Source organism: Amblyraja radiata, chromosome 16, assembly GCF_010909765.2.
Source record: "Amblyraja radiata isolate CabotCenter1 chromosome 16, sAmbRad1.1.pri, whole genome shotgun sequence".
Classification (NCBI taxonomy): Eukaryota; Metazoa; Chordata; class Chondrichthyes; order Rajiformes; family Rajidae; genus Amblyraja; species Amblyraja radiata.
The window spans coordinates 19,385,268-19,457,356 of NC_045971.1; the positions used below are offsets into that span (position 1 = coordinate 19,385,268).

Below are 72,089 nucleotides of genomic sequence, written 5' to 3' on the forward strand. Positions count from 1 at the left end.
AGGAGAGGTGAGACAAACATGGGTTGTTCTTTTCTGGCATGTCAGAGGCTGAGGGGTGACCTGATAGGAGTGAATAAAGTTATGAGAGGCATAGATAGAGAAGATAGTCTTTTCTCCATGGTAGAAATGTCAGGTACTAGAGGCATAGTTTTAAGATGGAAAGGGGGAAAGTTTGAAGGAGATTTGCACAGCAGGTTTTTTACACAGAGTCATAAGTACTTGGAACGCACTGCTAGCTGAGGTGGACGGAGAAATGATAGGACACTTTGAGAGGGATTTAGACAGGCATGTAAACAGACAGGGAATAGAGAGATGTGGACCATGTGCAGGCAAATGGGATTATTTTAGATTAGCTTTATAGCAGCACAGACATGGTGGGCTAAAGGGCCTGTTTCGGTGCTGAACTCTTTGATGTTCTGTTCTACATTCTATGTAAGCCGCACTTTTGCAAACATTGAATAGAATAGGCATTAGGTCACTCATAGCAACACTGACATGTTGTAGAAGCAGGTTGGTTGCCATGTTTACCTGAATAACAATTGTCTTTACAAAGGTAATTCACTGAGGGCATGCCATAAGATGTTCTAATGAATTTGTAGTATATAAAGGAAATAACTTTACATAGAACTCACTTACAACATAAATATTAATAGGATTCGACTCAGCCTCCCTCACCACTGCCCTGGAATAATCAATAGGTTACACTCACCCCTGAGTTAAAAATCCAGTCAATTACTTGCTTTTCTTCTGTTCTTGATAATTTATTACATCAATTCGGAACCCAGTGTGAGAGGAATTTGTTTTGAAAGTCCAATATGTCTGTTTCATTTGCATTCAATCAAGTTCAGCTACATTTTCCTATTGAGAAAATAGATTTGTTTTTGTAACTTAACATTTATTTTCAGATCACAAGATTTTAGTAATGAAATATTGGAGATATAGAGCCACAGAGCACAGAGACAGGGTCTTCGGCCTAACCCATCGATGCCTGACCAAGATGCCCCATTGAAGCAAGTCCAGTTTACTCATTTTCCTAAACCTTGTTAAATATTCCTGTCCAACATATTCTCATAATTATATAGAAATTATGGGTATAATGATTTAAATATTATAAATATATGTGGTTTTGTTTTTTATATATGATCTTCCTCAATAAAATTTTCCATTTCTCCTCAGCTATTACACTCGATAGTAAGATAGTAGTAATATTTACAGTTTAGTTTAGTTTAGAGACACAGCGCGGAAACAGGCCCTTCGGCCCAACGAGTCCGCACTGACCAGCGACCCCCGCATAATAACACTGTGCTATACACACCCTATGGACAATTTATATTTATACCAAGCCAATTAACCTACATACCTGTATGTCTTTGGAGTGTGGGAGGAAACCGATGAACTCGGAGAAAACCCTCGCAGGTCACGGGGAAAACGTAAAAAATCCGTACAGATAGCACCCATAAGTCAGGATCAAACCCAGGTCTCTGGCACTGTAAGGCAGCCACTCTACCACTGCGCCACTGAGCCACCTTAGTAACCCAATCAGTACAGGAGATAAAAGTTTAGCCAGTACCCCAATCCAATCTAACAGTTGTTAAATTATAATCCAAGTACTGGCCTGGGTCTTTGCAGAATAATAAATTATAATTGCAAGGAAGAAAGTTTATTTTGCTGATGTTAATACATTAATACCATCTACAAATGATTATGAATTGAACTGTCCAGAATTAAAATATCACATTATCGTAGAGATTCTTGAGGTCAGCATTCGGATTACATACTGGCAAAAGTAACCTATCAATCCTAAAATGGACACCAAATGCTGGAGTAACTCAGCGGGTCAGGCAGCATCTCTGGAGAAAAGGAACCGGTGACATTTTGGGTCTAAACCCTTCTTCGGGGTTCCTACCCATCCTATCTATCAATCTTATGTGTTTTCCTGGCAAAATGCACAACTGCATGTTAAACAGAATTGAACTAAAGTCGCTTCATATAGTATCCTGCATTGATTTTTCTTGGCAGACAGTCGTACATCCTAAGATCATGTTACAGGATCAAACTGCCTGCTTGATCTCAGAACACATCAATATTGTCCAATATTGAACCGTTGCTTGTTAAAGAAGATGCAGCATTGCCATCTGCTGTTTGCAAATTGTACTGGCTTCTACCCAAACCCTACAAAATGGTGTTCAGAATATGGTAAAAACGCAAAGTAACTAAGCGAGTCAGGCAGCATTTGTGGAAGGAATGGACAGGTGACATTCCAGGGTGGGACCCTACTACAGGCTGATAGTAGCAGGGGGAGAAAACTAGAAAAGAGATGTAGGGGCAGTACTAAGTCTGGCAAGTGACACCACAGTCAGATTTAAGCGTGCTTACAAATAAACTTCAATATTTTGTCAATGAAGTGTTGGGCATATCTTCCAACTGTTCGTTTTCACAATTTTATTTTAGAGAATACTTATTTTTAATTAAGGCTAGAAGGCATTGTAATAAATTCTCAAACAAATTCCGATCATTGGCCAATAATAAACAATAATATGCCTCAAGATCACGGCAATATTCTGCAGATCTTCATTTTCTGCTTCGTCGTTCTCTGCTTACTGTTTCTTCATGAAAGTCGCCCAAAGGTCCGCACAGACGCAAGGACGGGATTTTTCCTTCAGCGCACAGGACCAGGCAGAGCAGGTATAGACATTTGGTTTAGGATTAGGTTTATTATTGTCACGTGTACCGAGGTACAGTGAAAAGCTTTATTTTCCATGCTATCCAGTCAGATCAGATCTACTGTACATAAATACAATCAAGTCAAACTCAAGAACAATAGGTAGAGCAAAGGGGAGATGCAGAGTACAGAATATAATTCTCAGCATCTGTTCCAGAGACAAAGTCCAATGTCTGCAAAGGGGTAGAGGAATACCCTAGCTAATGGAAGGACCATTCAGAAGCCTGACAAAAGAGGAGAAGAAGCTGTTCCTGTAGGTGGTGCACGTTTTCAAGCTTCTGTACCTCTTGCCCAATGGGAACAGGGAGAAGAAGAAATAACAGGGATGGGACAAGACTTTGATTATGTTGGTTGCTTTTCTGAGGTAACGTGAAGTGTAGGTGGAGTCAGTTCTCTACAATTACTTGTGGTCTTGGGCAGAGCTGTTTCCAAACTATGCTATGATGCAACCTGACATTGTGTTTTCTATTATGCATCTATAGAAGTTTGTAAATTTGGCAGGCTTCCCCAATGTATGGGCGTTCAAAATCTCCCTGGCAACATCCTGCTCGAAGCACCTGGTTGAAGATCTGGAGAGTTTATGAGTTGCCCAGACATTAAAAAGATACATGTTCTTTCCATTCTGATCCCCAAAAGGCATCTTTCCACCTGCCTCCCACCATTGTAGCACCCAGTCATTCCATTGCAACACTTCTCTGCACCAAGAAGAGCGTGGATTCCATTACGGTATAGAGTGATACTTCGACCCAACTTGCCCACACTGGCCTACATGTCCCAGCTACAGGGCCAGATTTAGATGAAAAGAGGCCCTAGGCTATTCCACTTGTGAGGCCCCTCCCAACCCCCCACCCCCACGATGAGAGGAAGATGGAAGAGTCCACCACATTGACACCGATGTGCAGCCGAGCGTGGCCAATGAGATAAGGGTTGGAAAGCTGCGCTTTTTATTTATTGCCAGTGCTAGGGTCGAGTTATCAGCTTAAAACACTATTATTCTGAAATGGAGGGCAAAGAAAATTACTGAAGTGTTGTTTAGAGACTTCAGTGCGTTGTGACAGCATATGTAAGAAAGGCCTATGACAGTGTCAAAAATATTATACACCAGGCCCGTATGAAGCTTTTCAAAAAAGGAGATGGCATGGCAGGATTAAATTTTTTTAATGTGAAATAAGTGCACGCAGCGAAGCTGAAAGAATCTTGCGGCCGGGGTCCAGGGCCCTTAAGTAGGTTTCAGATGCTCTCTGGTGCATTCTGAGCCTTACTTTGGAGCATTTTTGTACCAAATTTATGACCAATATTTCAGAAATAATTTTGGTTGAGTCAAGAGTAATGAGTTGTTGGAATGGGATGATTGGGGTCATTGTTGTATACATTTTTTAAAATCAAGAATTGAAGCTGTCCTTGTTTTAATAATCAAGTTGTACTGTAAAATGTTATGTAAAATGTTATAAAGGAGCATGCAAATGCTGCAAAAAAAATACTGTGAGTTTTTGCAGTAAATAAAACCTTTTGTTAGAAAATGTTTTGTGTGTTGATTTGATTGCCTGTTACTGTTCGACTGTGTTAGTGTGTACACATTAAAATATGATGCAAAATGAAAGTCGCAAACTGTGGAATTCATATTTTTCAGTATTGTTATCAAGGAAAACAAACCAGTTCTAATTATTCATATGGAGGAGAAAATATAATAGCTCTAAAGCCTACCTTAATTTTGCAATCTCACTAAAGATAATCCCCCTTTCCCTCTCCCCCCTCCTCCTTCACCCTACCTCTCCCTCCCAAATCTCTCTCTCCCCCTCCCCCCTTCCCCTCTCTCTCTCCCCCTCCCCTCTCTCTCTCTCTCCCCCCCCTCTCTCTCCCCCCTCTGTCTCAACACCCCCTTTCCCCCTCTCACATCCCCCCCTCTCTCTCCCTCCCTCCCCCTCTCTCTCCCTCCACCGCAACGAGACTCCGACTCCGCGGCACAGACACCGCACCCCCCCCCCCCCCGGCCCGGAGAAACGGGCACTCCCACAACGCAATATTCCACTACTTACATAGAGTAGACACGAGGCATCGAGGTGATTGTGTGGAGTGCAAATGGAGGTCTGAACGTGCGGAGAGACGGCGTCATTTTGCGTCGCTACTGCGACACCGGCTTCGCCCAACTGCGCAGGCGCTGATGGTCGTAATTTCTTTCCCCAAAACTTCCAGCGCTGATAGCGCTCCAATTCTTTTTCCCTGGATTTTTTTTACTCTGGGAAAAAAACACCTTGGCCGGAGGCCCCCTAGATTTTGAGGCCCTAGGCTTCAACCTATGAGGCCTGTAGGTAAATCCGGCCCTGCCGAGGCCCCCCTAGATCTCGAGGCCCTAAGCTTAAGCTTGTGAAGCTTATACGTAAATCCGGCCCTGCCCAGCTACACTAGTCCCATCTGCCGCATTTGGTCGATATCCCTCCAAACCTGTCCTTTCCATGTACCTGCCTAACTGTTTCTTAAATGTTGGGATAGTCTCTGCCTCAACTACCTCCTCTGGCTGCTTGTTCCTTACATCCTTGTGTGAAAAAGTTACCTCTCAGATTCCCATTAAATATTTTCCCCTTCTCCTTTAAACTATGTCCTCCTATAAACCGGTTGTAAAGATCACTTGCACAGAAATGCAAGAATCTACAACACCTCAATCATTTTATGGAATTCTGAAACTTGTTTCAATCAAGTGTGTTTTAGTTGTCATGTGTGCCGACAATGAAATTCTTCATTGCTGCAACTTACCAGGCCTGTAAACACAAGAACACAAAGATAAATATATAATAATCCAAAATACAATAAATTAATAACCATATGACTAGGTAACCATAACAGTGTTAAACTGATCCATACTCCTTAGTGTTGTACTTCAGGAATAGTGTTGAACTTCAAGAGCTTGATAGTTGCTGGGAAGAACAGTTCTTGATCCCACACCATCCTGGCCACACCCTCATCTTGCTACTACCATTATGAAGAAGGTACAGGAGCTGAAAACGGTGAACTACTTCCTCTCACCAACTATCAGGCTCTTGTAAACAAGCCACTATCTCAGAATGACAGACTTTGAATTTGCACTATTATGGTTACCTAGTATTACTGATTAGTCACAGACTAGAGACTATGGCTTTAAAGTGAGAGAGGCAAAGTATGTAGGAGCTGTGCAGAGCAAGGTTTTCACACAGACGGTGGTGAGTGTCTGGACCGCAGTGTCAGGGGTGGTGGTGGAGGCAGAGACAACAGCGGCATTTCAGAAGCTTTTAGATAGGCACATGGATATGCAGGGAATGAAGAGATATGGATTATGTTCAGGCCGAGGAGATCAGTTTAACTTGGCATCATGTTTCTCATGGTGTGCTGAATATGTTCTATGTTCAATCAGTTCAGGCAGGAATGGAAGCAGGCATTTAAACCTGACTGCCTTCAGAGAGGCACATTAGAATGGCAAATATTACTACATGTGCAAGCTTATACGTATACCCCCTCCCCAAAACCCATGCATTTCCCTGAAGATATATACGCATATATATACATATACCGTATTTTCCGGCTTCCAAGACGCCATTTTTACTCTAAAATAAGGCCCGAAAATGTACCTGCGTCTTGGAGGCCGAAGGTTAGGCCGAGCAATGCCACTCCTGTAGCAACTGCTCCGCGGAACCTGCCTCGCCTTTAACCCTGGAACTGTGTGGTGGGAAGCGTCTGTAAAAGGACAGCGCCGCTGGGGGGGGGGGGGGGTGGGGGGAGGAGTTCCTTTCCACAGCGGGTGGGGAGTCTGGCCCGGGTCAGCACAGCCTGGGCTGCACAAAGTAGTAAACTTGGCTGGGCCGCCAGTGGTAAAGTTACGGGGAGCGCAGGAATGTTGAGAAGGAGGGGGTCGGGGATCATGCCAGCAACTCACTCACTCACTCACTGCTGCCGCGGAGCTCCGGGCGCGGAACCACCGCATTGTGGCCGGGGAGGGAAGTAGCTCGGGTGGCTGTGAGCGGCCGCCGGGACCGGACAGCAGAACCGGCCGCCACCTCGGCACCTTCCCCTGGCCCGCCCGCCAGATAGCCACGGTGTCCTTCGGCACAGGCGCAACCGGTGGAGGTGGTCGTTGGCGGGTCGCTACTGGGCAGAAGGCTGGCTGCTTCGTCCTGGGCTCTCTCTCTCTCTCTCCCCGTTATGTGATCTCCCTGAGCCAGGAAGTCCCCGTCCCTCAGACCTGAACCGCACAGCGCATTGTGGGACAGGTGGAGATGGAGGCTCCCCGGTCCTCATTGCCTCTTTGAAGGAGTTGCACATCTTCCTTTCTACTGACTAAACCAAACCCTTGATCCTGTCCCACCAGCCATTTTTCAAAATTTAGCAACTCAAAATGGGGGTGCTTCTTCATTGCTGGGAAATACGGTATATATATATTAAACTATGTTCAACAGAATTTAGAGAAAGTATTCCAGGTTGCAAATGACTATTGCAAACAAAGAGAATAACATTGATTTTTTTAAATAGTAAGGGTAAATTTATAGATCAATAACTACTGTAATGATGGGCTAGTATTGCAGCTAGCATGTCCAGTAATGTAATGAATGAAGGTTTACTAGTATGTTTTCTACGCGAGGATAGTTCCTGACCTTGGCCACTGTGTGATTTATCCCAACAGTGTCATGGGTAAGATATCACATTTCTAGAAAATCCTGATAAGGTTTCTCATCCTATTAGGATTGTCTGCTGGCAAAGCAGAAAAACTGCATGAGGGAATCACGATGGAACACATTTTGCCATAAGCTGATTAAGATTTAATAAACGCTGTCCATTGAGGAAATAATCACAAGATCAGTGTTTTAACCAAGCATAATTTATATATTATTCAGCAGAAAACCCAAGTAAGGAAAATATTTTTGCAAGATTAGCCTCAAAACATTAAGCATGAGTTGAAGATTCCTCGGGAAGAAGGTCTCAGACATAATTTGCAGTCAGCAGCCATTTCTCCCTGAAAGTAAATTCCAGAATATGTGTCAACTTTAATATTAGCTATATTTCTAGAAATACAACCTGTTAATTCACATTGCTGTGTTATTCACACAACTTGTCTGCTTTTATTCATCTTTCAAGTTTCCATTTACTAAGATTACATCAAAAACAATAATATAGTTTTGATGGATGGGTGATGCATCGGTTCAGGACCTTTCTTCAGACTGATTGTAGTAGCGGGCAGAAAGTTTCCCCTACTCTCCTTTACTTCAGTCAGTTTGAAGGAGAGTCCTGCCCTGAAACGTCATCTGTCTCTTCCCTCCACAGATGCTGCTGACCCGCTGAGTACCTCCAGCACTTGTGTCTTGCTCAAGATTCCAGCATCTGCGGTTCCTTGTGTCTCCAATATAATTTCAATTTTGGGTTTCAAGTTTCATGTATTGTCTTTCCACAGACTGGATAGCATGCAACAAAAGCTATTCACTGTACCTCAGTACACGTGACAATAAACGAAACTGTAAACTGTAAACTGTGAACTGTAAAGTTAGGCACAACATTTCTACTCTTTCTAATCTCTTTGACAGTATGTACAATCACAAACTAGTTTTTAAATACAATTTTGTTTTACCGCAAAATCTTTTCACTCATAAGCAGTAGTCTAAACACATCGAACCGATCGCTTGACACATCACTGCCTATACAAAGGAATGATTTCCACATAATGATAGTGTTTCCTCATTCCTGTCACAATTCCCTCTCTCCCCACTTACACCTGCTCAAACATTCACCAGCCACCATGTCATAGCTAAGTCTGTTTTGATTTGCATGTGCATTCTTGGTTTGCTTCCATTTACATTCTTTTTTGTGAGGGTTAAACTAATTTGACGGAAGAGTAAGTGCTTAAAATAGATAGCACTGAAACCAAATGCATTTTATAATAGGCTAGTGGAGATCACATTGCAGCTGTAATATCCATTACTTCATACTTCCCGTCACAAGTGTACATGATCTTCTTGTTCACATATTTTGTCCTTGACTGCAGTTTCACTTATCTGGAGTTTCACAGTATGAGGATGTGGAAGGCACAATCCTGTTCTATTACACAAAATTCTTGGCTGATAATTACAAATTATCACTACAGTTTGTGTGTTGAACTTAAAATAATAAATGTAACCCATTAGAATGTAATGAGAGTGGGAGAGGACCAAGAGAGTGTATTATTGTCATTTGTCCCAGACAGAACAATGATATTCTTACTTGCAGCAGCATAACAGAATATGTAAACATAATACTCTGTAAACAATATAATAATCAAAAATAAGTTCATCATATATATATATATATATATATGTGCGCGCGTGCCACGCGCGCACACACACACACACACACACACACACACACACACACACACACACACACACGCACACGCACACACACGCACGCACGCACACACACACACACACACATAGAAATTGAAGCCTATTTATTCATTTCTCATCCTCCAGCTCCCTTGCTGCCAAACCGCTGCCTACGCAAAGCACACCCTATCATTGTTATTACTTATCGCGAGTGCTCATGAGTCTTATCTCCCCAAGTAGATTTACTTTACAACCCCGTACCTGACAACCTAACTTGAATGGCGTGCAGATTTTCTTACAGAGTTATCTGAATCAGGCTGCTTTTTTTTAAAGTCACTCCTTAATCCTCACTCGGGGTCAAGAAAAGAGCAGTCCTGCTTCTACCAATCTTTCCACCACTACGCACAAGAAGCACAAGAAGTGCAAGACACCATTGTATGCAGATGCTGAGAAGTGTGTTCAGCTCTGGTTGAACAATTTCTAATCTTGTGATTTGGACTCGATAAGAAGAATCCTCACTCCAATACGTATCTCTTCCATTTTTAACCTACAGCTTTCACTTCCTACTCTGCTTCTGGAAACATTCTGGAGCACAACCCCCTCACCTGTATCCACCTATCACTTGTGTAGGAAGGAACTGCAGATGCTGGTTTACACCAAAGATTGACACAAAATGCTGTCTTAACTCAGCGGGTTCCAGCAATATCTCTGGAGAACATGGATAGGTGTTGTTTCAGGTCGGAACACTTCACCGGACGTCTGTCTACTGATAATGGTCTAGTTCATCTGACGTGAACATTGCTCTTCAGTCAATTTTCAGGAAGTAGTCCACTGTTGGACTGATTCGATATCCGACCATTCACACCAAGATTGAGTATTTGATCATGTTTTGCAATGAAAATTCCAGGTTTTGGTCACAGGATTGTTGGATATTTTACTATATTAAAGACCTGCAGTTCATGTCCTCTTTTCCCAGGGTTCATAATACTTACTGAACATTTGAAATTAAAAAAAAAAAATAAGAAAGTGCTGAAGTAACTCAATGGGTCATGCTGCATCTCTGGAGAACATGATGTAGTGGCCATTTGGCCAATCTCTTGAATGATATAAAAATCTGCCGCTACACATGGATAGGTAACATTTCAGGTCTGAATAAGCTTCCCAACCCGAAACATCACCTATCCATGTTCTCCAGAGATACTGCCTTACTCACTGAATTACTTCAGCACTTTGTGTCTTCTATTGCAAACCAGCATCTGCAGCTTTTAGTTTCTACAGCTTCTGGAAATATTAATTTATTGTCCACCTGTAGTAGATTGAACATTTTCCAATCTGCTTTGCCTTGTGCTGTGGAGATGTATAACAGCTAAGAGCAGCTGTGGTTCTATTTAGTACACAGAACAGGTAGCTTCCTGATGAAAGCTGTCTGCCATATTCTATAATAGTAGCACCATGCATCCCCCATTTCTGCAGATTTGAGCATGTTTAACCACATCCTGATTTCCCCCTGTCCATTTTGCTGGCACTATCATAACCTGGTTACATTCCTACCTGGCTGAAACATCATTCTCATTCTAAGAAAATAGAACATCGAACTGTATAGCACAGAAATACGTCCTTCAGCCCACAATGTCCACGCTGAACATGATGCCAAATTAAACTAATCTCTGCCTGCACATGATCTGTAATAGAAAGGGTCAATACCTGTGACGGACCCAATATTTACCAGAAATTGTTCATTTATTTTGGCTAGCCTTCTACCTTCCATCTTTCTAAAACCAACATAAACTAATATTCCGATAGTCATAGAGTTCTACCATCATGCAGCATGGAAACAGGGCCTTTGGCCCAACTTGTCCATACCAACCAAGATGCACCATCTCCCATCTGCTTATGTTTGGCCCATTTCCGTCAAAATCTTTCCTATCCTTCTACCTGTCCAAATGTCTTTTAAATCTATATTACTAAAAGTCTGAACTTGACCACTTCCTGTTGTTCTGTATATTGATTTTAGAAGAAACGCTGCCTCTTACGGCTGCGATTTTTGGCCATCTTACTCAGTCCCCCTCAGCTGTGCAGGACAAGAGGATTATTCCCATCGATTAAAAATAAAAGAGTTATTAGTGTTTAAAAAATGTTGAGATTCTCTCTCCAGAAGGCCATGCCCCTTCAGGAGGGACTATAAAACCCGGAAGTGTTGAGTGCCTCAATCAGTCTCTGCAAGATGGGAAAGCGAGAGGGTCACGTCTCTCAGTCTGAGCTGTGAATAACACTGAACACATGTCTACAAAACTGTGAGTGTGGTTTTACTGACCTTGAGTGCCCTTAAAGTGATTTGAAAATGGAAATGTGGTTGGTTTGAAGTGAAGCACTGCAAATGGCTGTTGTTGGTGATGGAAACTTGACAACTTCCTGTTTGCACTATATAGTGATTTTAGATAAAATGCTACCACTCACGGCTGTGATTTTTGGCCATCTTACTCAGTCCCCCTCCACACACAAGGTGCAGGGGATTCTTCCCATCAATTAAAAATAAAAGTGTTATTATTGTTTAAAAAATGTTGAGTATCTCTCTACTGTCAATCACGCCATGAAGGCCAAGCCCATTCCGGTGGGAGGGGGGAAGGATTATAAAACCCCGAAGTGTGGGTGTGGCTCAGTCTCTGCAAGATGGGGAGGAGAGGTCACGTCTCCGATGAGTTGTGAATCAACTGAACACACTGAATGACTACTGAATTGTGAGTGTGGTTTTATGGTGGTTGCACCCTGCTTGAAATGGTATGAAACTGCATTTGAATGTGGTGGCCTTGCACCCTGCATGAAATGGTATGAAACTGCATTTGAATTTGGTGGCCTTGCACCCTGCTCGAAGTGGTATGAAACTGCACTTGAATTTGATGGCATTGCACCCTTCTTGAAATGGCATAAAACTGCACTTGAATTTGGTGGCCTTGCACCCTGCTCGAAGTGGTATGAAACTGCACTTGAATTTGATGGCATTGCACCCTTCTTGAAATGGCATAAAACTGCACTTGAATTTGGTGGCCTTGCACCCTGCTTGAAATAGCATGAAACTGCACTTGAATTTGGTGGCCTTCCAACCTGCTTGAAGTGGTATGAAACTGCACTTGAATTTGGTGGCCTTGCACCTTGCTTGAAGTGGTACGAAACTGCACTTGAATTTGGTGGCCTTGCACCCTGCTTGAAGTGGTACAAAACTTACTTAAATTTGGTGGCCTTGCACCCTGCTTGAAATAGCATGAAACTGAACTTGAATTTGGTGGCCTTGCACCCTGCTTGAAGTGGCATGAACCTGCACTTGAATTTTGTGGCCTTGCACCCTGCTTGCAGTAGCACGAAACTGCACTTGAATTTGGTGGCCTTGCACCCTGCTTGAAGTGGTACAAAACTTACTTGAATTTGGTGGCCTTGCACCCTGCTTGAAGTGGTCGGAAACTGCACTTGAATTTGGTGGCCTTGCACCATGCTTGAAATGGTATGAAACTGCACTTGAATTTGGTTGACTTGCACCCTGCTTGAAGTGGTGGGGAGGGAGAGAGAGGTGGAGCGAGAGGGAAGGGGAAGGAGGAGGGGGAGACGGAAAGAGGGATTATCTTTAGTGAGATTGCAAAATTAAGGTAGGTTTTAGAGCAATTATATTCTCTCCTCGATATGAATAATATCAAACAATTGGAACTGCTTTCTTTTCCTTGATAACAATACTGAAAAATATGAATTCCATATTTTGCGACTTTCATTTTGCATCATATTTTTAATGTGCACACAGTAACACAGTCGAATAGTAACAGGCAATCAAATCAACACACAAAACATTTTCTAAAAAAAGGTTTTATTTACTGCAAAAACTTACAGTATTTTATTGGCATTGTTTGCATGCTCCTTTATAAAATTTTACATAACATTTTACAGTACAACTTGATTATTATTCAATTCTTGATTTAAACAAATGTATACAACAATGACCCCAATCATCCCATTCCAACCACTCATTACTCTTGACTCAACCAAAATTATTTCTGAAATATGGGTAATTAATTTGTGCAAAAATGCTCCAAAATAAGGCTCAGAATGCACCAGAGAGCATCTAAAACTCCAGAGCTTCCAGGGCCCTTATGCGGGCCCTGGACCCCGGCTGCAAGGGTCTTTCAGCTTCGCGCTTGTGATATGCGCTGCGTGCACATATTTCACATAAATATTTTGCAATCCTGCCATGCCATCCATGTTTTTGAAAAGCTTCGTACGGGCCTGGTGTATAATATTTTTGATACTATATTTCTGTAGTCTCTAAACAACACTTCAATAATTTTCCTTGCCCTCCATTTCAGAATAATAGTGTTTTAAGCCAATAACTCGACACTACTACTGGCAATAAATAAAAAGCACTGCTTTCCAGCCCTCATCTCATTGGCCACGCTCGGCTGCACATCGGTGTCAATCTGGTGGACTCTTCCATCTTCTTCTCGTCGTGAGGGTGGAGGATTGGGAGGGGCCACATAATTGGAATAGCCTAGAGCCTCTCTTCATCTAAATCCGGCCCTGATTATATTATAAAACTCTGATCTTGGATGTTTACTTGTGGGGATGCTTGCTTGAACTTTTTCTTTGATTCACATCTCCTCGAAAACCTGACGCGGTAACGGTGAAGTTTTTACATATTCCGGTAGAAATTTTACCTCATGATTTCAAAAATCCCCTCATATTAAAATTTGATTCATTATTTCCTGAATGTTTTACTAAAATTGTTCACCAATCTAACATCTGTGCAGAATTTTCAACGCGCAGCCATGGGCTGCGAGTTACGTGGCCCAGCCGCCCTCCAACCACCCCCCCCCCCCCGCTCATTGAACACATGATCAAGTCGTGCTGCGCGCTCCGCTGGGTTTCTTCAAGTTCTACAACAGTGTGGCGGCGGTCGTTATCGCAGCACGGCAAAGACTGCTTTTCACCTTCCTTAGATCGTTCAGGGCCTCGCTCTGGACCACGCCGGCCGCAGCCTAGCTCGGGCCCGGCGCCTGGTGGGTAGGCCTGCTCTACAACCTGGGTATGGGCTGCCTTTACCCCACCCCTCCCTCTCTACCGGATGGGGTAAAAGGAGCGAATGAATAATATTAATATAATATCAAAGGGGAGGTTAGTGTGTGTGTGACGCCGAAGGCCCCGCCCCCTGCGTGTTGAGGGGATGGAACCCAACGGGACTGCAACCGCGTGTTGTGGGGACATAACCCAACGGGTCCCCCTTGGTCTTGTAACAAATAAATGTGTACAGAATCTAAAATGTGGCAAATTTATGGAAAGAATGGATAGTATAGATGGTCAGAGGTGGACGAGGTTTTTCCCAGGGGTGGAGATATCAAAGATAAAATGGGGGTTTATAAAAGGTGAGAGGGGCAAAGTTTAAAGGAGACGTGTGGGCAAGTTTTTAAAAAAAGTGGTAGGTGCCTGGAAGAGAGGATGAAGATGAGGATGAAGGTGAATCCGGTAGTGGCGGCGCTGCCTTAGCAGCTGCGGCTCGCCTGCAGTCCATCTGTTTTTTCTTTTTTTTTGGTTTTCTTTTGTCCTGTTTTAGTTAATTTTAGTTTATTTAGGTTGTGTATGTGTGGGAGAGAACCATGTTTTTGGTCTCTTCCTTCGAGGGGGATGCGACCTTTTCTTGTTGTATCCCTCGTCTCCATCTCTGTCTGCGCTGAGGCCTAATGGCGGAGCTGGCGGCCTCCAACTGGGACCGACCTCGAGGCTCCGGAGGCACCCCCCAAGAAGAGTAAGGTGACGTGCCTCAATGACTATCGACCAGTGGCACTAACGCCGGTGGTGATGAAGTGCTTTGAGAGGTTGATCATGGAGCAAATCAACTCCTACATCGACAAAAACCTGGACCCACTGCAGTTCGCGTACCGCCACAACAGATCAACGGTGGATGCGATCTCGCTGGCCCTCCACTCCGCACTGGACCACTTGGACAACAAAAACTCATATGTCAGGCTGTTATTCATTGATTACAGCTCGGCATTTAACACAATCATCCCCTCCAAACTGGTTACCAAACTTGCAGAACTGGGTCTCTGCGCATCCCTCTGCAACTGGATCCTTGACTTCCTCGTCCACAGACCACAGTCTGTTCGTATTGGTGGAAATGTGTCAGCCTCAATAACAATCAGCACGGGAGCACCTCAAGGCTGCGTGCTCAGCCCCCTGCTGTACTCACTCTATACCCATGACTGCGTAGCGAACCACAGTGCGAACTCCATCATCAAGTTCGCTGACGACACCACTATTGTGGGGCGTATCACTGATGGGGATGAGTCAGAGTACAGAAGAGAGATCGAGCAACTGTCCATATGGTGCCAGCGCAATAACCTGGCCCTCAACACCAGCAAAACCAAGGAACTGATTGTGGACTTTGGAAGGAGTAGGAGGGGGACCCACAGCCCCATTTATATCAACGGGTCGATGGTTGAAAGGGTCAAGAGCTTCAAATTCCTGGGCGTGCACATCTCTGAAGATCTTTCCTGGTCCGAGAACACTAATGCAATCATCAAAAAAGCACATCAGCGCCTCTACTTCCTGAGAAGATTACGGAGAGTCGGATTGTCAAGGAAGACTCTCTCTAACTTCTACAGGTGCACAGTCGAGAGCATGCTGACCAGTTGCATCGTGGCTTGGTTCGGCAATTTGAGCGCCCTGGAAAGGAAAAGACTACAAAAAGTAGTAAACACTGCCCAGTCCATCATCGGCTCTGACCTTCCTTCCATCGAGGGGATTTATCGCAGTCGCTGCCTCAAAAAGGCTGGCAGTATCATCAAAGACCCACACCATCCTGGCCACACACTCATCTCCCTGCTACCTTCAGGTAGAAGGTACAGGAGCCTGAAGACTGCAACAACCAGGTTCAGGAATAGTTACTTCCCCTCAGCCATCAGGCTATTAAACCTGGCTCGGACAAAACTCTGATTATTACCAACCACTTTCTGTTATTTGCACTATCAGTTTATTTATTCATGTGTGTATATATTTATATCATGGTATATGGACACGTTTATCTGTTTTGTAGTAAATGCCTACTATTTTCTGTGTGCTTATGCAAAGCAAGAATTTCATTGTCCTATACAGGGACACATGACAATAAACTCACTTGAACTCACTTGAACTTGAACTTGAGATCCAGCCAGGACTTACCAACGCGAGGCTGGCCGACTTCGGGGCTGTGATAGCGTTGCGGCGGCGGTGACCCGACTTCGGGACTGTGGTGACGTTGTGGTGGCGGCGACCCGACTTCGGAGCCTCGGAGGCTCGGCCGCAGGCCCAGTGGACGACATCGTCGGGAGCTCGCAGGTCACAGGTTGGTGACCTTTTTTTCCGGAGCTCCCGTAACAACAGCTTCGTCCGCTAGACTGGAGGGCAGCAGCTTCGACTGACTCGGGCCGCGGAGTTTTAACCGGCCCGTTCGCGGAGCTCGGATTCAGCCGCGGGACTTGCTTACCATCACCCAGCGGGGTCACAACATCAGAGGCCTGGATCGCCTCAGCGCAGAGGGAGAACAAGGAGGGAAGAGACAAGGACTTTAAGACTTGTCTGGTCTGAAGAAGGGTTTCGGCCCGAAACGTCGCCTATTTCCTTCGCTCCATAGATGCTGCTGCACCCGCTGAGTTCCTCCAGCAATTTTGTGTACCTAGGACTTTAAGACTTTTGCCTTCCATCACAGTGAGGAGGTGCCTGGTGGACTCACTGTGGTGGATGTTAAATCTGTGTTTATTGTGTGTTTTGTTATGTTTATTCTATTTTATGACTGCAAGGCACGAAATTTTGCAGGGAAGAGAGACACAAAATTCTGTAGTAACTCAGCGGGTCAGGCAGCAACTCTAGTAAATCTGAATCTAAATTTTATTAGTTGTTTAAGTTATGAGTTAAGGATGGAAGCTGCATACCAAATCTCGTTGCACATATGTGCAATGACAATAAAATATATTATTATTATATTATTAGTTTGCAGGGCAGCGCTGCGTTTGAGCAGTTTGCAGCAAATATACTAGAGCGTTTAAGAAGGAACTGCAGATGCTGGAAAATCGAAGGTAGACAAAATTGCTGGAGAAACTCAGCGGGTGCAGCAGCATCTATGGAGCGAAGGAAATAGGCAACGTCTCGGGCCCAACCCCTTCTTCAGACCGTGGTTACCAGAGCAGCCTTTGGTTTGCAGCGCTCGGCTCCGCCCGAAGACACTCGGCAGCACTCGGCTCCTCCCGCGGTTGTCCCCGTCCGAGCCGAGCGCCCATACTACCCGGCGTGCAGCCGGATCCAAGATGGAGGAGTCGAGCTGTTGAAGGATGTTGACAAACGGGAGGGAGAATCTGGCCTGAGATCCGGGCGGAGGCGATGCGAGGTGAGCGGAGCGGCCGGCGGGAGGGAGGGAGCCCCGAGGCCGGGGGAGAGAGGGCGGGAAGGAGGGAGGCGCCGAGCCGGGAGCCGCCCAGGGCCCGGGCCGCGGACAAAGCGGCGTAGCGGCGGCCTGAGGCCGGGGGAAACGCCGCTGCTGTTGCCGGCGGCGCCCGCAGGCCCCGAGCCCAGGAGCGGGGAAACCAGGCCCGGCGGCCGACACTCCCCTCAACACAAACCCACACTTCATCCATAATCCCCGTCTCATCTTAATTTTTTTTTAAATAAGCCTCTGCCTCTTCATTTAAAAAAAAAAAAAAATTCAGCTCATTTTTATTAACAGATATTTTAACTCACACGTGTGACATTTAAAAATAATTGCAAAACTAACGCAAATTTTTATTTTAGGGATTTTTAATATTAATAGGCGATTTTTCCCTGTCACCCTGAACCTCGGAGGCAAATTTAAACCAGTTATCGTTCCTGTACATTACAGGATAAGTTGGTTTTGTTTATAAAAAAACTTAAACAAAGCTCCGGGTGCCCGGGTTTTGTGTAACATCCCAAAGACAGGCAGGTTTGGAGGCTAATTGGCCTCTATAAAGTTGCCCCTAATGTGTAGGGAGTGAATGAGAAAGTGAATGTGAATGATGGTTGGTGTGGATTTGATGGACCAAAGAGCCTGTTTCCATGATACATCTCTAAACTAAATTAAATCTCCATGGTAAATTAAAACCAGTTATAATTCCTGCACTCTCAATGAGAAATTGTTTTTGTTCAAATTACTCCTTTAAGTAAAGCTCTGCTCAGGAAAATTGGCATTGGAATGTTCTGCCCATGCAGAACCCGAGGAAACGGTATTGCAGAATGGCACAGCTGATGGAACTGCTGCTTCACAGTGCCAAACACAAAAATACATAGATTCATAGAAAATAGGTGCAGGAGTAGGCCATTCAACCCTTCGAGCCATTCAATGTGATCGTTGCTGATCATCCACAATCAGTACCCCGTTCCTGCCTTCTCCCCATATCCCTTGATTCTGCTAGCCCTAAGAGCTCTGGCTCTTTTTGAATACATCCAGTGAATCGGCCTCCACTGCCTTCTGAAGCAGAGAATTCCACAAATTCACAATCTTGACCATGGATGCAGTCTGTGTGGAGTTTGCATGTTCTCCCTGTGACTACATGGATTTTGTCCAGCATCCTCCAAAGACATGTGGGTTAATTGGCCTCTCTAAATTGACCCTAGTGTGTCGGGAGTGGATGCATAAGTGGGATAATATAAATATTTTGAATGGTTGATCAATGGTTGGGTAGGACCTGTTTTCATGCTGTATCTCCCAACTGAACAAAACTTCAAACGGAAATTAAAACATTATTGTTCCTGCACATCTCATGAAATGTCGGCTTTGTTTAAAATATGGAATTATTTAATTCGGATCCGACATAGTTGAGCCAACTGTGTTCTATGTAGTTTTTCCAGGGTGCTGGAATGCTCCCTGTTGATCATTCAGTTTAAATGACTTCACAAGATCTTGCTTTGGAGTATCCGTTGGCAAGGAAACCATTGTGATACACTCTGGAGATTATTTTCCTTGAGAGCAGCGTATGTATTTTATGGTTCAAAAAGCCTTCTCTCCTATTGATAAACCCTCTTCTTACCAACTTCAGTTCCTTAATATTACTCCTTGAGATCCAAAATTAATGCAAGGTTAGCAAGTTCAGTTCTGAATTGGAAGAGTCTGAAATCTGACTTTGTAAATTGCAATATTGTAGTATTGTGGTTGCATCTCTCTGAAATGTTTATTGCCAATTGTGCGGGCTTTAGAACAAAATGCTACATTGCATAAAATACCAAATGTTATTTTATTAATATAATGTCGGGCTTCAAATTCATTCGTACAGCAAAAAGACACTTGTACATTGGCCGGATCTGTTTAGTGTTATTCCATTGTGATAATGTAAACGTAAATCTAGGAAATGCACGATTCTGGAAAACATAGGTAAAAATGGGAATACTCGTGCTCTCAACGTAAAATAATTTCCTGATTCTGCACGATTCCAGCCTGGCGTTTTGGCCATCAGTTGGAGTATCAACTGTCACTTAACAGGATGCCGATGTGGGGAGCTTACTGAAATTGAAGTCACTCGACAACTTTGAAGAAGAGGAGAACTTCAAAGGAAGAAGTGTTTTGTACTGAAAGTACTCTTTCATCTCCACATTCTTCTCTAGTTTAAATATCTAATCATTGACAATGATGTTATGTACAAAATGTGAGTGGATACTTTCACTGAACAGTGTTTTGAAAGTGTGCAAATCCAAGGGAGGACTTCTGTTACAGAAGGAAATGTGCCTTCCCTGTAACTATTTATTTCTTCCCTTAGTTATTTTAGTATTCAGGAGAACTGATCTATTCCAGCAAATTCTGTTTGTCAAGGCATGTATGGTACAACTCGAATAGACTAAATTATAAAAGAACATGAAAAGTTGAACATTTTAAATGTAATGGACACAAAATGCTGGAGTAACTCAGCGGGACAGGCAGCATCTCTGGAGAGACGAAATGGGTGACAGTTCGGGTTGAGACCCTTCTTCAGTCTGAAGAAGGGTCTCAACCCGAACTGTCTGAGTTTCACCAGCACTTTATGTCTGTCTTCAGTGTAAATCAGCATCTGCAGTTCCTTCCTACACATTTTAAATGTAATAATGGGAGAGAAAAAAACAAAACTTGCAACTATTCTGTATTAATAGAGCAAAACATTCCATGAATAACAATAAACCTTTGCTTAATCTTTATTATTGTTGGAATAAGTAGGTAATTTATTGTTAAGAAGTTGTTTAGGGACTTAATGACCTTTAGAAATTTAATATCTAATGTATTAGAATAGCCTTAAATATCTAGCTGCTGTATATACATACAGCAGCTAGATAGTTAAGGCTATTTATATAGAACACAATTACATTTGACTGTATAGACCAGTAAGCAGGCTACACTTTGTGATCAGTGACAAACAAAATGCACAAATCATTCATTACACATACAATGGACTTTTGCAGTGGAGCATGCAATGATATAGAAATCCAAAACTCTGCAGTATCCTCTACCGGAAATCTGGGGTCCATTTGATAGGGAAAGCAACTGTTTATATCCTTAAGCAATTCAATTGAATGATCTTATTGAGGCATGTAGAGTCTTAATCAGCAAGTGCACTTTAGAGTATTTAATTTAAAGCCAAACATGGCAAGAAGGCAAAATATGGAAAAGAGGAAAACAAAATTCAAAATTCTGTAAATGTATATTTTAAGCCTGCAGTACTTAAAATTGGTAATAATGAGGGTCTGAACTTGTTGAAGTTTTCAGTGCCAGAGTGGTTTTGCAGTGATGTGATTTGCAATCAACTATATTTTAGTTAGATTTTGTTCTTGAATTGAAAAGACCCACCTGTCTCTATAGTGTGGTGGAATTCAATCATTTAAATAGACAGTGTATCATGTCTGTTTGAGTGTCAAATTTCTTGGCAAAATCCTTTAGAACAAAGGCAGACAAAATGCTGGAGAAACTCAGCGGGCGAGGCAGCATCTATGGAGCGAAGGAAATAGGCAACGTTTCGGGTCGAGATCCTTCTTCAGGGTCTGAAGAAGGGTCTCGACCCGAAACTTTGCCTATTTCCTTCGCTCCATAGATGCGGCCTCACTCGCTGAGTTTCTCCAGCAATTTTGCCTACCTTCGATTTTCCAGCATCTGCAGTTCCTTCTTAAACATCCTTTAGAACAAAGGATGTTTTGATACAACTTCATGCATTCATTTGCCTGTATGATTTGGTACTTAACAGTTTGAGGACTGTTTACTTTACCACAAACTTTGGGTATTTTAATTTACAAGTGGTGAGGGTGTTTATCTGTTTCTAAGTCCTACCATTCAAGTTTCATGTTGCTTTGCAGCAACAGTTTTAAAAAATTTTTGCAGACAATATTTCAAATGTGGGCACAAGGAACTGCAGATGCTGATTTACAAGAAAATAAGACATAAAGTGCTGGATCCAGGCCAGGCAGCATCTCTGGGGAACATAGATTGGTGATGTTTCAGGTCTGTGCCCTTATCCAGGTCTGAAGAAGGGTCCTGACCTAAAACGTCTCATAATCATGTTCTCCAGAGAAGCTGCCTGACCCGCTGAGTTCAGCACTTTTGAGTCTTTTTAATTTTGCAAATGTTTAGTAACTATAATGAGCTCTGGGAAAAGAGGACATGAATTGCAGGTCTTTAATATAATAAAAGTTCCAGCAAATCTGTGGCCAAATCCTGGAATTTTCATTGTGAAACATTATCAAATACTTGGTGTGAATGGTTTGGTTTGGTGTCAATCTAACAGTGGGCCACATGTTGGAGATTGACCAACGACCAACATTCACGTCAGGTGAGCTGAACCATTTCTTGCTGAGGATGGAAGATTGTTGACTGCAGCAGCTCGAGTAATGCCATCAAATAAATATTGAGGTGGTTACTGTTGAGCAGTTGTGGAGACGGAAAAGCTGTGTTGTAGAACGTATGAACTTGAGCACAGCGTTCAATTTAAAATATCATTGTATACCTTTATTTATAATTTCATGGTGGCAAAAAAAAGCAGTGTATTCTGTTTGGAGTTTGTGATATTTAAAGTTCAGTCTTAGTTCGTATAGAGCTCTTTTAAGGAATAGTCACTGAAGTAAGAAATGTCATGGCTCGTAAATATCTAGTCCCATTTTAAAGGGTATTATTTTGTTATCATGTCCCATCAATGTCCTTTTACTTCAACCCATTCTTCAGTAGAGTAGCTCATATTACATCTTTTGATTTTTTTTGTGAACAAAATTTCCTACTTGTATAAAGGCCATTATTGCTATTTTAGGCTCCTTCATACTGAGCACTCAATTAAGAATGCTGAAAATTCATTCAATTAATATATTAAAGATTAATTTTGCATTGCAGTGATATACTGTATTTATGTTATCAAACCAGCTTCTGTACCTAATGTAAAAAAAATAGGAATATATTAAAAGATGTTGAGTGGTAGAAAGAGAAATCCACCAGAACTTCCATCAACTCACTCTTTAGGCTGACTTATTTTCTAATTGTTGATTTATATTAATCAAGTACACAGATGTCTAAAGAAGGGTCCTGACTCGAAACGTCACCTACCCATGTTCTGCAGAGATGCTGCGTGACCCGCTGCAGCACTTTTTGTCTTTTTTGGTTGTGAACTAGCATCTGCTGTTCCTTGTGTCCTCGCTGATGTTTATAACTGCTTACATTGTACCTTTCAGCAAAAGTCGATGCAGTATATTGAGGAAAGTTGAATGATGTAAATGGAATAATTTTTTTTTTAAAGAAACCAAGCCAATTTTGACTATGTTTTTGTTATTTTGTATTCAATGGGTATTTGTGGCTTTGGTATTATTTTGTAGGATGCTGTCTATAATGCAAATCCTGAATTAATTTTGAAATCTATTTTTCTCCTGTTTGTTGTTTTTTTCCTTGTAAGAAGTTTGACATCTATTGTTTTACTTTTTGTGAGCCATAATTAAAACATGTTAAACTTTTAAACATACCTCTGGTTATGAGAGAAAACTAACTTGGGAGATGCCAGTGGCAGAATGGCAGGTACAGGTGCACAACCTTTTATCCGAAGATCCAAATAACGAAAACCTCCGAATAGCGGCCATTTTTTCGGTCCTTGTAGAAAGGTCCTTGAAAACGTTCACCGAGGGCGGCCCGCAGAGGTGACAGCGGAACCTCCGGTCGGTCCTCGAAGAAAGGGGAACTAAATCCCCATTCATAAAAGAGAAGATGAGGGTATATTGCGCGGGAGGGTTAATAATTGACAATATGCTGCTGCCTGCCCGCTGAGTTAAAAAGTTCCCACGGTAGACTCACGATACACAGTGCAGATTGTCGCTCCCTTCAGTTTCACCCCACCTACGCCCCTCTGCTTCCCGGCCATATGTGTGACCCCTTCCCTCCCCTCTCCAGCTCCCCGCCCATTGCACCGGCGCGGGGGCTTTGCACTGTCTTCACGTCGGCGATTGCAGCAGGACCGTGCCAGTCACGGGAGACGTCAGGACCAATTGGACACCGACCACCAGGCCCACCGCAAGCACGGAGATCCCAGAGACTCACAGCCAACAGCAGCCCAGCCCAGCCCCACTCCAACTACAGAGGAACCTGGGTTGCGGATGACGGGGCGCAGCTCGGGGCGTCGTAGGGGCCCATCGGGGAGCGGCCACTCAAAGCCACGCCGGGAGATGTAGGGCCCTGCCCCGGTCTTGATGTTGGAGCCCCCGGCGGGCGCTAGCAAGTCCGCGGCAATTTACAGCCGCGCCGGGCGTTGTAAGGCCCCCCCTCCAGGTCACTCTCAACCCCGTAATTCGGGCGGGAGAAGTCGCCGCTGCCGGTGCCCCGCAAAGCAGTCTCCCACCGGGGACCCGCGAGCTCCCGGTGTCACCATCCACCGGAGTCGGGTCGCAGCAGCTCGCCCCCGCAGCTCTCCACGCTCCGAAGCCGGCTAGCTCCACGGAGGTAGGTCCGTAGGTCCACAGCTCCACCGCCGCCCACCGCCGCCGCCCACCGACCCCCAGGCCCACTGCAAGCACAGAGATCCCAGAGACCCACAGCCAGCAGCAACTCCAGCCCAGCCCCGCTCCAACTCCAGAGGAACACGTAGGGGCAGAAGCTGATGGTGTGCAAGGTACGTCTTGTTCTTGGGGTGGCGGATGAGGGGGCGCAGCTCGGGCTGTGGGCGAACTGCCACTTGTCGCTGTAGCGGCCAAAGATCATAGAGGAGGTCCTCTATGATCTTTGGTAGCGGCCCATCGGGGAGCGGATTCCTCTGGAGTTGGAGGGGGAGGGGGTATTGTGCTGTTTGATCGCCCCCTGCTATCCCAGGGACAGGGAGACACAGCGGCTTTTTAGACTGGTGGGAAATCACTTCCAAAGTTCTGCCCACACAGTCAGTACACCTCTCCTACACTGCATTTCATACAAACATTTATTCTGCAAGAAAAAACGACATTGAAGACTCAAACTCGCGATCGAGTAACTGCCAGGATCAAGGCGCAAACTCGCGACCTTGCGGATATGAGCCGAGCACTCTACCACTGAGCCAGCCATTAAAATCTACGCTAAAAAATTTCCATTCCGAAGACCGACAAATTCTGAATTACGAAAAGTGTCTGGTCCCAAGGCTTTCGGATAAAAGGTTGTGCACCTGTACTGAATATGAATGGGAAAAGCTGATTTTCTACACATTGAAATTAGGTGACCATCAATTGATTTGAAGTAATTCCTACTTTGTCCAACTGACACTGTTTTTTGATGAAATGCTTTGCTTCCCATTATTTGGCAAATCATTTTACCAAGTGAAAGTTAAGTTCCAAACACTAAGTATGTAAGTTGAGTCCTACAAACTTTCTTGTACTTCATTAAAACAATGAATAAGAATCTGTTACTAGGTAACTGCGCAACTGAACGATTATGATGTCGTAGGCTTCAAGGGCAAAGTTTTGAGTGGCCTATGAAAGGAACTTGTTCCCACAACTGTACCTCTGCACCTCTGATGATTGTCATTGTAACTTGGTTCTATGGATAAAAGGTTCCAAGCTCCTCTTGTCTTCTTCAACGTAGACATCTTGTGGCATTGTAGTGGGATATCAGTAAGCAACACAACATAAATTACAAAGAGTGATTGCTTCGGATATCAAAGTGCACTTAAAAATTGTATGTAACCCTTTCTGTAACGGCATGAAAGATTGTAATTTTTTCTGCTTCAATTGTCTAATATTTTTATCCTCTTACTTTAGGAGACTGCAGTCGATCTGGCTTTGAATAACTTCAGACCGACATCATGAGCATTGTTCACGACAAATTAGGTAACGAATTCCTCAGGAACGGTGGGATGGAACCAAACTTTTCTTCTGGCATGATCATGTTCAGTCACCTCCCACCAATCACAAACTTTTCCAGCCTCGCTGCCCATTCTGTCACACCATCTGTACCTCAGGATTTGATCCTCAAAAAAGATCCTGACGCTCCAGTAGAAAAATATCCGTCAGAATATGGGCAGCCCATCTCAGATGTTAAAGAGAAAAAGTTCTCTGCGCACGATGGATTTTTATTTTTTAAGAATAAACTTCTCGAGGAAGAGGAGATGAACAGGGGACAGAGCATCTTGACCCACAATCTAAATCATACTGGTCTAGTAAGTATAACGTTTTCCATTCAGAGCATTACATTGCTTGATAATTGAATGTTTTTATGGGGTTAAATCAGTTACTTCTTCAACGTGGCAAGAATACAATTCAGTAATTTACCTGGCCTTTCAGTGAGACTAACTGTTTTTAGGCTGTAATTTAATATCTTGAGCAGACCATTTAAGTTTGCATTCTTGTTTTTAGCCTCGTATAAATTGAAGTCAGTGCCTCCCATCGTGATAATATTCCATGTGGTGATCACTCTTGCTCCCATCCACATTAACAGTAGCGTCCTATTAGTGGATTATCTAATTTACAAAAGTTGGAATCATACCTGTCATTGAGTGGTACACTATATGATAGATGTCCCTTTACTTGTTCATTTAATTTTGTGGTAAGAGGTAAAACATTTTCCAATTGACATCCTAAGACACCATCAAAAATGCACTGGTTAAATAGTGGTAGATACTTTGACTCAATAACTTACTCCAGCCCCGATCTCTGAAGGATAATCCTACTAGGCTGGATCAACGTTGACATTTTGTGGAATGTATCCCTCGAGCAGATGGGATATGTCGTTGTGTGAAATAGGTTACTTTTGCCAATTCCATGCTTTCTGTATATTTGGTATGTAGCATACTGGTTATGAGACTGGACTAAAAAGTAACAAGTTATGTATTAATGTCAGTAAGGAAAGAGGACCTGCACCCATTGAATGCACAGAGAGTCATGATCTACATCTCCCCAGCCAATGTTTTTTATGTAATTGTTTTTGAGATGAGGGAAGCGTTAGAAGTATACCATTTATTGTCTACTCCTGAAGGCAATCTAATGTGAGACTGCATTCCTTTGTTCCATAGTAGTAGACAAATGTGCTAAACAATTAGTGATGGGTGATATGTTAGGCATCTGCATTTCAGGGAAAAACACAGTTGAATAAAGCATTCTTTAGGACTATAGCATAAGCAAAATCACATGTCGTGAAGACAGTGCAATATGTGGTCTGCTGCTCTTGCATTCTCTAAAGCATTTCTAAAGGTTCATTGCTCCTTGACACTGGACATTTGGTACAGCCTGACCAAATATCGCTCTGGATGGACTACATCAGCATATCAAACATTCAGTAAACTTTCTCACGTGGTGGGTTTTACAGAATCATATAACATGGCAGAGTCATAGAGGTACTGCATCAAGCCCATGCCAACCACCTATTTACACTCCTCCTAAATAAATGCCAGTTTTTTTCCCCCACGTTCTTATCAGCTGCCCAAGGTATTCTGTCATTCATCTACACAGGATCTGGGGCAATTTTACAGTGTCTGATTAACCTACCACCTGCACATCTTTGATATGTGGGAAGAAACAACAGTACCTTGAGGAAGCCTACAAGGTCATGGAGAATGTGCAAACTCCACAAAAGTGACACCTGAGGTCAGGCAGCGACTCTACTGGCTGTGGTGGAAGGAACTGCAGATGCTGGTTTACACTGAAGATAGACACAAAATGCTGGAGTAACTTAGCAGGACAGGCAGCATTTCTGGAGAGGAGGAATGGGTGATGTTTTGGGTCGAGAGCCTTCTTCAGACTCCATGAACCCGCTGAGTTACTCCAGCATTTTATGTCTACTAGCTGTGCCATTTTGCCTCCCACAAGAAAGAAGCCAGTCATGCCTACTCTTGAAAATGTCCATCTACAGTGCCCTCCATAATGTTTGGGACAAAGACCCATCATTTATTTATTTGCCTCTGTACTCCACAATTTGAGATTTGTAATAGAAAAAAATCACATGTGGTTAAAGTGCATGTTGGCAGATTTTAATAAAGGCCATTTTTATACATTTTGGTTTCACCATGTAGAAATTACAGCAGTGTTTATACATAGACCCCCCCCCCTCTCCCATTTCAGGGCACCATAATGTTTGGGACACATGGCTTCACATGTGTTTGTAATTGCTCAGGTGTGTTTAAATGCCTCCTTAATGCAGGTATAAGAGTCTTTCACCTAGTCTTTCCTCCAGTCTTTCCATCACCTTTGCTAAATTTTATTGCTGTTTATCAACATGAGGACCAAAGTTGTGCCAATGAAAGTCAAAGAACCCATTATGAGACTGATAGGGACATCAGCCACACCTTAGGCTTACCAAAATCAACTGTTTGGAACATCATTAAGAAGAAAAGGAGCACTGGTGAGCTTATAATCGCAAAGGGACTGGCAGGCTAAAGAAGACCTCCACAGCTGATGGCAGAAGAATTCTCTCTATAATAAAGAAAAATCACCAAACACATGTCCGACAGATCAGAAACACTCTTCAGGTGTGGATTTGTCAATGACCATTTCCGCAGAAGACTTCATGAACAGAAATACAGAGGCTACACTGCAAGATGCAAACCACTGGTTAGCGCCAAAAATAGGATGGACAGGCTACAGTTTGCCAATAAGTACTTAAAAGAGCAACCGCAGTTCTGGAAAAAAGGTCTTGTGGACAGATGAGACGAAGATTAACATATCAGAGTGATGGAAAGAGCAAAGTATGGAGGAGAGAAGGAACTGCCCAAGATCCAAAGCATACCACCTCATCTGTGAAACACGGTGGTGGGGGTGTTATGGCCTGGGCATGTATGGCTGCTGAAGTTACTGGCTCACTTATCTTCATTGATGATACAACTGTTGATGGTAGTAGCATAATGAATTCTGAAGTGTGTAGACACATCCTGTCTGCTCAAGTTCAAACAAATGCCTCAAAACTCATTGGCCGGTGGTTCATTCTACAGCAAGACAATGAACCCAAACATACTGGCAAAGCAACAAAGGAGTTTTTCAAAGCTAAAAAATGGTCAAATCTTAAGTGGCCAAGTCAATCACCCGATCTGAACCCAATTGAGCATGTTTTTTAAACCAAACATTATAGTGCCCTGAAATGGGGGGTCTATGTATAAACACTACTGTAATTTCTACATGGTGAAACAAAAATGTATAAAAATGGCCTTTATTAAAATCTGACAATGTGCACTTTAACCACGTGATTTGTTTTCGTATATCAAATTGAGGAGTACAGAGACAAATAAATAAATGATGGGTCTTTGGCACAAATGTTATGGAGGGCACTGTAACTCGTCCTACTTGATCTCTTCCTGTACCCACACAAATATTCCCTTTTTAAGTAAGCAACAAATATGCTTTTAAAAATTGTCATTCAATCTTGTTTCATCATCTTTTAGGAAATGTATTCCAGATTAACATAACTCATTACATAACTATATTACATTTACTATGTTTTTTTCCATTTCTTCTGCTTCCCTGCGTTCAGTTTAAATATATGAAATAGCTATTTTGGCCAAACAGTAGTTGTGAGCATTACATCACTTGGACTCACTTCTTCTAATTGGCTGATAAGCTATTTTAACCAGACCTGGAGTCAGTTCAGATGAAGGCCTAATGTTTGAAAGTTGACCTTATTCGATTCTAGTCTATTCCCAATAACAGCTTTTCCATATGTAAATTTAAAATGGAAATGTTGAATGTTGGGAGTAAGGAAGATGGGGTTGGTTATAATCTCATGATGGCCTTTGCATAATTGTGCGTTTCTGTACAGAATAAGAAAGAACTTGCATTTGTAAACCACATGTCCTTTGCGTAAATCACTCGCAAAATGTTTAACTTGAAGCAGTGCAATAACCAGTTTATTCACCACAACATGGATTTAAGGTACATGATTCAATAAAGTTTGCTTGACATTGGATCAATTTTGTTCTGCTTAGTTCATGGCGCTGTTTCAGTTTATAGATTTATGTGAACTGATAATCAGTTTAATCTTTGATCTTGTACGTGCCCTCCAAATATTGTCCCACCAGAACTAGAAACATCCTTCATTTTTGATGATGGATCAATGATATCTTTGGTTCTCTTTGCACTCGGACCACCGGAACATTTTTGTTTGTGATTTTTTTAACATTTGTTGTGATTTTCCCCAGTTTTTCTTCCTGTCCTGCTCTTGATCCCCATATATTCAAATATAACATGGTATGTCAGAGCAGTGTGTTAAAGTATCACTGGCAGGCTGTTGTGCCAATCCATCTGTCCCAGTTTACCAGCAGCTCAACAGTGGTCACTGAAAAACAGCCAGGAGTTGGACCCCCAGCAAGTTTAGTTTTGTCAGTAGAAAGTGGAAATAATATACTTTGGTTTATGCCATTCTCTCGATCATGTTCCAAATGAATAGTTCTTGACTAGGAAACAATTTGTCCAAAAGGGAAATTTAAATTTAAATAAAAATACATTGTACACCAAATGCAGTAACTCCTGACGTATATATATATATATATATATATATAAAGATTATTAGTGAAAAACTATTCACAAGACTAGGATTCCAAATCTCCTGCTATAATCTGACTTTAATAAATAAATGCTCTAAATTTTCAATGGCTATGCTATTTCTAATTTAGTAATTTAGTGCATTTTAGTAATGGAGGTAGTAATATCAAAGGGTGCTTCAACCCACTGAAAGACTTGCTGAATATTTCATTATTTTCTGCCTTTCAGTATATTTAGGGACCATAATGACCTGATCTGCGCTATTGAGAAGTTACTGTACATGTTGTACATTGTATTTTTATTTAGATTCTTATGTCCATGAAGTTACTTTTTGAATGAATTATCATTCAGATGCAAGCCAGAGCCAGTATTTATGTGCATTTTATTTTTCTAATTAGTTTTATTTAAGTAAAATATAACATTTATACCCTAAAATCTGAAAAACATAGTCACTACTATGTCATTGTAAAGGAACTATTTTAGGTCATAGCATCAGTTTCTCCTACAAATACAATGGGTGATGTGGATGGAGGAAGGGAAAGGAACTAGGGGTAGGGGAAGTGGAAAGAAAACCATTAGGAGGAGGGGGGGAGGGGGGGGGGGAGGGGGGAAGGAAGTAAAGGTATATGAGTAGGTATTGGTCTACCTGAAATTGGAGCAGTCTTCTTGCTGTTGGGTGGCAGAATACCTGAGAGGAGTTACCTGTTCTTCCCATTTATGTCAGTGGAAATCAGTCTGGCAATGGAGAAGGCTGAGGACAGACAGGTCAGTATGGGAATGCGAAGTGCAATTAAAATGGCTGGCAACCAGGCGCTCCAGCTGCCCCTGTTGGACATAGCGCAAGTTTTCGGCGAGGTATTTGCCTTTTCTCTGCCTGGTCTGACCAGTTGTAGACAAGGTCACATATAAGCGCCAAATACAATAGTCAGTTCGAGACTGAAGGGAGAAAAGAAGCACCTTTAAATAAAAAGTGGATGGAAATAAAGTACACAACTGCAGTTACTCAGTGTGGGAATAAATGATAACAAACTGATTGTTGAATAGTTTTTCATTTTAAACATTTTCTTTAATTGAAATTAACAAGTTTTTTTTAATTCTTCCAGTCACAAGTCAGATATGAGAAAGATTACCTCACCGTTCCAAAACAAGGGACTGTTAAGAGGACAAAGAAACAAAACTCCCAATCTCAGGATACAAAGCCCAAGCGGAGACGAAGTGAAACGTCCAAGGTAGTGTTTCTGTCAATGCAAAGGCAGTTCAGAGAGTTAACTACTTATTTCTGATTTCTTTGTTTATGATTTTAGAACTTAACACGAGCTATTAAAATTAAGATGCTTGGAAACCCATGGTTGAGAATTACACCTAGGTAATTAATCAGAAGTCCTGCACACTAAATTTACTCAGTAAGATACAGTGACTTGCAAAAGTATTCATACCCCTTGAACTTTTCCACATTTTGTCACGTTACAACCACAAACGTAAATGTATTTTATGTGATAGACCAACACAAAGTGGTGCATAATTGTGAAGTGGAAGGAAAATGATACATGGTTTTCAAATTTTTTTACAAATAAAAAACTGAAAAGTGTGGCGTGCAAAAGTATTCAGCCCCCCCGAGTCAATACTTTGTAGAACCACCTTTCGCTGCAATTACAGCTGCAAGTCTTTTGGGGTATGTCCACCAGCTTTGCACATCTAGAGACTGAAATTTTTGCCCATTCTTCTTTGCAAAATAGCTCAAGCTCAGTCAGATTGGATGGAGAGCGTCTGTGAACAGCAATTTTCAAGTCTTGCCAGAGATTCTCAATTGGATTTAGGTCTGGACTTTGACTGGGCCATTCTAACACATGAATATGCTTTGATCTAAACCATTCCATTGTAGCTCTGGCTGTATGTTTAGGGTCGTTGTCCTGCTGGAAGGTGAACCTCCGCCCCAGTCTCAAGTCTTTTGCAGACTCTTAACAGGTTTTCTTCCAAGATTGCCCTGTATTTGGCTCCATCCATCTTCCCATCAACTCTGACCAGCTTCCCTGTCCCTGCTGAAGAAAAGCATCCCCACAGCATGATGCTGCCACCACCATGTTTCACGGTGGGGATGGTGTGTTCAGGGTGATGTGCAGTGTTAGTTTTCCGCCACACATAGCGTTTTGCATTTAGGCTAAAAACTTCAATTTTGGTTTCATCTGACCAGAGCACCTTCCTCCACATGTTTGCTGTGTCCCCCACATGGCTTGTGGCAAACTGCAAACGGGACTTCTTATGGCTTTTTTTCAACAATGGCTTTCTTCTTGCCACTCTTCCATAAAGGCCCGATTTGTGGAGTGCACGACTAATAGTTGTCCTGTGGACAGATTCTCCCACCTGAGCTGTGGATCTCTGCAGCTCCTCCAGAGTTACCATGGGCCTCTTGGCTGCTTCTCTGATCAATGCTCTCCTTGCCCGGCCTGTCAGTTTAGGTGGACGGCCATGTCTTGGTAGGTTTGCAGTTGTGCCATACTCTTTCCATTTTCGGATGATGGATTGAACAGTGCTCCGTGAGATGTTCAAAGCTTGGGATATTTTTTTATAACCTAACCCTGCTTTGAACTTTTCCACAACTTTATCCCTGACCTGTCTGGTGTGTTCCTTGGGCTTCATGATGCTGTTTGTTCACTAATGTTCTCTAACAAACCTCTGAGGCCTTCACAGAATAGCTGTATTTATACTGAGATTAGATTACGCAGAAGTGGACTCTATTTACTAATTAGGTGACTTCTGAAGGCAATTGGTTGCACTGGATTTTATTTAGGGGTATCAGAGTAAAGGGGGCTGAATACTTTTGCACGCCACACTTTTCAGTTTATTATTTGTAAAATAATTTGAAAACTATGTATCATTTTCCTTCCACTTCACAATTATGCGCCACTTTGTGTTGGTCTATCACATAAAATCCCAATAAAATACATTTACGTTTGTGGTTGTAACTTGACAAAATGTGGAAAAGTTCAAGGGGTATGAATACTTTTGCAAGCCACTGTAAGTAAGCTTGTAATTAAAAAGGTGATAATGACAGCTCCAATGGTTTAGTGGTATAATAGACTACAATGTTGCAGCATTTTAGCAGGTTATTTCGCTGAGGATTCCAGGCATAATAAAATCTATCTGGGGGCGTTGAGTTTAATCACGTGCCCTACGCCCAATTAACACATGCACGTTTGTTGATAACCCTTGAAATAGAGATGTACGTGACAAAATCCTAAAGGCCACACCATTTCAACTTTAACTGTGTAGCTTTGTATTTTCATTGCTAAAATATGACATTCTGTAAAAAACCTTATTTCACTAGAATGTGAAGATTTGATTGGGAAATATAGTAAAGTGGCCGTTCACAATTTCTAGGAGAATTTTGCCTTATTTTCACGCACTTTGTTTTAGAGATTTATTTGCAAACTCCCATTTGATATATTGACATTGGGTGATTGCATTATATCTATTAGTCATGCACTTGTTTAAATATACAGTTTTGCTGCTGTGTGCACTTTCCATTATACATTTTATATTTGTCACACTGGTGACTACAATGACAACGTGGCAAATTAAGACGGTCAGTTTCATTTCGTATATATGGAAGTAGGAATTTTAAATAATCAGATATGGGTATAATGCATAATTTGTCAATTTAAAAATGAATTATGCATGTATATACTGGTCCAATTGTTCTTTTCATTCATCAAAAGATTGCACATTTAAATTTGCTGCACATTTTCTACATTTGAAAAGTTCTGCATTGGATATAAAGCCCTTTGGGATGCTTTCAAAGCATGAAAGTGTAAGTGCAGGTCTTTTTAAGTCTTTCGTGTGTAAGGGCTTGGCGAATTGACTAGTAATCTACCTGCACAATCTTCTTAGCTTTTTTTTCGTAATTCCTATTGGAGAATGACTAGTGTTTTAAAATTACTGAAAATAAAATTGTCAATGTCATTTGACCTTAAATAATTAATTAGAATTTATTAAATTGCCACCATTGCATCAAAACAGGCTTTCAACCTTACTGTGGCATTGAGCCTTATTTATGACTTAATCAAATTACTCTTGACTTTAAAAGGGGATTATTTTCCTTCAGTCTTCAGCAGGTGGAGATGGTACCAATCTTTTACATGGTCCGAAGGTTCACATATGTGAGCATTGCTGTGCCTCCTTCCGTAGTTCTTACCATCTTCGTCGTCATGTCCTCATTCATACTGGTAAGTGTAGTACTGAAAATACATTTTCCCACCTTCCTCAGTGTTGTTTCTTGTGGTATTTGTTTATTATTGTCATGTGTGCTGAGATGTAAGGAAAATGTTTGCTTGTGTGCTATCCAGTCAAACATATACATTAATGCAATTGTGCCATATGCAGGTACAAAAGGGTAGTGCAAAGAGAAAAACACCAGAGTGCAGAATATAGCACTACAGCATTATAGCGTAACATTTACAGGGAAAATATGGAAATGTTGCACTCCGGTAGTTGGAGGATCAGGACTACACCCTAGTTTATGGGAGAGCCATTCAGTAGTCTGATAACAGCAGGGAAGAACCTGTTCCTGAATATGGTGGTACATGCTTTCAAGCGTTTGCATCTTCTGCCTGACTGGAGAGGGGAAGAGGAAATGACGGAGGTGAAAATGGATGGTTGGTCTGTATGATGGACTGGGCAACACCCATAACTCTGCAATTTCCTGGCCAGAGCTGTTGCCAAACCAAGCTGTGAGGCTTTCTACAGTATAATTGTAAAAGTCATTGGAAACATTCCAAATTTCCTTAGTCTTTAAAATGGGGTTTAGATACAACGCATAGTATTATTTATTATATGTTTAAATCATCTTAAGGAGTTTAACCCAATAGCTAGAGTTTGCGGAATAATTTTATACTTATTCCTGTAGGTGAACGGCCATTCCAATGTAGCCAGTGTAACATGTGCTTCATTCAGAAGTATCTGCTTCAGAGGCATGAGAAGATCCACAGTGGTATGTATAGAGATTACATGGGCACTGTCTTAAAATCTATTTCATTGCTTTTTAGTTTTATCTTGAAATTTGTTTGAAAAAATAACTTATTGTCTAAATTGCAAATGTATAAACACTTACTAATTGTTATATCCTTTTTGAAGTAAAACTAAAATATTTGTTCCTTGAAGGAGAGAAGCCATTCTGTTGTGATCAGTGTAATATGAGATTCATCCAGAAATATCACATGGAAAGACACAAACGGACACACAGTGGAGAAAAGCCTTATCAGTGCCACACTTGCCAACAGGTATACCTATAAACTTTAAATGACCACTCTTGTGTATTAAAAAAATATAGAATGTAAAGGGTAAATTACAGATGTGAAATTTTAAAAAGTCAGTTTGGGGCGGATTGTGGATATAAAGTAGTATACTGAAGGGTATAAAGAAGTAAAAGCAATATATCAGTGGGTTATAAATTACAGAAAAGGGGGGTTATTGTTAATAGTCAAAAGATATATTAATCGGTAAATTCAATTTCTTACCCGAGACTAATGCTGTCCATGTATTCTGACCTAAGTAGGAAAGAGTGCAGAGGAACAAAATTATGCTAAATCCACAGCACAACCTGAGAATTATCAATTATCTTTCATACCTGATCTTATCTGCTTTTGCTGTAACATAAAGCTCTTGTCTGTTCAATGGAACACAGCAGAGACCCCAAATATATCCCTATGTTAAAACATCATTGTCATCTAAAAGCCTTCTTTCATTTTTCTCTCCTCTTCTCGTGAAACTCATTGGCAATCCATCATAGGGATTTCTTGGGTCTGAATCACATTTCCACAGATTTGTTTTCAATGGTATATTTTTCCAGCATCTGATTAGATGCACTGGGTCTGTGCCATTTCTTAGCCCTGAGAGAAATTATATCTAGCCACGTGCACATTGCTGAGTGCTCAACACCAAGCTTGAGAGACCTTTCCTAGATCTGGTTTAGTCACCTCCTGTTGAGTAGCTGTGCTCTGGACCAAATCCAACATGAAACTTCCTATTTTCTTCAGCAACTCATCGACTTAATATTCAACTATTTTGTCAAATATTGGGAAGATTCTATTTCTGATTATCTCTTGACTGATTATCTGATTGTCTCTCATTTTGAAGTTTAGTAGCATAAAAGGAGTCCCAGGTGATCGTGCATTTGAGAAAATGAAACTTCAGTGTCCTAAAGTCACTATTGTCAGTGTAATATTTTGGAAAATGTAGTCACTTATAATATGGGAAAAATAATAGTAAATTTACAAGCAGCAAATTTTCATTATCAGTGGAATAATGACAGACTAACCTATACATGTGATACTGTAAGATTTATCCCCATTGTTGAGACATGGGGATAAATCTGCTTTTTGAAAGACTCTTAGTTGATAAAATGGGTTAGGGTAGGATTGGCTTAAAGTGTTCTTGAAAGTCAGAATCAAAGAACTGCATATGCAGGAATCTTGAGCAAAAAAACAAGGTGCTATATGAACTCAGCAGGTTAGATAGCATCTGTGGAGGGAATGAATAGGCAACATTTTGTGTTGGGACTCTTCTTCAGGCTTATCAGTTACCAAACCATTCCCTTCATAGATGCTGCCTGATTTGATGAGTTACTCCAGCACTTTGTGTTTTGCTCAAATTCCAGCATCTGCAGTTGCTTGTATCTTTCTTTTTCATCCACTTGAGTGGGAAACATTTCAACCTCTTTTGAAAGAGGGTCAGCAAAAGTGCAAAAAACATTCAACGCTCGAATAAAATATCATAAAACCACAACCTGTTGACTGAGATGTGCTAACAGTGAAACCACATTTTGTAAAGTTAACTGACATTTAAAATTCTAGCAACTATTTTCTCTACAGTAAATCCTCCCTTATTTTTCCATTCCCATTCACTCGTGATTTATAGTTTTGTAGAATCTATATTTAACTAAATCATGCTGAGAAAGAGTAAGTAACGATTGCTCCCTCACTAAGTATCAATGAAATATTTGAGAGTGGGCAGATGATGGTGTGAAATAGAAATTCCTGTTTTTGTTCAAGTGATCGTTCATTATTGGTGTCTATGTATGTGCTAAGAAGTATAATTGTGTTTTTTATTTTCTTCAGTATTTTTCCAGAACAGATAGGTTACTAAAGCACAGGCGTACATGTGGTGAAATCCTTGGTAAAAGTGAAAATGGAATGGAACCTGGGCCATCTAGTCAAATGGGAAATGGTTGTTTCACCTCATCTCAGGGAACGATAGGACCACGTAAAAAAACAAAATCTAAAGCCACATCTCAGGAGACTAAGGACAAGGCAGTCCGCAAAAAGAATAAATCTAACATGTCTGAACTGCAAAGCAGCTTAACCAGCTGCAAAGATAAATTGTCTGTGTATAACATGCATGAATATGCTGTTGAGATGCCAATGGGGCCTGCCATTATAAAGTTGGGAAATACAAGTGAAGAGGACTTACAAACAAGAGCACCAAAATTGGTCATCAAAAAAGTGAATCGGAAGAGCCCTCCGAGGACAGGTCTGAACAATGCTGCACATCTTGTTATACCTTCCACAGAGCTGATGAGACAAAAATTGATGGCTAATAAACAAGGGACTGTGGATTTGAACAGTAACACCAGCATGGATAATATTGTCTTGCTGCAGAACACAGGCAATAAAACAGAACAGGCCAATAACTGCAATTATGATGATGCGATGCAGTTTTTTAAGAAAAAAAGATACTTGCAAGCTGCCTCCAGTAACAATGACTATGCAGTCAGTATAGGACAAATGGCATCACAGCAGTCTGTAATTCAGGCCGCAGTTGCCAGTGTGATGGATAACGAAACCTCGCTTACGCTGTTGGATTCTTCTCCAATGAATGTGGATGTGAAAGTCTGTCATGAAAAGTCTGGAATTCCAGATGAGGTCCTTCAGAGCCTTCTAGACCAATATTCCCACAAACATGAGCCCCAGCATGATGTCCCTTATGATATTGCTGACCAACATATGCCAATCCATTCTTCAGGAGAGAATCCAGAAATGCACGAGGAAGCTGTTTGTCCAGAACCACACCCATCTCGTAATGACAAAACAGGAATGCTCCAAGAATATTCAAAGTACCTCCAGCAAGCTTTAGAAAGAACAAGTCAAGGCGATGGGTTCACACTAACTCCAGGGATGCAGTTTTGTCCCACTAGTCTTCCATCTACTCTCCCCAGCCATAATTTATTCCCTGATAAACAGGCTTACACCACACCTGCACTTGAGTGTGGTTTCAGTCCATCTATTACCTCAGTATTGCCAACCACCTCACCAAAGCCACATTTTGGTTTGTTGGTTGGAAGTTCCCAACCTGGCATTCACTTTCCCAGTACAGAAACGGCTCATCAAAGGCTGACGCCATCTCAGGAGTTGGCTGGGCAGCTGGAACAACAAAAGAACTTGGAGAGTAGCTTGAATCATCAGGTCTATCAGATTGAGAATTTTGCCCAGGCCTTTGGCTCTCAGTTCAAGTCAGGCGGTAGAGTGCCAATGGCCTTTAACAGCGGCACCAGTGAAGAAGCAGGCCACCGAATAAGGACTACAGTTTCTGAATTCTCAGGGTACACTAATTTGTTGTCTGATGCTAATGAGCCAATTAGCACGGGAGCCAAGACTCCGACCAGCCAAAGTTACAGGTAAGGTCATTAGTGACCAGGCTGGAGGGCCTTGAGTGCTTGATACCATGTTTTTAATCATGTGTAAGCACATTGCCAGTCCAAATGTTTATCAGGTTCTGAGAAAAAAATGTAAAATTAATTAAGCCCTTCCAATGCAACATTTTACCATTTTGTTGGGTGCATTCAGTCTGTAATCATGTTAGAACAGTTTGTATTAGGAATAAATTTTAAACACAGTGGATAGGCAGAAATTTAACTAAGTCTTGATTTTTTTTTTCTCAGTGGATTGGAATTGGAAAATGTTTTTAGCAAAATAGCATGACTTGGATGGGGTTAAATGTTTTTGTGGGATTTGCTTTTAATTCAACTGTACCGTTAATGGAAGAAGCATTACTGTTAAACGAAACATCAGGGAAATGTTCACCATACAAAAATTGAAAAATAGAGACATAATTTCTATTGAGCTATATGGCTCGTGTTTATAGTACAACTCAGGAAACATGATGCAGTAAGGGGAGATTTCTTTTGAATCAAATTCCACAAGCACTGACTTGAAAGGGGAACAGAACTTTGATGATAGAAAAATTGTGATGCACATCCGTGTATTTAAGCATTTGGTCCCTGAAGACAGCTTTGAAACTGCAAGGCTTTGGCCTCATTGACTCAAAAGGAACTAATAATTTGACCAATTTCATTTCAGTATATTAATTAAGAAAAAGCTAAAAAAATTAAAAATTAGGTAGAACAATACTTTATTTACCTCATTCTACATTTTAAAAGCCGTGCGTAGGCAGGTACCAATGCAAGTATCAGTAGTAAAAGTAGCATGAATCAACATTGCGTAAATATAAAAATTCCTGTTGGACGCTATTGTTAATGTTAGCAATGTTTACAGGGAAAAAATAACTTTTGTTTTAGAAAATTGTAAAGTACAGGGTGAAAGGAAGAAACCACAGTTCTCCACAGTGAAAACTGCAAAGTATATTGAAAAGTATGCTAGATCATAAAGTCCTTGATACATTTCATAGTGTTGCAAAAGCATAGTGTTATAATTCAGATTTACCCGTCAGTTTGATAGGTAACCTGCTAATATAATAGCCATTAAAATTGTGTGGTAATTTGCTGCTTTGTTTTGAGTTGTAAGACCTTGGAAAACAAGAAATGGTCACAAGTATCAAATCTAATTAAACCAACGAATGCCTGGTTGGCCCAGTTGTATATAATCAAAGTAATTTTACTTTGATCCTGTATTCCATCCTGGATATCTGAGGCCATAAATAATTGCAGTACATAAGCTTCGTTATTTATAATTCATGAATAATTTGTGTAGTTTCAGGAAGTTGTCTCGTAAAGTTGCTAACAATTCTATTGTATGTTTGGGAAAAGGCTGTAATTCACTTGAATTATTACAAGGGTCAGTTAGAAAATCTCCCATATCTAGGTAGAGCAGATGGAATCCTAGGTAAACTCTGATTGTGGTTTGTGTGTCTGAAATCAAAAATGTCTCCTCAGGTTTTTCCAGTATATAAAACATTAGACGGTGCATCGATCAGAAATTACCTAAGCAACAATAATCATGATCTGAAGCTTTCCTAATTAATTTTCTTGATGTGATGACGATTACTGTTGGTCCTTCTCCAGAACCTGCACACTTTGCTAACTGAGCCTAATTCTGACTTTTAAGCAAATTTATTTTTTAAACAAGTGTAAATTAACCAGTATATAGGTTACTGCTGTTTTAATTGAGTCAACACTCTGCCTATGATATATTGAACATGTTAGTCTCACATGTTTAATTTGGTCTTTGTAAGAAAATATCATGAAGGGAAAACCTTTGCTCAGTGCCCAGTGTAATGAAATTAGATTTTTAAACTGTTAACATTAAAGCATTGTAGGTTCAGATAAGAGTCCACTTAGACAAAATTATTGTCTTTCCTTTGTAAGGAACAAGCTGATAAGTTACGTCAATGAAGTTACCTCAAATATTCATCTTGGTAATCCATTGCATTTATCTTAACTCCATGCATCATAATTTATTTTTGTTGTCCTGCTACTGTGAGTTACCTAGCTTTGTACTTCTGTATTCTGCCTTCTCATATGTTACTTGGGTGAACTCTCTTCAGGTTTAAGAGCTCCATGTAATCTCTGATCCTTAAAATAACTTCTTATGGCACTATTTAGTGAAAACATAATTATTCTCCACTTAAACACATGAGCTCTTTGTTCTGGGAAGATGACTAGTTCCAAATTTAATCTTTAAAAAATCATGGCATATTCATTCTCAACAGAATTCTATGTTGCTTCCTAGCCATCCGTAGCTGCAGGTGTCAAGGTTTGCTGCACTTATTGAAGCTGGGACGCAACAGAAATGAACAGAAAAATAACAAAAAAATTCCTGTGTTAACTGTGCAGTGGTCCACCTGAGCAAAGATCAATATTTTCTTTACCCATAATACTTCAACAGAAAATCTTTCTGGTTATGATGTTAAGCATATTTTGCTCTTCTATTGTTATCCATGTCATTCATTTGAAACCCCCAGCTAAATTGTGATTCAGTGAAGTAAAGAAGCAAGGAGTGGGTGAGGGTGCTGGGCTTGGGCGAGGGGGGGGGTTAGAGAGGGTTGTGGTTTATTCCACAATTTTAAAAACAGTTTTTATAATTTTGTTCTATTGACCATTAGAATAGGTAGCTAAAGCTGCAAATGCTATGGTATATAACAAAATCATCCGAAAAGACCTTTTGTTATTTATTGGAAGAGTAGTACAATTTGCAATACAGTTGGCGTGTAGCCTGTCAACTAAATCTAGTAAGTCCAACAATGTTGAATGTATTTAAATTGAACTAAATTTTCCCTTTTCTACTTGCTATATGCCGTGTTCAAGAAACATCAAATTTGCTTTGTGTAGAATTTGTAACTTGCAGTGAAGCATAATTATAAAAAACTCCATTAGTTGTTTTGGGTGCTTCCCAGGCACTTCGGTTGATTTCTTCTTTTCATTACTAAAATGGCTATAACAAAGATTTGTATTTCAAATGTTAACTGGTTAAAGAGATTTTTTTTTTAATATACCAAAAAATCAAAAGCCAATATTTCATTTTGAAAACAAGAATTGTCACTTCACACTTGATGGATCTTTTGAGTTTCGAATCTAAACTCCATCCCTAAGGAGAATTTCATCCTGTGCGTAGGACATTTCCCTCTGCTGATTGCTGAGTGAAGCAACAATTCTGTAAATGAGTTGAATAGGCTCTAACTTTGCAATAGCAGTAATGAACAGTACTGAGAGTAGTTCCACACTGACTCACTCTAACAGAAAAAAATCTATATAATTTAACAGCTTTGTATTCCTCTACATTATTCTCTTAATGCCTGGACTGAAGATATTCTCTGTAGGGTTAAAACAAACCTTTAAAATACATAAATATTTTGTCAATATCTAATGAGACTGAATCACTTAAAAGTCGCCTTTTTTTTCTCACCATGGTGCAAATAGAGAAAATCAAGAAACCAGGAATTATTGACTTCATTGGCTTTTGTTACACAGGTATCTCTTAAAAAGAGTGTCCATCAATTATTCTCTGAAGTGTCAGAGAATAGTTACAATCCTTTCAGAGCAAAACCAATACACCAGTATCGTAAAGCATCAGACGTTTTGCTGTTTCCATGCTTGTTGCTACTGCCATTACAGACTTATACTTGTGATTAATGTTGTTGAAAAATTACACTTCAAATTTTATACCAAATGGTGTCCACAAGTCAGTTTTCTGCTTTTGGTTATTGTCTGAAGTGACTAGGCAGAGTTCTCTATAGTTTAATGTATTTGTTTTACTTTGATTTCCACTATTGCTTTCATCATTGCACACTCATTGCTTTCTAGTTTTAGTCTCCAGTCACTAGTTACATGAATGAAATCACACAACCCAGTTTGGAGCCCTTTCATGTTTCCCCCACCAGTTTCGATCATTGTCTGTTTGAAAACTTATTTTTGTAATTTTACCTTGTTTAAGGACATGGTCAATCATTGAGTCCACTTTCTTCACAAATGCATAGACTTCAGAATGCCATAGAGACAGAGCAGTTACAAAATATTTTCTTAAATGGATTTCTTTTTTTAAAGGGACATGGGTATATAATGCTCTCTATTGAGCCTGCTTCTGTCAAAACATTGTAAACTATTATCAGATACTGTATATAACTCTTTTTTTGTTCAATATTAGTCAAGTACGTCTGGATTGTATGTTCTGAGTGGCTAATCACCTTTCAATAGATTAGATTAATTTTCTGACATGTCAATACTCGTGACAGAATACATTACATCAGGTGAATCTTCTTTCTCTGCACCTTCATTTTATTTACTTTACTTTACTAATACTTTACTTTGACACCATCAAAAAGCTTGCATACATAAAGGTACATTTAAGTATCTGAGAGAACGAGAGAGAGAGAGAAAATATGAGTAATGATCTGTTGGGGGTAATATTTCCCATTGAATTTTTTTGTGAAATTTTCAAACGGTAAAGGTAAATTGAGTATAGATTTCAGGAACGTTCAAATTGCTATAATTGGATATCTTATAGCTTTGTTGCATTTTTCCTTAAAATTCAAAATGGAGTTCTGATATTTCATTAGCAACATTAGGCCACCAATGGCCTCAAAGCAATAAAGAATATGGCACAGTAAATTCCTGTTCCCACTTCCATAGATTAGATGGAACAAAGTTGATTATTACTACTGCTATTAGTAAAACAGACCTCTGCAGCTTATTTTAAATCTTAGATTTTAGAAATTGTTTTCTTTTTGTTCTCATGCTCTGAAGACTCATCCACTGCTCTGATTTTATTCAACAAGATCTTGTCAATTTCTGTATAGTTAAAGAGTGTAGAACAGTGTAGTTTGCTTTTAGTGACACAGGTTGGGTTGTAGTGCTATCTTGAGTGATTAAACTCTAGTTAGCAATACTACCACAAATAATCGTTGACTGTCAACTGCCAAGTGTTAGAATGCTTTTAGGTATTATTAAAATGGTGACTACAGCAATAAATACATTTGGGAAGAACAAAGTTATCCAGATATAATATGTAGCTGGAAATGTATATTTCCTCATTGCTGGCCATGAGTTTGCCCATGGTAAATTCACTGGACCAATTAGACATGTTTTTTGAACATAATTGTCAAGGTTCAACGTTATTAGAATCAGTGTTGTTACTACAATTGAGTTTTTAATTCAATAAGTGTTCTTCGTTCACACATTTTGGGAATAATAGGAATGAGATTAGTCAAGTGGTAAACACGGTAGCTATATATTTCTGGCACTGCTTTGCAGGAAAGCTCTTCCAGAATCTGTTGGTATATTTGGAGGACGGGTTTTATAAGGTAAATTCACCACCGATACAACGTTACTTCCACAGTATTTGATTTTAATCATTCTTGTACGATACTGGTCTGGAGACCTGGAAATTATTTAATTGTGTGATCACTAATTGGTTATATTGATATTCAATATAACTATTTCAATTACTTTTAAACTTTTACAATTATTTGTTTCATCTAAGATCTTTCTTCTGAATAGCAAAGACTGTAGTGCTGCATGACATAAAATATTTTTTTCCCTGCGATGTCAGTGAACAAGCTTGCATGAATAGTTTTCAAAGTAACTGAGTTATGTGAGGAGTGAACTTGCTTGTTTAAGGCCATCAGCCAAAAGCAAGCTTTTATTTTACCCAATAATTTCATTCAGTGTGTAATTCTGTCGGAATATATCTTTTTTAAATGTGTGTCAATTAAAGAGGCTCTGTCTAATTAACCTCCCTGTGACAAGATGAATTCATTCATAATACAGAATGTAGAGACAAACAAAGCCTCTTGGTTTTTAATAGCTCAATTTGAATAACATTTAATACTGTTTATCAAGATCGATTTATTCCGGCTATCTGGAACATGAGTTTGAGTAGAAGGCAATTAAATGTGGACTGCACATTCCATCTCTTTCCTGTGTTTATGTTCATCACTTTTTTTAAGCTTCGTACAGAGCAGAGGAATTTTATTTTAGAACTTGGAATCTGAGAATTTTTCCAGTGTTTAATTTTAAATGAAAGGACACTAGAATTGAAAGATTAATTTTGAAATCCAGATGATATTTCATTTCTGTGTTATTTTAAATCACTTTCTCACCTTGAAAGCCTTCAATATGGGGTTACCTTTGTAGCACTGAATAGCTCAGCAAAGGATTCCATTTTTAAATATTCGTAGCTGTCTGTAGTATTTATCTTTCTTCCTTTTATCAAGTTGCAATTGTCCTTGGAAGTTGAATTCGGTAGGTTTTAATTTGATAATTACATAGTGTTGGTAATAAGGTCAGCATTCCCCCTCCTCCTCATTCCCACTCGCAAGCAGTTGAATAATAAGTTGCAGGTTAAAGTGTTAAAGAACACTAATTCTGAAAGAACTTTGAGATTACTGTTAGATTCCTGTTCACATTAGGACCAACTACAATATTGACTTGAGGAAAATATTATTTGAGTCACATCAGGCTTTATAAATTCTGGTCCAATTCCTGGAGGTTTCATGCCATTACTATCTACCTCCAACTCTCCACCCAGCCAAATAATCACTTTTGTTTTAGTAGTAAGAATGTATGAAGAAAGTACATTAGCCCAATGATTTACTTTCCTATTGGGTTACTGTCTGATATATTCATCTTTAATTCCCGGAAACATCAGATCAGTCCTGGAGGACTGCTGACCCGGGTTGTGCTTGATACCCTGAGTTATTCAGCAGTCGTCCTCAAGTCACAATCATCCTTGGCAATATGAAAATAACAATACAGGTATTGTTGATAATTAATCCAGGTGGAGATCTATGCAATATTTTTCATAAATGCACCGTGTTTCTTTCCTACTAAAGATTTCTCAGATTACAACTTTTAAGATGGCATTAGCAATACCTTGATCTTTACACAGCTGTATAAAAGCATGGATACAATGCTGATCTCTTGTAGAGTCACAGATAAACAATGTTTATCAAAAGCCATTACAGTGTATGCCTTGTAAATATTATACATTAATTATTAATACTTTCACCTGAACTCAGATAATGTGAATGTTCATAGATAGATTTTTTTTCAAGTGTTGAAGCAGCAATTTATTGACTACTAATCCTGTTCTCGTGAGGTGTGAACAAGCTGGAATCAGTGATTGTTGCACCATAACAGGATTACTTTTTAAGAGCTGAAACAATTTCACGGTAAAATTGCATGTAAAGCAAGACTTTAATATATGTTCTCTTCAAACCAGCAATACAGTACATATGCAGGACAAGCAATTTTTAAATCTCTTGGCTTACGCGCTGACTCATATTTGGCTACCATCATCCAGCCTCTGAATTACTGCACAACCAGCACTCTGGCTTATGCTGTTTTATCCACAGAGCCATCACACCGGCTGCCCAACCCCAGCCACAGAGCCATTACCACATTACCACGTTCCCTTCTTACAGTGTAGCCCTTTTAATTAGAATTGATATTCACGTCGGAAATAATACAATTGCACATTTGTGTATACACGAGGAACAGCTGGGGTATCCCTCTTTTGCATCTCGCATCAAATCAGTGAACTACCTTTTATAAAAGACAAAAAATGTGCAAGTTAAGATTTCCAAAAAAGAAATTCACATCTTGCAGTTAAAGGGAGTATAGTTTGTTATTTTTGCACATGACTTGTTCTCAACCTGTGTGGAAGTAAAAATAAATATTACATCGTGGACATGAGTGAAGGGAGCTGAAGAAGCGAGGGTTGCACAGTAATGGTGTAGTTAGAAAGCATGCCGCAAATGGAGATTTAAAGCCACATTTGCAGCTATTAAAGCACCAAAAACATTTGAATTTTTTTTGAACCAGGAAAGTCTGTTGTCTCTATTTAAACCATTAGCCTTATATATTAACATACCACATTTACCTCACAATAGCAGTTTTTGTAGAAAGTGTTTAATTGTGCATTTTTTTACAAGTTTGTAAGGAAACTGTTTACTTCCATTCATTATGTGAAATATATTTGTATTATGCAAGGACCCTTCTGTTACCATTGAGCAGTGTATCCTTATTTACTTCACACTTGATTGAAATTATGTAATGGATTATGTCTTTTATCTTTTTTCCTATTTGTATAGATCATGAGATATTTCATGTGAACTTTCTTAATGGTCAATTTAGTGTGTGTGGTGCAACGTTTATGACATCAATAAAATGTTCCTGCCAACCTAATCATTTGATTATATTTTATTTTTGAGCTTCATTGCTCAAGTATGGGGCAAGTTATTTTGATGTGTAATGCAATTGGTCTCCAGTGAATTACTAGATACTCAATGCAATGATAAGCCCAATTTAGTACTTCATCCGTCTCTTTAATTGAATCATAGCTTAGTCCAATTTTGTATTCTCAGTTGCGCATCAGTGCACAAAGCAGAGACAAGGAACTGAAGGTCCTAGTTTACAAAAAAAATACACAAATGCTGGAGTTAGTTAGTGGGTCAGGCAGCATCTCTGAAGCCCATGGATAGGCAGTGTTTCTGTTCAGGACTCATGAGACTGGGGGGGAAAGGGGTCCCGACCCGAGAAATCATTTATCCGTGTCCTCCAGAGATGCTGCCTGACCTGCAGAGTTACTCTAGCACTTTGTGCATATCGCAGATGTCTTCAAAGGATGAGTGTAAAGTACCCTCCAGGTACTCTGGTTGGGGAGGTGGTGTCCAGGCAGAAGGTGCCAAATGTACTCGCTTAAGATATTTTGATGTTTTGAAGGCCTGTTTATTGTAAACTTTATTATAAAAATCATCTTTAAAATTAGGCTGTTTTTGTTCATTGATCTTTTCACCACAAACAACTTGGTCAATGTTTCCAAAAGAAATATTTTTAACATGATACCAATCTTCTATTGTATACTTTATTCATGTGGAATAAATTCTCTGTGTAATTCCTTATCAGTGGAGATATTTCTCCATTGCTTTAGACCGTATCTCTGAGAAAAATATTTGGGAAGGTTATTATTTATAGCAGGGCTCGTACGGTCCTTGAAAGTCCTCGAATTTGAAACTCTTTTTCAAGGCCTTGAAATCCTTGGATTTATCATAGGTCCTTGAAAATTCGCTTTTTATGATAAAAGTATTAATTCATGCAGAGTAATGTGGTGTTTTTTCATCAAGTTTATAATGCGTATTTTAATTAAAAGTCGTTAAACATTGTAAGATATGTTTGCTAACGCCGTTTCCTGTAGGAGGGAGGGGAGGAGCACTAGGACCCAGCAGAGTCGGACCACTTGCTGTCTGCATCGTGAAGTTTGTTGGCCTGGTCCTGAGCGGAGCTCTGGTGAGGTGACGGCTCTGGCCCGCTGGTGGCCGGTGGAGAGGAGAGGGTCGACAGAGTGTGTATGTGTGGGAGCGTGTGTATGGGGCCCAGAGCTCCGGGAGAGTAAGGGCAAGTTGGTGCTGGGCCGGCACCTCTGTAAAAACACATGATCACCGTCTTTTTCTTTGCTTGCTTGATAATCATATTTCATGATAATTAGTGAGTGCAATATTTTGTCATATTATTAAACTAAATATTATATGTTTTATTGTCCTAGTTATACACTGGGATATAGTGATAGGCTATAATCTTGTTTGACCCTCTTGGGAGACTAGCTTGGCCACCCCTCCCCGAGCAAAATCTGAAATGACGCCACTGTTTGACAGCTCCGGCACCTAAAAAATTAGCACTGCGACATTGGGTAGCGCGGGAACTTACACGTCAGTTTGCCGTAGGCTATCAAGTTGAGGGTTTCAATGATATTTTGAAATCAAAAAAGCAGTTCCATCCTTCCCATTAATGTGGTTGCATAAAACTTTAAGATGTTGTTGGTTAACCTTGATTGATGGCTACATGTTTTGTTTTGAATTTCTTCCATTTGTTTTACTTAAGTTCTTTTTCGAGTTCATTAAATTTATAAAACTGACATTTCTTTATTTTTTCCTATGGCCTGCAAAAATGTGCCAAATATATAATGTGGCCCTCATGCTGAAATGTTTGGAGGCCCCTGTTGTAAGGTATAATTTTTAAAAAATCACAGTATAAATTAAGGGTAAACAAGCAAAAAATTGTGTCATTTCAATGTACCTGTATAATCATCAAAAATTTATCAAAAATGTCCTGTGTAAAGGATACTTCTCTCTAATTAGAGTAAACAAGCAAGGAACAGGTATCGTGTTACAAGTAGGTGTAGTTGTAATATAAAATATTTTCGATGTGACTTAAGTGTAAACAAGCAAGGAATTGTGTCATTTTAAGGTATGATTATCACAAATCTGTGTAAATTAAGTGACAAGCAAGTAAAATGTGTCATTTCAAGGTACAATTATCAAAAACATTCTGCATAAAGGGGGCGCTACTCCCTTTTACACACGCTCCCTTGGAACCCTACCAGGGGGCAATGCCCCCTGGACCCCCATCTCTCTTCTCTGTTTTTTCCTGTCTCATGCTTGATGACTACAGAGGTCAGTGTGACTCGCCAGTAGTCATAAAGACCAGTAATCCTTGTCTTTTTGGGTACAGGGACAATAGTGGAGAATTTGTAGCAGGCAGGGACAGTACAGGTTTGCAGAGGGACTGGTTGAAAAGCAGTTTTCCATTATCATGGTTTCAGATTGAACAACTAAGAGATAAGAAAATGGACCAGCTCTATTGAAGTACGAATATAGATAAGTTAACCATCTTGTGTGTTATCATTATGTAGTTTAGTGTCATTCTGTGCAACCTGGACTAATGGATTGACTAATTACCTTCTCAGAGTTCCATGACAATCAGAGTCTGTAAATCAGAGCACAGAAGTAACACATCAGAAAACAAGGTCTCAGCTCCAATGGGCATTTGGCAATAATTCGAGCTATATCAATGGTTCATAACTTCGAAGGAACTTTTGAGTTGAAAGTTGATTTTTCTGCTGTGTTCTTTGTACCAGAGCAAAGAACACAGCAGAACATGATTTTCAATCAAATCTGAGATGGTGACCAGCCAACCTTCTTACTTACTTTTATTTGGTACAGAATCAAATCATCCAATACCAAGCAATTTATATACAAGTCTCCGATAAACCATCAATGTTAGCTGGAGTTTGGTCCTTGAAAATGGGATTTTTGGACCTTGAAAGTCCTTGAATCTATAGCTGTTCCAAGTGTACGAACCCTGTTGTAGAGTATCCCTTTAAAGTATGTGTACACCTAGAGCTTGCTGCAGTGCTGTAACCTACCTCTTAGTTCAATAACTTTGCTCCTATGACTACTTCAAAGGTAGATTAAATGGTTACATCTAAAGATAGATGTAACCAATTCCAACACATCAGTAAGGTGAGGAAGGTTCATAGATGGTGCTTTAAACCAACAAGTATGTTCTGCAAGGACCACTTGACACTGGACCACTTTGAAGCAATTGGCCAAATGTGAACTAATGAAGTTAATTCCAGAATTGGGCTGCATATACATTTGCCCGGTACACTCAGAGCATTGGCATTGAGGAGCCCTAGTGAAATTAAAGTTGATGGGAAGCAATTGGCCAACTGGCTGGGATAATTCCTAGGACTGGAGTTTGTGGGAGTTAAAATATTTCACTTCAGTCAACTGGCTGTTACATGGAAGAGCTCCTCTGAGCAGTTTTCTTAGCATTGTTTTATCAAGATGTTCACAGCATAATGGCGCAGCTGACAGAGATACTGCCTCACAGCACCAGAGACCAGGGTTCGAAACTGAACTCGGGTGCTGTCTGAGCACATTCCCCCTGTCACCACATGGGTTTTCTCCAGGTGTTCCGGTTTCCTTCCACATCCCACAGACATGCAGGTTTGTAGGTTAATTGGCCTCTGTAAAATTGCCCTGAGGGAGTGGATGAGAAGTGGGATAACAGAACTAGTGTGAAAGGGCGATCGGTATTTGGTGTGGGACAAAGGGCCTGTTTCCATGCTGTATCTTTCAATTAATCCATTTTTAACCATATGATGGAGAGTTGTTGGCTGATGATTGCAGTTTTATTCACAGCTCAGAATACCAGCCTCCACCAATTCTTGGTCTTCACCGATGGGTGTTATGTTGCCAAAACATTTGAGCCATCCAACTGCCAGTCGGGACATCTCCAGCAAAAGAGATTTTAACCAGCTTGCCATGACATTCAGCAGCTGTACCATCACTGCTCATCCCAAGATGTTGATAGAAATTTAACTGGACAAATTTGTGTTGTGGCACTGCCTTGATTTGAAGTTGGAAAGGCAATAAAAGGAATTGTAGTTCATTCAGTATCAGGTCAAATTTATTTATGTAATAAACTGCAGTAGTAAATTATGTTACTATCAGTATTATATAAATAATCCAGGATAATCTGGTAAATGACAAGATTTGTGGAATGAATGACTTGTTGATTTTCCAAAGCAATTAAAATGAACAGCGCGATTCCTATGTCACCTCCATGTTTTGTGTAAGATGCGCCTAAACTAAGACCACAGGAGGGCTCTCAAAATGTTTATCCTGCTCTCTGAAAGGGGAGCTGTCAATGCAATACATAGAATCATGTAAGGACCAGATGTAGGGTTCTCGCCTCAATTGTTTTCATTCTGCATAATTTGCCTTGTACTCAGAATAATTATACTGTATCCTGACTAATTTAAAAAAGCAAAGAAATCAGCCTGGCCCATTAATAACATCTCTTTATTATGATCTGGATCCATCTCTCCTCCGGTTCATTTATATGCTGATTACTCCTACGCTACAAACAAAGTTATCCTCACTAAAAACTGACACCCAGAAGAGATTTGAGCATAAAAGACATTTAGGCAGTGTCTACCCGAGTGTTGTTGGACTTGTATTCTTTAAAAGTCAAAAGTTTACCTTTCCTTTATGACTAGAAATCTTTCAAGAAACAGTTCTGAACTTTATGAAGCTTCCCTAACTACTCCCATCTGCATCATGCACTGCAATTCATTCATTCTACTGAACCATGAGCCATATTAACTTGAGGAAATGCTTGAAACCTCTTTTAGTATTTAAGGGATGGTCCTGCCTTGCACTGAGGGTGCCTACAAAAGTAAGTTTCCCTCCATAACAGGTCTGACCTATGAAGATCCTATTGCATTGAATGAGAGGACAAAATTTGACCCGCCGCTCAAGTGCCAGCAGGCATTTCCAAATGCTGTGCAGCCCATGCCAGCGGTTCCTCGCCCCCATTCCTAGCTAACTGCACTTACTATAGACCACTCCAATCCTCGGAGATTATGAGCAACCTTATTGTCTGGAAAACCCAACACTAATCAACATGTCAGTGCTTAATGGGAAATTAAAACTGGGAGAGGCTGCTGGAATCTAGGATGTGGATGTGGTGTCTGGAGGTAATGGGATTGGGCTTCTGGAGCTTTGGGCTGGAGTTCGGAACAGGGACAATGCTGGAGCTAATACACCACTGCCTCAGTGCACAAGGGTCCAGATAAAATCCTGACCTTGGATGATGTCTGGAGTTTACATGTTCTCCCTGTATCCACATGTGTTTCTTCCCATCTCACAAAGACTAGGGTAGGTTGGTAGGTCAGTTGGCTCCTGTGTATTTTCCCTGTTAATGGTAGAATCTAGGGGAGCTAGTCATACAGCATATGGATAGGACAGCTTTCGAAGGATATAGGCCAAACGAGGGCAGGTGGAACTAGTGTAGATAGGGCATCTTGGTTGGCATAGACGAGTAGGGCTGAAGGGCCTGTTTCCATGTTCTGTCACTGAGTATAGAAACAGGCCCTTCGGCCATCTCATCTATACTAACCAAGTATCGGCCCATATCTCTCTAAACCTTTCCTATACATGTTCTAATTCAAATGGCTTTGAAGAAGATTGATCAGAATGGGAAAATTAAAAAAATTAAGATTAAGGTGTATGGGCAGTTGGTGGTCTTGCAAACTCGATGGGACGAAAGACCTCTATTCCATACCTAACTTGCTGTGACTCTACCTGAATTGGATTCCGTGTATCCTAGGGAATGGAGGTGATATTGCAGGCAATGGAACCAAACATCAGGAGCAGGGAGCTGGACGTTGGGACAATGATACCAGTCATCTGAAGCCAGGGTTTGGAGCCAGGTAGATTCAGGATCTGGGCTGGAGACAGGCTCATTTGGGTGCCAGAGCCAGTGCGCATGGAATAGGCTGTTTTATTGCATATCTGGCATGAATCCTGTGTATCATTTTGAAATGATGTGACCCCAATTTAAATGCCAACAGGGGCAGAGAGCTTTATTGGGGATCTGATTTAAATCTTGTAAAACATGTTCACAACCTGTCAGTCACCCTGACCTTCAGTGTCCGTGAGTTTCATCTTCAGGCTTGAAATAGACACTGGTTTCAACTGAAATTTAAATGATTCATTTCCTAAGGCGATTGAACTTGTGGCCTGTTGATGATGTTTCAGGATGAGTTTCACAGACGATTTATTGTTATATTTCACTGCAAAGTTGTATCCTCACCTCGATTAATTATAACTCCGACCAGTAGATGCTGCTGTGGAGCTAGACATGGTGAGTCACTGAACATAGCTTATTTGTCCTCATGGGGCAGAATATCCAGAATGAAAACACTGTTATCTAACACATACAGAAACACTCATAGTTTACTAGGAATTTTATTGCAAGGTGGGAGAGCAATTGAGTGCATTGTTTTCCAGGTTTACTGATAGCACAATACTGCCTGAATGCTGCTTTCAACAAGAGGTCAAAGGTTATTTTGGTCCATCCTGGTTCCTTGCCTTACCCGATATCATAGAAAATAGGTGGAGAGTAAGCCATTCGACCCTTAGAACCAATTCAAGATGATTAAGTTTTCAAGGTCAGTTTATTGTCACATGTACCAATTAACGTACAGTGCAATTTAAGTTTCCATCAGTACCCCGTTCTGGCTTTTCCCCCATATCCCTTGATCCCCTTAGCCCTGAGCTGAAGATGACTCTCTTGAAAGAGATCTCATTCTGCCCCTCGCACAGATGAACATGCTGCTACATTTACCAAGTGCAAGTCTTCAGTAAATAGATACAACATGGCTAAAATATATTTGCATTAAAACAATATATAGAGATAAATAAATAAGAAACACCATTGTCTGTTAAGCCACAACTTGGTACTGTGCTTCCTGGTGTCAGTGAAAGATGAAATCATGCCAGGAAATTAATAATTTCTTTCTCTACTGACAAAATCATCTCAATTCTCTGACCCCCAAAAGAAGTTGGGAGGTTATGTTCCAGTTGGACAAGACGTGAGGCTGCATTTGGAGTTTGATCACCCAGCTCTAGGGAGGATGTTATTAAGCTAGAAATTGCAGAAAAGATACAAGGATGTTGCCAGGGCTTAAAGGGATTAGTCGCAGGGAGAGGTTTGGCACGCTAGGTATTTATTCCTTGGAGCGCAGGAAGCTGAGGGGTGATCTTATAGAGGTGTATAGATCATAAAAGGAATAGACAGGGTGAATGCACATACTTTTTTTATTCAGAGTTGGGGAATCAATGTTCGGAGGACCTAGGTTTAAGGTGAGATGGGAAAAATGTAATAGGAACCTGAGGGGTAACTTTTTTTTATGGTGTTGTGCATAAGGGATGAGCAGACAGAGGAGGTAGTTGGGGCAGGTGCAGCAACAACCTTTAAAAGATGAAGATAGACACAAAAAGATGGAGTAACTCAGCGGGACAGGCAGCATCTCTGGAGAGAAGGAATGGGTGGCGTTTCAGGTCGAGACTTCTTCAGACTGGCAAACGATAGATATAGATAATAATGTAGAAAGATAACGAACAATGAATGAAAGATATGCAAAAGAGTAATGATGATAAAAGAAACAGGCCATTGTTGGCTGTTGGGTGAAAACGAGAAGCTAGTGCTTTAAAATACATTTGGACAGGTACATGGGTTAGAGGGTTGTGGGTCAAACATAGGCAGGTGACTCTGGTGTGGATGGGGCAACTTGGTCAGCATGGTAAGTTGGGCCAAAGGGCCTGTTTCTGTGCTGCATGACTAAATATCACCACCTTGAGGGAAACACAACAGGTAAGAAGCAACCAGTTCAAAGGGCAAGACATAAAGTACACCTTCAGGAAGGGGTAAAGCAGAAGAGAAACACACTCTGCTACGTGTGGATTTTGCAATCTTGAATAGGTTACAGGGGAATGTCAGCAACTGCCCCTGTGGTATCAGAGATTGCCTCATGATACTCTAACTCACTGCAAACAAGAGCCAGCAAACAATGGTCGGCGGCAGGTACGTTTCAATCCAGGAAGCTATGTGCGTATCCAAGGAGATCTTTAATTCCAATCTTGGGAAATAAATATAATAGTCATTCTAGCGGGAGACAAACCTGATCCTCCTGTCAGAGGAAAAGGAATGCTACAATGCACTGGCAATGAGGCAGTAGGGAAATTGAACTACAATGGAATCTTATTCCTGACAAAATGCTCGGAACACGTTCTCGTCAAACATCACTGTTTCGCCAGAGTGTCACGCACAACGCATCTTGATAACATCCTCGATCCAGGCACTGGTAGCTATTGGACTAGAATGTCTAGAGTCATAGAGCTGTATGGCACAGAAACAAGCCCTTCACCCCACTTTGTCCATGCTGACCGTATTGAACTAGTCCCTTTTGCCTGCATTTAGCCCATGGCACTCCAGATCCTTCCTATCCATTACCTATCCAAATGCCTTTTAAAAGGCACAATTGAAACCACTTCTATAGCTTGTTCTGGCACCCTATTCCAGATACAGACTACCCTTTCAGTGAAAGAGTTGCCCCTAGCGTCCCTCTTAAATCTCCCCTCTCTTCAGTCTATACCCTCTATTTATAAAATTCAATTCCCTAAGAAAAAGATTGTGAGCATTCACTTTATCCATGAGCCTTATGACCTTGTACACCTTATAATAAGGTCACCCCATTTGCCTCCTATGTTTCAAAGAAAAAAATCCTGGCCTATCCAACCTCTTCGTTTAACTTAAACCCGCAAGATTAAATTATACCCTGGCAGCTCGCTTCTGACCCTTTTCAACTTACTGCATCAGTATTTTCTATAAGTTTATTATTAAGTGTAAATATGAATGGAATAAAGCCCTTTTAAAAAATGTCCTTGATTATTATATTTAATTTTACAGCTTTGACCACTGTTTAATGAAAGCAGAATGATAAATGAAACTGACACCACTCAAAAGTGTGACCCAAGGACCCCAGTCACAGTAGAGGTTCCACTGCACCTTTGACCTGGATGTGTGTCCTTAGATATGCTAGAAATACGGACTACAATCTGTAAACCATACTGTTGATCTCTTGGCTCTCATTCAGAAAATTAGAATGATAATTCAACTGAAAAAATACAAGGTCATTTTAAGACTTGTATAAATTGTGTTTAATCTACAATTAGTGTGATAATGGACTAGTGCAAAATGAATATACAGGCCCTGACTTAACATCATTGGGAAAACCACATTTGACAAGTTCATAATAACAAAATATTTAGATATTAGAACATGGAACATTTCAGCTCAAAGGCTGTTAGGCTTACATTCTGTGCTGAACGATGCCAAGACAAACTATTATCTGCCTGCACATAATCCATACCCACTCCCCCCCCCCCCCCCCCCCCCCCCCCCCCCCCCCCCCCCCACACACACACACACACACACACACACACACCCTGCATATTCATATGCCTATCTAAAAGGCATATTCAATCTTGAATCAAAATGGCGGTGTGATTGGTCAACAAAACAAAGCACTGGAGGAACTCAACATATCAGGCAGCATCTATGGGGGGGAATGGACAGATTACATTTCAGGTCAGGACCCTTCTTCAGATAGGGTTGTCCATCCCCTCCACAGATGCTGCCTGACCCACGGAGTTCTTCCAGCATTTTGTGTTCTGCTCATTATTCCGGCATCTGCAGTTTGGTGTGTCCCTAGTATTGTGTGATTGGGTTGGTCTGAAGAACTTGGCGATATAATCAGTGAACGTTGGATGGCACGGTGGTCCAGCGGTAGTTGCTGCCAAACAGCCCCAGAGACCCGGGTTCGATCTTGACTACGGATGCTTGTTTGTTTGTTCTCACTGTGACCTGCGTGGGTTTTCTCCAGGATCTCCAGTTTCCTCCCACACTCCAAAAACGTACAGGTTTGTAGGTTAATTGGTATAATTATAACTTGTCTCTAGCACATGTAGAACTAGATTGGCGCAGATTTGGTGGGCCGAAGGGCCTGTTTCCACGCTGTATCACTAAACCAAACTACCCTGCTGATATATTTTATTTTAAAAGACAAACATAGACACTAAAGGAAAATAAAAACAAACCCAAGTTAAAAACTGAAGAAGTTACTTTTTGATACAGCTGAAACTTAACTTCAATATTCTGAGAACAACAAATTTAACTTAAGTGAGCCTCTAGCGAGGATCAGATTGAAACGCAGATCCCTTATCAGTTTGAAGTAAATTGGTGATTATAAAGAACACCTGTGTCTCTTTGCTTTTTATTAATCCCCAGCAGGACAAAGTGAACTAAAGTTAACGATTACCAGAATTGGGATGAAAATAACAAACTGAAGTATAGTTGGAGCTGGAAACATCTTTCTATTTCAGGTGTGTTCACTCTGTTTAACTTTACTTGGCAACACACTGAAGATAGACACAAGATGCTGGAGTAACTCAGTGGGAGAGGCAACCTCTATGGATAGAAGGAATGGATGTTTCTGGATAAGACCCTTCTTCAAACACCTTCTTCACGTCTTCAGTCTGAAGAAGAGTCTTGACCCGAACGTCTATCCAGAGATGCTGCCTGTCCCACTGAGTTACTCGGCATTTTGTGTCTATCTTTGTTGTTTTTCATTATTTGAGAATGATCAACATTATCTGTGAAGAGGGACTGGCACTTTATTTGGATGCGATCTGTACATTTTTTACATAACTGAATTACTGTTTGCTTGTTCTGCTTTAGTCAAGCATCTCCACAAATGTATTTTTATCTTCTTTGGTACTGCTACATTAATTGCTATGCTGTTTGACAGAAACATCCTCCAAGGTGAATAAAAATAATTAGCAATGTGCAACTCGCGGCAAATCAAACAAATTGCTTTTAACTTAGAAAAGCGTCCTAAGTTGCTTTGCAAATGCTTTAATTGGCATTGAATCAAATTAGAAGTGGTTTTGGCATTGAATCAAATTAGAAGTGGTTAGTATTTGTCAGTACGATATTTTAAAGGAGACTCTTTATGGAGGAATGAGGGATCTGAAGGCATCATTGTCAATGGGGTGGAAGGCAGGTTGTGAAGGAACTGACATGGATTGGCATACAGTACATGGATGACCAGTACCAGCCTGCAGTAGGATCTAAGTTACAGAGTGTTAGATGAGCCACAGGTAGCAGGGGTGGGGTTGGAAGTAAATGGTGTTTGGTAACAGAGGGTTTATGGGATGAGGTGAATGCTGACGACCTGTTTCAGTTTAGCTTTGTTTATTATTGTCCTGTGTACTGAGGTAAAGTTTTTGTTTGTGTACTATCCAGTAAAAGAAAAGTCTACACGAGTACAATCAAGCCGCCCACAGTGTACAGATAAAGGGTACAACATTTGCTGCAAGATACAGTCCCATTAAAGATAGTTCAGATCTCCAATGTGGTAGATGGGAGGTCAGGACCCCACTCTAGATGGTGAGAGGACCGTTCATTGCCTGATCAGAAACTGTCCCTGAATATGGAGGTATGCATTTTCAAACTTCTGTACCTCTTGCATAATCGGAGAGATGGGAGGGAGGGAGTGACCGAGGTGAGACTTGTCCTTGATTATTTGATTATGCTGGTGGCCTTGCAGAGGCAGCGTGAAGTATCGATGGAGTGGAACTGAAATTGGATTTGAGAGCAACCATTTGCTGGTTCAAAGCCAATGGTTTTGGTTTTCCAAATGATGTGAAAAATGTCATATCTTTGGAAAATTTTGAGATTGGACAAGCTGTGCACCAGCATGGTGGAAGTGAAGAGATTGGGGGAGCTGGTGATTAGCTGGAGCTAAATGTCCACATTATGGATCCACATGGAATTTGTGCTCATGAGTGTGGATGGCCATAAACCATCGAGAGATATGGAAAGGCAGCATCTGGGACCAGAATGGACAGACGACATTTCGGGTCCAGGCTCTTCTCCAGACTGACAGCATCTGGAAAGGGAGTGCACTGAGTTCCAGGAGAGATGACTGCTTTGCTGGACAAGATTCACATAGCCACAGTCCTTGCCTATGTTTCCATAATATCAACTGACAGATTCCACAGTAGAAGGGCTCAGATTATGATTCACTTGTGTCCCATGAAAATAAAAAAATTTAGGGACTGCCAAAATGTTGTTCTTCGATGTTAAACATATTTTGAAATGCATACCTATTCATGCCTTGTTTATTATATTTTAACTTTCCGAGTCCACATTCTAGTGGGAAACCAAGTTCCTCAGCCAGGTATGTCTAACACAGAGCACACATGCAAAATTCCACAGGGATCTGAAAATAATTATCTCCTAATGCAAATAAATGGAGAGGTAAAAATTGCTATATTGTGAGGAGAAACCTGAAATGACATAATACTGAGGGCAACTTTAAGCAAATACATGGATTGAGAAGTTTCAGAGGAAGATGGACCCACTGCAGGCAGACATCTTGGTCGAAGAAAGACACAAAGTGCTGGAGTAACTCAACGGGGCAGGCAGCATCTCTAGAGAACATGGATGGGTGACATTTTGGATCCACGCCCTTCTTCAGACTGATTACAAGGGGGACTGGATGGGGAAGAAAGCTGGAAGAGAGGAGGGGCAGGACAGAGTATGGTCGATATTAGGTGAACACAGGTGAGGAGGTTTATTGATAGGCAAGATTGTTGAACAAAGGCCAGGGATGAAAAAAACAGGTATGAGACAAAAGGATAAATAGTTGTGAATTGTGAAGCTGCTGGATCGGGTGGAGGGGGAGGGGAGGAACTGGTGCGAGATCTTGGAAGTCATGGACGAGTTGGGCCGAAAGGTCTGTTTCCATGCAGCATAACGCCACGACTCAAAAAATGCAGTTAAGCCTCCATTGCCTGCACTTATGTGATTGATTCTTTGCTAAGGTTTTCACTGTACATGTAAGTTGTTTTAGTTTGCCATCTGCTCCTACCAATTTTTTCTGTGCAACATTATTTGACCTTGCAGCCTGGGGCATCTTGACTTCAATTTATGTTATGTTGTTCTACAGCAAGTTGCCAGTGGATATGGAAAATATGACTCTTTCGAAAAGGAGCTGACAGGCTCCTGGGAATATGAACAGGGAGGGGGTTTGCTGAGTTCACCTGGGCAATAGTATTACCCTGGAATTTACAGCTTGCTTCTTTTTTATTTTATTTACCTCCTGAAGGGGTAAGTCTCTGCAGTTTATTTTAAATTGGTTAGATTATTCACGGTCCTTTTTGGATTATTCTTCATTCATGTTGGTTTTGTTGCGCAATTTAAGGCTTTCAATACTTCCATCTCTGTTAAATTCCATTATCAATGGCAAGGGGTAGGGTGTAAGGGGTGGGCAGGATGGGTGATGCTTCCATTTTGGCTGATGGTGAAGTTGCTCTAAATTGGCAGAACGTCCCGAAGAATTTCTCAGCAATATAATCAGACAAAAGTTGGCATTGAACCAACATAGGGGGCCAAACCCCAATGCTACGTTGAAGGAGGCCATGTTGAAGAGATTCTGGGATCATATTCTAGTTTAATTTCGAGATACAGTGCAGAAACAGGCCCTTCGGCGCACTGAGTCCACGTCAACCAACGATCCCCACACACTAACAGTATCTTGCACACACTAGGGACAATTTACAAATTTGCCTAGCCAATTAGCCTACAAACCTGTACGTATTTGGAGTGTGGGAGAAGACTGCAGCTCCCGGAGAAAACCCACGTAGGTCACGGGGAGAACGTACAAACTCTGTACAGGCAGCACCAGTAGTCAGGATCGAACCCGGGTCTCTGGCGCTATAAGGCAGCAACTCTACCTTAGTTGAGAGAGAGAGAGAGAGGAGGTTATTTTGTTTCCCAGAGACATTATCGAGCAGATTTTAAACCCAGACTTCCTGGAGCAATTCAGGGGAAAGGATTGGAGCCACAGGTCCCTTTGACTAATGATTCATAGCAAGAACAATGGCTAACCTGCGAGCAATGACTTACACTAAATCAAGGGAGGGGATACGTGATCTGAGTAAGGAGTGTTTGATTGGCCTGGCAGCACATTTCATGCTCTCTGGTGCCTTAATCAGAGTGAATCCGGCTTCACAAAGCGACGCTTAGACATTCTGTGAATGTGTTCAGCATCTCAAATCCAACGGAGCCGTTAACTGATTAACAGCTATATCGATTGAAACGTAGATACGGGTTTAACTACTACAAACATTTATTTAGTGGCCATTCAAGATGTATCCCATGACAATAAAAAATCACAAATTACTGATGCAGGGAGGTGAAGGTAAACAATATTTATTCCCTGTAAGATGTTACGACCAAAGTGCATGTAGTTTTATATATTTTATATATTTCTATATACAATATTTTCATGCATTCTATATTTGGGACATATATAATAAATAGACTTATGGCAGCATGGCGATGCAGGTGGTAGAGCTGACACTAGCGCCAGAGACCCGGGCTCGATCCTCACCTTAGGTACTGTCTGTGTGGAGTTTGCACATTCTCTCTATGACCACATGGATTGCCTCTGGGTGTTCCGGTTTCCTACCACATCCCAAAAACATGCAGGTTTGTAGATTAATAAGCCTCTGTAAATTATCCCCAGAGTGTAGGGAGTGGACGAGAAAGTAAGATAACACTGAACTAGTGTGAACAGATGATGGATGGTTAGCGTGGACTCGATGGATAAAGGGCCCATTTCCATGCCATTTATGATAATATACAGATAAGCAGTTATTTACTGGATTTGTGTTTCGCTGGTGACTGTTATAGACTTTCTAGTGGTGGCGGTTTTCAGTGGAGATCCAGCGAAGACGAAGAAATAATTATCCATTTCCAAGGGGAACCTGAAGGTGGTTCATGCACCTACTGCCTTTGTCTTTTCTTATCGGTCAATGTTGCGGGTAACATTGGTAAGTAAATGCAGTGCGTTTTGTAAAGAGTGCACACTGCAGCCACAATATGCTTCATTGTGAGTGAGTGAGTGGTTTGGGTGCCGGATGCGATGTTAGTCAAAATGGCTATTTCAACGGGATATTGTTGATAGCAAGAGCCAAGAGTGTTTTATAGTCATATGTACTGAAACGGAACAATGGGTTTGAAAACACAGTACTCAAAAGATAATATCATGAACACACAAAAAAAAGTTAAATAAATATAAAAATCAATAAAGTGCAAAAAATATAAAACAGCACAGCCCAAATTCCTACTAGGCAGTTTGTAGTTCCGAGTTTAGTTGGAGTTCTCAGTGTTCAATAGCCTGATGGTTGTCGGGAAGAAACTATTCCTGAACCTGGACGTTACAGTTTAAGACTCCTCTGCCTTCTTCGTGCATGTTCCTGATGTTACACTCATCTGAAGAAGTGAAGAGATGGTGGACTTTCCGGGAGGTGAGGTACTTGTCACATGGAGTCGAACCGCAGTTCTCCATCCCAGAGAAGGAGTCCAATGCCGAGATGGCGGATAGAACCGAGAGCAGTACAGCCCACAATGTCTGTGCCAAATATGATGCCAAGTTAAACTAATCTCCTCTGCCTGCATGTGATCAATATGGTCCATGCAACATGGTGGTAAGTCTTTCCTGCACCCTTTCCAGCTTAATAGCATCTTTCCTATAGCCAGAGTAACCAAAACTGAGCACAATACCCCAAATGCAGCTTCACTAACATCTTGTACAACTAACATAATGTCCCAAATTCAATACCCAATCTTTCCCCTCTCAACTTAAACCAATGCCCACTAATTCCTGAATTCCCTACCCTGGGATAAAGACTCTATGCATTCACTTTATTTATTCCCCTCATGATTTTATCCACCTCTTTTAGATCACCTCTTATAAGAGCTCTATAATCATTCTATAAGAGCACCCCTGTGCTCCAAGGAATAAAGTCCTAGCCTGCCCGACCTCTCCCAAGAGGTGCTTAAGTCCGGCAACATCCTCGTCAATTTTCTCTGCACCCTTTCTGGCTTAAGGACATATTTCCTGTAGCAGGGTGACCAAAACTGAATACAATACTGAAGCCTCACCAATGACTTGTACAGCTGTAGCGTTACGTCCCAACTTCCATATCCGTGCATGTCAAAAGCCTTCTTCACCACCATATCCTCGTGCAATGGTGATCTACTTCGGGGATCTACTGTATGTATCTGTCGAACTATATCCCGCTACTCTACGTCTCTCCCCAGGCCCTACCATTCACTATAAAGATCCTGCCATGGCCATACTTTCCAAAATGCAACACCTCACATTTATATGGTTAACAAGATGACATCAGATCAAAGCAAACCATTGATTAAATAAGTTTCATCTGATTTTCCAACTCTTAGAGCTAGTGGTTACCAGATCTCCGTTCCAAACACAGCATATTTTTATAAGCTTTCACAACTTCAAATGCTGACAAACAAACGGGGCGGCTCAGTGGTGCAGAGATAGAGTTGGTGCCTTACAGCGCCAGAGTCCCAGGTTCAATCCTGACTACGGGTGCTGTCTGTACGGAGTTTGCATGTTCTCCCTGTGACCATGTGGGATTTCTCCAGGTGCTCCCACACACCAGAGGCATTGAGGTGTGTTGGTTAATTAGCTCAGATAAAATTGTCGCTAGCGTGTAGTATAGTTCTCGTGTAGCAGGTGATCACTGGTCGGCTTGGACACGGTGGACCGAAGTGCCTGTTTCCGCTCTGTATCTCTAAAGTCTAAAAGTATAAATGATGCAGTATGAAAGGAGAGTTGTTCGACCCATCTAACTGGACATGTTCCCCCGCTCTTTCACATAAACCTACAAATACTCCCCCATCATGTTCAGTTCCCTTTGTAAAGGTCCAATGAAATCTGCTTCCCTCCTGCCTTCGGTACATTGTAAACACTCGCTGTATAAACCAATCCCTCTTCATCTTGCTTCTGCTTCTTTAACTGGTTCCAGTAAATCTGATCTTGAATTTATTGAAGTGTAAGTTAAGCATAACATCACAAGGCGGAATTGGCTCACCACTAAACACAAAGTATGCCAGCGGTTTGATGGAATGTTTCAGGCAAGGTTAATTTCAAAATGTCATGGTAAAATGTACCTGTAACAATGCAGGTACACAAAGCCCAATGATCAAAGAAAGCTATTTACAGCCTGTATACAAAAGTACTTTTTCCATTTTTAACTGAAATAGGCATGTAGGTTTTGAAATTTATAGCTGACTCTAACTGTGCAGTTAAAGAGTTGCAGCTGCGTTCCGGATTATTCCACTCCTTGCTGTAGAATTTGATACCACCATCCAATTGTAGGTTAATATTTGAAGTTCACTATTGTGTCCCAGAGTAAACTTATGGTATATATAAAAAAAAGACACACACAGTGTTGGAGTAACTCCGAGGGTTGGGCAGCATTCCTGGAGCACATGGATGCGTGACGTTTTGGGTCGAGACTATTTCTTTTAGTTTAGTTTAATTTATAGATACAGTGCAGAAACAGGCTCTTCTGCCCATCGTGTCCGCACCCACCAGCGATCCCGCACACTGACTCTATCATGCACACTAAGGACAATTTACATTTATACCAAGCCAATCAACCTACAAACCTCTACGTCTTCAGAAAGTGGAAGGAAACCGGAGATCCTGGAGAAAACCCACGCATGTCACGGGGAGAATGTACAAACTCCATACAATACAAACTCTGCACAGACAACACCTGCAGTCGGGTTTGAACCCGGGTCTCTGGCGCTGTAAGGCAGAAACATTACCGCTGCATCACCGTGCCACCCATTGATATATCTGGGAGAAGGCTTATACAATGGGAACTGGACGATATAACTGGTGGATGGTGATGTTTGAGAGGCTTTTATATAGGCACCTGAATATCAGGGAATGGAGGGATATGGATCATGTGCAGGCAGGTGAGATTAGTTTAACTTGGCATTATGTTCGGCACTGACATTTTGTGCCAAAGACCTGTTCCTTGGTACTTCTCTATGCTCTACATTCTATGATATGATATGACATATTAGATTCCTGTAACTTAGAAAAAAAACCTTGAATTCCAGTGTGTTAATCTGTAAATCTTCCATAGAGAGAGAGATACAGCAAAGAAGCTGGCTCTTCAGACCTCTAAATTCAATCTGACCATCATTAATATTAATTTTACATGAATCCCATTGTTTGTAATCTCTCCATGTCCTCATGAATTTCTCCCACATTACACCAATCATCTACACACCAAAGTGATTTACAGTGGCTGACGAACCTATCTAACGGGATGTGGGGAGGAACCCAGGGCACTCAGAGAAAAACTATGCAGTCACAGGTAGAAAATCCACACAGACAGCATCCAAGGTTGAGGAATTCAACCTTGTATGAATTTTGGGCTCAGCTATCTGTAAATGTGTCATCTTTTGTTGTGCAGACACAAGGTGGGTCTTGAGCAAAACACAGGAGGAACTCTGTGGGTCAGGCAGCATCTGCGGAAGGAATAAAATACATTTTGGATCGTGACCCTTCTTCAGTCTGAAATGTCACCTCCACAGATAACGTTTCCCTCCACAGATGCTGCCTGACCCGCTGAGTTCCTCCAGCACTTTGTGTTGTACCCTTTTGTTTATACAGAAGTCTAATTTATTCCATTTGTTCTCTTCGCTGCTGATGCAATAACTAAGATAACGATTCATTGTGTTTTAACCACAGAGAGAGAGAGGGAGAGGGAGTGGGATTGTGGGAGAGAAAGGGATGATGAGAAAGAGGGGAGAAAAGGGGATGATAACACAGAGAGAGAATTACATTAGAGAAAGAGAGAGAGAAAGAGTGATCGTAAGGGAGGGAAGGAGAGAGAACAAGAGGATGATTCTTAGTGAAAGAAACAACACGGTCATTTTGCTCAGTGATTCCTTGACTACCTCCAAGTACACATTTTTACACTAATTCTACCTCATCCTGTTTTATTCTCGCCACATTCCCATCAACTCCCTCTCCCAACTCCACTCCCCTGACTTCCCCTAGATTCTACCATTCACCTACACACTTGGGAAAATCAACAGCATCCCACTAGCCGAGCAACCTGCATGTCATTGGGATATGGAGCACCCGGAGGAAACCCACGCAGTCACAAGGGAGAACGTGCAAACTCCACACAGGCAGCACCGGAGGTCAGGAGGGAGCTTGTGTCACTGCCGCCGTGAGGCAGCAACTCCACTCGCTGCACCAGTATGATGTCCCCCACGCCCCCACCCTGATAAGGAAAGGTACTCTCTTACCCAATGATTATTTGTTTCCCTTGACATTTGATAATGGTTATTTGCAAAACGAGTTGCTTCTTTCCATTCTGTTGCTTTGGCCAAGATTATATTTTGATCATGCACAGGATGTGGCTGTCACTGGCAAAATCAGAACTTACTGCCTCTCCCGAAGTGCCTTTGATTTGAAAGGCTTGTCAGACTCATTAAAAGGGAATTTTAGTCAACCACATTGCTGTGAGTCTATAGTGATGGAAGAATTCCAGCCCTAATGGACATTAGCAACAGATGTGATTTCACATGTAAAAGCTATCAACAGGCAACTAATTCCTATTAATCTTCAAACCTTCACCTTGCGTATCAAACTGGAGAAATAGCACCTCGTCTTCTGTCTGGGTAGCTTACAACCCAATGATATGAACACTGAGCTCTCCAATTTTAAATGATATCCCTCCCTATCTCTTCCCTCTTCCCTGCTCTTTCGCCTCCTCTGTATGTCCCTCAATTCCCTTATATCACCCATCTTTCCTGCAAGCACTGTACCCATCCTCCCCACTGTTCCCTTCCACCAAATCCCTTCCTCTGGCTTTACATGCCACTCTGCTTCTCTCCTTATCTGACACCGCTTTTCTCCTTTTCACCTCCAGCCTTTGTCACTTACTCCATCCATCTGCCAATCGAGCTCCCCTCACCTGTATCCACCTATAATTTGCCATACTTTGTCCCACCCCACCTCTCTTTTCCAGCTTTCTCCCCACTACCCCAGTTCATACGATCATAAGATCATAAGAGATAGGATTAGAATTAGGCCATTCGGCCCATCAAGTCTACTCCGCCATTCAATCATGGCTGATCTACCTCTCCCTCCTAACCCCATTCTCCTGCCTTCTCCCCATAACCTCTGACATTCGAAAGGATGTCTGTCCATTCCCCCCACAGATGCTGCCTGACCCACTGAGTGTCTCCAGCACTTTGTGTTTTGCTCCTAATAATTTTCACGACCCATATATTGTAAGGAAACAAATAATCAGTGGGGAATCTTTTCCACATGAACTCTATGTATATAATTTTTTTATGTGTTCTAATTGAAACCGGGTACATTTTGTTTAAAAATTACATTATATGAAATTGGATCAAGACTGGATTTCTCATTAGTTGCTTGTGTTTATGTGAGAGGGTGTGATGGAAGTGGTTAAAAGCAGGAGTCCAGCTTCTCAATTATCCAGTGATAATTTTTTAAAAGGTAATGTTAATGCATGCACATGCTCCTCCAAAAACTTAAATGCCTTGCAAATCCCCGATGAAGAACACTCAGTGCATCTTGAAAATCTCGAGTATTCGCATCTAAATCATTAAGAGCAGGAATAGGTTGAAAAGTCAACATTGCTGTATAGCTGGCTGCAGCATATCCCTTACAGTTCGCTTCATACACTCACCATCCTCTGTGTAAAAAAAAAAAATTGCCCCTCTGGTTCCTATTAAATCTTTCCTCTCTTACATTAAACCTAGCCCCTCCAGTTCTTGATTACCCTACCCTGGAATAAAGGCTCTGTTCAATCACCCTTCCTATTCCTCTTTACAACTTCAGTAAGATCATCGCTCTTGGAATAAAGTCCGAGGCAACCCAACCTCTCCCTATGGTTCAGGCCCACGAGTGATTCACTCAATGTCTCCTGCTCCCATTAAGAGCTTATGATTGCTGACACAAAGTGCTGGAGTAACTTAGTGGGTCAGGGACCACCTGTGGACATCCATGGATAAGTAATATTTCTGGACGGGACCTTTCTTTATACTCCTTCATACTGATCGCTCTGAGTTACTCCAGCACTTTGTGTCTTTTTTTGTAAACCAACATCTGCAGTTCATTATGTCTCTTATGATTGTTGATTTCTAGATGCACAAGGGACATGTATTTTACAATAAAGATAGATGTACAATGAAAGATAGCAACTATCCCATGTTAGAATATATAAACGGGGTTGCAATGCTGAGGCTTTATAAGGCACTGGTCAGACTGCATTTGGAGTATTGTGAGCAGTTTTGGGCCCCATATATGAGGAAGAATGTGCTGGCATTGGAGAGGGTCCTGAGGAGGTTTACGAGAATGATCCCAGGGAAGTGGGTTAACATATGAGGAGTGTTTGACGGCACTGGGCCTGTGCTCGCTAGAGATAAGAAGGATGAGGGGACCCCTCATTGAAACTTACTGAACAGTGAAAGGCTTTGATAGAATGGATGTGGAGAGGAAGTTTGCACTAGAGGGAGAGTCTAGATCCTCTTTATGGGATTTGGGAAGGCAGGAGAATGGGGTTAAGAGGGAAAGATAGATCAACCATGATTGAATGGCAGTTAACGATGGGCCGAATGGCCTACCTCTGCTCCTATGACTTGTGAACTTACATGTAAGTTCAGTAAGATCATCGCTTGCAGCGCAGCTCCTTCATTGATCACGCAAAGATTTCTGTTGCCTGAGGGGCTGCTGTGGAATCTGCAGTGCATTGTCACGGTAATTGCACTGGGAAAATGACATCTATTTCCCTGAACACTTTGCTTGGGGCTACGAGGTGATTAATTAAGCCTTGGACTTTTGTGTTTCTAATGACTCATCTGCTGCTCTGCTCCTGCTCCATAATATTGAGGGACTGGCTAGACAATGGATGAGCCTCTGCACTGCATTCATCTGTCACGCCCATAGACATAACTGCCAGTAATTGCCTTCAAACTCTGATACATTCCTTGAGGCAGTCTTCTTTGACATGGGACAGCAACCTGGAATTTCCTGGGTGATAGAGGTAAAGTGCTGGAGTAACTCAACGGGTCAGGCAGAATCTCTGGAGAAAAAGGATGGGTGAGGTTTCAGGTCGGGCACCCTTCTTTCTACATTCTCTGGATCTGTCTTGGTGCGGTGTTAGGTATCAGCTCCATTAGACTTCCTGCAGGACTGGAAATGTCTTCAGAGTTGGTGAATGGTTGCCCACACTGCAGTGATAACCATCCAGAACTGGATTAACCAGACCTCAGTAGTCAAGCAGCAGCATTGTGCAAATGAGTGTGCAGATGTTCCAGAGGAGGTTTACGAGATTGATCCCGGGATGATTGGGTTGAAGTATGAGGAGTGTTTGATGGCTCGTGGAGTTTAGAAGGATGAGGGGGTATCTCATTGAAACCTATTGGATAATGAAAGACCTAGATAGAGTGGACATGGGAAGGATGTTTCCAGTAATGGGAGAGTTTAGAACCAGGGGGCACAGCCTCAGAATAAAATGACATACCTTCAAAATGGCGATGAGGAGGAATTTCTTTAACCAGAGGGTGATGACTTCATTGCCACGGACAACAGTGGGGGCCAAGTCATTTGGGTATTTTTAAGGTAGAGATTGATAGGTTCTTGATTAGGAAGTGGTACAAAGGTTACAGGGAGAAGGCAGGAGAATGAGGTTAGGAGGGAACACTAAATCAGCCATGTTCACCATCAGAATGGTGGAGCAGACTCAATTGGCTGAGTGGCCTAATTCTGCTCCTATGTCTTATGGGCTTATGATTTTTGCATTCATACACACTTTGAGGAAGAGCTCTGAGCCAACGCCAACATAGGTGTCTGATAACAATGGGGAAGAGGTTGTTGGGTGCTATCCTGAATTTGAATATGGGTGGTACATGATTCCAAGCTATTGTATCTTCTGCATGCTGGAAGAGTGGAGAAATCCGAAGGGAGCGGCAAGGTGAACATTGGTACACTCAGTCATGTACACTAGGCAGGTCACGTCAATCACATGCCCCACGCTCATCACACAGGCATTCCATCAGGAGAAGAGATTACCTGGAAGTAAGAGGAGATGCTCAAAGCTTCCTCGAAGAAATGCAAAATTTCCCCTGCGTGCTTGCAAATCCCTGGCTTAGAGCTGCTCAAAGTGGACAAGAAGCTTTGAGGATGGCATTGAGATCCTTGGAGCAATGTTTTGGGGATGCACAGAGCCGCTGTGTAGGTAATGGAAGAAGCACACCCTCTCACTGAACACAACCTTGCCCATGTAGACGGGAGATTGCAGTTCCCACAATCGCCTTCTTAACCTCCTTAGAATCCTGAGTGAAAAACAGAGTGGAGGAAAGTCATTCTTGATCTCAAGGGACTACACAAGACTAAGGAATTCCTTGAGGCAAGGCCAGCAGGAACAGATTTATCAACAAAAAAAAGAGATTTTTGTGGAGGAAGAGATAAAACTATTTTTATTTAGGGTGAGGCTTTGCAGTGTAAAAGTCCCACTGTTGGCACGTTAGCCTGGGAATTCATGCACTGGTCATAACTCACACAGTTACCGGGTCACCCATGCTATTATTCCTAACAGTAATTGGCAGCAGTGTAAATCCTATAAATCTCCAGTAGCTACTGACCAGCCAGAATGAATGTCCATCTGATTTGGCAGAACTACAGTAGAGTAGCTCAAATGGTAAGACTCGGTGTAGAAGCTTGGAACGTTTGTTGTGCAAGTTGGTGGACGTTTTGGCTTATCAATGAATAACATTGCTCATGCCTCATTTTTTATTGTGTTTCTTGGCCCATTGTTTCAACTTCTCCTTCTGAACAGTAGCAATGCTTTAATGCTCTTTAATGCTCATTACAGATTTTGTTACCTGGTTTAGAATCAAATTTCCCACACTTGAATTTTCCTACAAATTTCATCACTGGGTTTTCAGATGATGCCGAGCCACAAAGGGGGGGGGGGGGGGGGGGGGGGGAATCTGCCACGGGCACCAGAAACTTCAACATTTGGCCAAAACAACCAGAGTTCACAGATAGATAAAAGCAGAGAATGTTGTAAGGTTGTCCTATTTTGGTTTGCCCGCAATGTGATCTTAGCCACACAAGAAGATTTTTGCTATGGAGAACAAACGGAGATCAGGAACAGAAATACTAGCTAATTATTTTAGCTCTGCCCCATCCCAGCTCGACTCGAACTCGGTCTCAACTCGAAACCTGTCGCCTGTTCATTCTCTCCGCAAATTCTGCCTGAACCACTGAGTTCCTCCAGCACTTTATGTTTTGATGAAGAGTCCAGTATCTACAGTTCCTTCTGTCTCCATTCATGTTGTCCATTTGCAGGGAGTCGACCACTGTCTCGATTGAAATTGGTTAACTTGTCATGTTCTTATTATCAAGCATGGATCCATCCTGGCTCAATATGAAGCTTTTCAGTGCATGTCTCCAACAAATCGATAGTGGATCATTTATCTCAATTTGTTTCTGTATGATCATGATATCGTAGAAAATATACTTTGGATGAGCTATTGACCCTTAAGAAATTGAATTAGTATCAGTAGAGATAAAATGATTGAGTACTTTGGATTAAGTATTGCATTGTTTAAGAGTGTTTATTGATTCTAACTTAGTGCGTTGAGTTCAATTACTCACCCGGCCTGAACTGCCAACATCAGCATTACAAATTTTTAATAAGTTTGCAAAATCACCAGAATTATACAGAAAAGCAGTGGAGAAAATCGGAGTCTGAACTTTTATCCATTGCTTAATTTGGGTTTCAAAATGGGTTTGATTGTGAGATTTGCTCCCTCATTGTATTTCTACAAAAGTTCACCAAACAGTCCTGTCTTCTGCAGCAGGCGCACCCCCCCCCCCCCCCCCCCCCCCACCACTGCCGGGTTCATCCTTTGGTCTTGGCAGACCCCACTGGGTTCCACCTTTGTCGTCCCAACTCCAAAAGCCTTATAGAAACATAGAAACATAGAAATTAGGTGCAGGAGTAGGCCATTCGGCCCTTCGAGCCTGCACCGCCATTCAATATGATCATGGCTGATCATCCAACTCAGTATCCCGTACCTGCCTTCTCTCCATACCCTCTGATCCCCTTAGCCACAAGGGCCACATCTAACTCCCTCTTAAATATAGCCAATGAACTGGCCTCGACTACCCTCTGTGGCAGAGAGTTCCAGAGATTCACCACTCTCTGTGTGAAAAAAGTTCTTCTCATCTCGGTTTTAAAGGATTTCCCCCTTATCC

The 72,089-nt window shown here is 41.3% G+C and overlaps 1 protein-coding gene and 1 long non-coding RNA gene across 4 annotated transcripts in view; one reads left to right on the forward strand and one right to left on the reverse strand.

Moving 5' to 3' along the window:
- The first annotated feature begins 17,319 nt into the window (after positions 1-17,319).
- znf281 (zinc finger protein 281) lies at positions 17,320-51,023 on the forward strand. Of its 3 annotated transcripts, none has more exons than XM_033035286.1 (8): positions 17,320-17,434; positions 25,261-25,658; positions 31,068-31,193; positions 34,067-34,187; positions 34,868-34,951; positions 35,122-35,240; positions 37,077-38,632; positions 50,671-51,023. In XM_033035286.1, exons 2-8 carry the CDS (start codon positions 25,305-25,307, stop codon positions 50,735-50,737), a joined length of 2,427 nt encoding a protein of 808 aa, XP_032891177.1. In that variant the 5' UTR covers positions 17,320-17,434; positions 25,261-25,304; the 3' UTR covers positions 50,738-51,023. The 3 variants fall into 3 exon arrangements, with proteins under 3 accessions (XP_032891177.1, XP_032891179.1, XP_032891178.1); XM_033035287.1 differs by having other exon boundaries at positions 17,331-17,437; positions 25,259-25,658; XM_033035288.1 differs by lacking the exon at positions 50,671-51,023 and having other exon boundaries at positions 37,077-46,873.
- Positions 51,024-71,055: 20,032 nt separating this feature from the next.
- Positions 71,056-72,089, reverse strand: part of LOC116982330 — an 8,958-nt gene continuing 7,924 nt past the window's right edge. The window contains exon 3 of the long non-coding RNA XR_004414424.1: positions 71,056-71,084. This is a non-coding gene — a long non-coding RNA (uncharacterized LOC116982330). The remainder of the gene's footprint in view (positions 71,085-72,089) is intronic.

Bases quoted from the DNA above. Each gene is read 5' to 3' on its own strand.
- znf281 (XM_033035286.1), top strand. From the start codon at position 25,305: ATGAGCATTGTTCACGACAAATTAGGTAACGAATTCCTCAGGAACGGT. The intron at 34,188-34,867 runs GTAAGTGTAGTA...TTATTCCTGTAG, and splicing joins TCATGTCCTCATTCATACTG to GTGAACGGCCATTCCAATGT. The intron at 34,952-35,121 runs GTATGTATAGAG...TGTTCCTTGAAG, and splicing joins GCATGAGAAGATCCACAGTG to GAGAGAAGCCATTCTGTTGT.